Raw genomic sequence first — 72,089 nt, 5'->3', positions numbered from 1 at the left:
GCATTACATAGAGGCAAGACTTGATCGGATGAATCTATTATGCATGTTTACCATACTACAAATAAGAAAGAGAACCAGAAAGAAACCTACAGGCAAAACCAACCAATAGGGTCATTTTGCTGTTGAATTCTACTACGAACGAGAAAGTCCAGCCACTGTATATTTGATCTCGTAGAAGTCCTACAGCACCAACTATGACTCCAGCAAGGAGGAGGACGATTTAGAGTACTGGTGAGTCGGCGAATCTCAAGATCGCTAACTAGGAGGAGGATGCTTTAATTTTTTCTCTTCTCTAGAAACTCAAAGCAGCTTAGAATCGATGACTACATTTTTCTAGGGTGGGAAATCCATGGGGATATCATTTGAATAACCCGTTTAGTTTTTTAGAGGGTTTTCCATCCCTAGGCATGCCTTTCCCTTGCTTCCTAATTATAGGTCTTAGTTCAAACAGCCGCAGATGTAGTCACACACAAAAAAATTGCCAGTTGTAGCGCAATAAGCTGCAACAAGCAGGTTTATTTTTTCTTTTTTGGTAATTTTTAGGTTTCAAATTCATGGATCTTTTAATTATTTATTATCATCCTCTTTTAGTTTTATGTTTATTTATGTTATGAAAAAACTAAAAAGGCAACAACTAAGGCCGCCCAAAATTTCAGTCTCTGTTGAGTAGATGGGGCGGCCTGCCTGCCTAAAAATTTAATTTTGCACCGCGCTGAGCAGTCCTACCAACACACACCAAAAATTAGATGTCTATCTTTTGCCCTCTGCATGGAAAATAGGTTTACCACGCCATCGATTTTAGAAAAGGGCATTTGTGGTAATGTGATGGCCACATAAAAGTGCTAGGAGTCGGCGTCTCCGCCTCCATCTCCATTCTCTAGCTGCACCGTCTCTCCTCTAGCTCTAAATCCTAGTCCCATGGCCTCCCTTTCCACTCTCTAGCCACCCCCTCTGCCACCCCGCTCTAGACCCTAGGCACCATCGGAACAGCAGCTCGACTCCCTCTCCACTCTCCAGCCACACCCTCTCTCATACATTTCTAAACCCTAGCCGGAGCCAGATCCCCTTTGATTCACCGATAGTAGGTCGATTAGCTAATGGAAGAAGGACCGCCTTAATGATGGTACAAGCTAGATCCAAATTCCATACCTAGATCAGCATCTATCATGACTAACCAGATCTGATCCCTAGCCAAAGCCAAATCTATAACTCCTTCGTCAACGCCGGCTGCACTAGCTCCGTGCCCGTGATGACAGGACGGTGGTGCCAACAACAAAGCAAAGCTAGGGAACATGGAGGAAGAGGTACCCAAATCCCTTTTATGATATGTGCTCTACTTAGTGGCTGAACCAAGGATATGTAGATAGTGATGGGGTTACATATTTCCTATAGTTGTGTGTAGCTGACATGTGCTTTATTAGATTAATGACTTCCGTATAAACTGTAGTTACTAATTAGGTGCTTATTTGCATACTCTTGCTGTGCTATGTTGACATTCTGTAGAAGCTTTAGTTAATAAATGCCTTTATAATCCAGATGAATAGCCACTAATAGCTTATGAACGAGCACGACATGCACAAATCGCAAGGAATCATAGAAAGATGGAAGAACTTGGAATACGACATGTGGGCCCAAAACCTATGTCTCTAAAGGCAAAAAAGTCAAGCACAAAGGGTAGACATGGTGAAGATTTGGAATATATCCCTAAACCAGGAGAGGTAGTGAGAGATTTGATAATACAGATGAAACAAATTCAGATTTAAAAGTTGCGCCAGTACCCCTATCAATTGATGTGGTGCTTGTTCTATCTTGTATTTAGTTTGGAGGGGGAGAGGGGCCATGGCGAGGGGGGGGGTTAGGTAGCCATGCAATGCTTTGTTGTTTGGATATCAATGGAATTTGAACATGCTTGCTGCAAAAGTTTGTATCTCCAATTTTAGTGTCTAGGTCAAAGAAGCCATAGAGGAGGCTCTGCCAGCAGGACAAAAGGCAGTGCTACCATGAGTCCTAGGTGAAGGCTCTCCAAGTGAGTGAGGACAACACCACTAGAAGAGGCTGCTCATGGATTTTATACTCGGAGGTCTTTCACTGGCAAAAGGGTGGTGGTAGCAGTAGTAGGTGAACATAATTCTCCATCACGACCGACACCTGGACCCAGGGATCAATTCCAAGTTCATTAATTGACTAGAGACATTGGTCGGGATGGCACCCTACCTAGCCCCGAGAGAGACTCCTCACAGCCAGATGATGATAGCCCTACTAAAGAGGAGCCCTCTCAGTAAACTCCCATCTCCCCCACCCACAGAACGATGAAAGTTGCCTAGGTTGGTATTACCTTACAAATATCTATCAATTAATTTACACTAGCTATTTGATATCCATGTAACTTTTCTTACAATCTGAATGTATGAAAACTATGTAGTACCATTGCCGGGAAGAGCGGGAAGACGAGGCCTTGAACTCATGGAATTATGCTTGACAAAATGAGCAAATCACTAGGAGGAGCGAGGATGTGCATCTTGGTTGCTGAGGGGAACAGAAGGCCACATGATCTAGTGCAAGCTACCAATTTTGACAGGTGTAGTAGTCAGGAAGGAACTACCAATTTTGATGCATTGGAAAGAATACAAGGGGGAGAAGCCCGATGCCATCCATTGCACAAGATTTATGGAAAGGCTAAATGTATGTATGGTATCCCCTCTTGACATTCAACTCTGCTTTGAACAACTTTAATGGGTTTACTTTTCATTCACACTAATGTATGCAGGGAAGGCTGCGTGTTAACAGTGCTCACCCACCAACAAAAAAAGCTTGTCGGAATGTAACGCAGTCTGTGGTACGGCATGAATGCTATAGGTTGAAGAGAACATACTTAAATGGTGTCCCTGTTAATCAGATCCGTATGACCTCTCTTATCTTATCCATCAATGATGCACAGTGGTGTGAACTTGTCAAGATTTAGTCTTGCTATGGTTGTGTGAACCTATCGATTCCATGTCTAGTCTTGCTATAGTCTACTTGTGCTGTAGTCTAACACAAATGAAGCTATAGGAAACATCTAAGAAGAACAAGCGAAACCGTGCAAAAGTGAAGTACCACCAGGCTATAGGATCTCGCTCCTATGTTGTCCAAATGCAAAAATTTGTAAGTAATGGTTGTGTTTTATTGTTACTCTTGCCTTTGTATAAATAAAAACTGAACCTCATGTGCAATATGAATAGAAGGAGAATAAGAGGAATGCAGCAGAACAACATCAAGGACTTGAAGAAGAAAATGGTCCACCTGATGAAGATGTTAATGCTATGGAAGTCTTCATGGACTTCCATACCAGTACAAAAATGGCCTAAGCGATGCTGTAAGAGCAGCAGTTGTAAGTACCTTCTTTTGCTTTCCTTGAAATCTACTAAACTCATTGCCATAAAAGAAGAAAACATAGCAGGAGCCTAGTGTTATGGAAATCTACTAAAATCTACTAAAGCTTATGTAATCTCTATCAATAGTTGGCTGATGAAGACCTATGCATTACTTATTATGAATCAGTCTCTTGGGTTTTTAATTAAAGTCATCTTACACTATATGTAACCTAATGTTTTACTGATTAAATTTTGTAGGAAGCTATGGAAACTATGCAAGCATGACCTATGTTGATGGGTAGCAACCAATTACTAGGGCTGATGTTATTTGTAAGGTCCTCTGCGTCCACCAGGGCATGGCCCCCTCCTAGGGAAGCGGTAACAACCTTTTTTTAAAGAATGATGGTATCTAGATAAGCTCCACCAGAACAGAGACATCGGCAGAGAGAATGCTTTAGGAACAGCTTGCTGTTAAACAAGAAAGTTCCACTGTCCTTGTCTATCAAGTGGATGAACTAAAGAGGAAGACAAAAAAGACCGAAAGGGAGCTTGAGAAATACAAGAAACGGCAACAGGAGGAGTACAACAATCTCCTTGAGCTATGCACACGCTTTAGCTCTTCTGGTAACTCTAAATCTTCAACTCCTATGGCTTGATGCAGTGAACATTTATGGTTTGATGTGTGGACTTATGTGCCAGTTTGATATGTGGACTCGTATGTGAAAGCTCTAGTTTGGTTTTGGTGAATTGATGAAACCCTAAGTGCTAACCTAGTTTATCAAGTGATCATGAGATACGTAGCACACTCCAAGTTGCGAAGCAAGCAAAGATCATAGCATGATGAAGATGATGCCATGGCGATGATCAAGTGCTTGGACTTAGAAAGAAGAAAGAGAAAAACAAAAAGCTCTAGGCAAAGGTATAAACCATAGGAGCTATTTTGTTTTAGTGATCAAGACACTTAGAGAGTGTGATCACATTTAGGTTTGGTAGCTATACTTTTAAGAGGGGTGAAACTCATATCGGAATGCGGTTATCAAAGTGCCACTAGATGCTCTAACTCATTGCATATGCATTTAGGATCTAGTGGAGAACTAACACCCTTGAAATTGTTTGTAAAAATATGCAAACACATGTGCACAAGGTGATACACTTGGTGGTTGGCACATTTGAGCAAGGGTGAAGAAGTTAGAGGTGAAATGGAGTTGATCGCAAAGATGCTGGCGTCGATCAACTAACCAGATGCTAGGTCGCTCAATGACCGGACGCTGAAGGGTTGCGTCCGATCATGTTGTCGGTCAGCATAGTAAGAAGTCATAGTATGATCAGACACTAGTAGGGTCTGGTCAAGCATGACCGGACATGTCTGGTCGGCAAAAATTTGTTTTGAAACCTTACTGTAAATGACCGGACGTTGGGTGTTCAGCGTCCGGTCAACTTAGGCGTAGTGTCCAATCAAGACTGATGACCATTGAAGTTAGGACACATGACAGATTGCGAGTGACCAGACGCTGGGTGTTCAGCATCCGGTCAACTGACCGGAGTGTTCGATCAGCCCGTGTTATGTCTAGTGAAGGGGTATAACGACTCTATTTCATGGGGGCATCTATTTAAGCCCCATGGCCAGTTCAAGCTCACTCTCTTGGCCATTTGCATTGACATAGCAACCTTGTGAGCTTAGCCAAAGCCCTTCCACTCATCTCCATCATTGATTCATCATCATAGTGAGATTGGGAGTGAATCCAAGTGCATTGCTTGAGTGTTTGCATCTAGAGGCACTTGGTATTCGTGTTTCACTGTGGGTTTTGCTTGTTACTCTTAGTGGTTGCTGCCACCTAGATGGCTTGGAGCAGCGAGGATCATCGAGCAGAGGGTGGTGATTGTCTCCGGCTCCGATCATGGTGATTGTGAGGGGTTCTTGACCTTTCCCCAGTGGAGAGCCAAAAGGTACTCTAGTGGATTGCTCATGGCTTGTGTGATCCTCATCTTGTGTTGGTTGTGCGGCACCCTATTGAGGGTTTGGCGTGTGATGCCAATTAGCGCGTGAATCTCCTAGTGAGTGAATCACCACAATGAGGAGTAGCTTGCCGGCAAGCAAGTGAACCTCGGTAAAAAATCATTGTGTTCATTCTTTGATTCCAAGGTGATTGGTCTTCATTATTATTCACTCTTGTGATTGATTGGTTCCTTCATCTATATGGTGGTATAACTTTCTTGATCACTCTCTTTATATTATCGCAAACTAGTTGTTAAGCTCTTTAGTGTAGTTAGTTGTGAGAGCTTGCTTGCTTGGTTGGTGTGGCTCTTTAGTTAGCCTTTGAGAGCACACTAACATAGAGTAGTGTCATAGCTATTGTGTGAATAGATTCTACCTGAACTAGAATTGTGATAGGTGGCTTGCATTTTGAGTAGGCTAGCACAACACTTGCTTTGCCTCATAATTGTCTAACCCTTTTGTTAAGTGTTGTTGTAGAAATTTTTGTTAGGCTATTCACCCCCCTCTAGCCATTAGGACCTTTCAAGTGGTATCAGAGATGAGGTCACCGTTATTTGAGGCTTAACAACCTTCGGTGTTAAAATGGCTCAAATCAACAACACCAAGAAGCCACCCCAATTTGATGGCTCAAACTATCCTTATTGGAAGGCTAAGATGACAACATATATCAAGTCAATCAATAGGAAGATTTAGAAGGTGATAGAAACAAAAATTAAGATTGAAGATAAAGATGCTCCCACCGCCACTGAAGAAATACTTCTCCAAAACAATGACATTGCTCTTGGTGCCATCCATGATGCTTTGGATGAGAGAACCTTTGAGTAAATCAAGAACATTGAGAGAGCTCATGAGGCTTGGAAGAAATTGGAGGAATCATTTGAGGGCATTCAAGCTGTGACAGGTGCAAAGGCATATATTCTCAAAGAAAAGTTTGCAAGCTTCAAAATGAAGGAAGATGAGAGTGTGCCGGACATGTTCCATCAGATGGAAGTGATTGTCAATAATCTCAAAGCACTTGGGGAGAAGATAGAGGACAAGAACTTCTCCAATAAGTTCTTGAGATGTTTGCCCACAAGATTTGGCATGTTGGTCACCTTGCTAGTGAGGACCGATTTGAACACAATGACACCAAACCAAATCTTGGGAGATATCATGACCGATGAAGCTTATAGAGATGATGATGAGAAGGAAGAAAAGAAGGATGAAAAGAAAGATGAGAAGAAGAAGAGCATGGCATTCAAGGCCACATCATCCAAGAGCAAAGCTAAGCAAGAAACATCAAGTGAGGATGATGATTTATGGAATGATGATGATGATGAGAAGATGGCTCTATTTGTTAAGAGATTTGGCAAGTTCATGGTGAATAAGGGCTATCGTGCTAGAAGAAAGAAGTCTTCATCCAAGAACAAAGAAGAGTCAAGAAGGCACTTCAAGTGTGGAAGCAAAGATCATCTTGTTGCTCAATGCCCATACAATAGTGACAATAATGATGACAACAAGAAAAACAAGAAGAAGGACAAGAAGGAAAGGAAAGAGAAGAAGGACAAGATGGCATTCAAGAAGAAGAAGGGTGGTTCATATGTAGTCACTTGGGATAGTGATGCTTCCTCAAGTGATGATGATGATGATAGTGATGATAACAAGACCACCAAGAAGAAAGTTCTTGCAAGCATTGCTATCAATGAGAAGCCTTCTCTCTTTGAATCTTCATCATGCTTCATGGCTAAGGCCACTAAGGTACAAACTTGTGATGATGAAAGTGATGAAGAACATGATGACGATAATGAGAATGAAAATAAAAATGATAGTGATAGTGATGATGATAAACCTACTAAAGATGAATTAATTGACATGCTAGAAGATACTAGAGAACACTTTGACATTAAAAGAAGAGAATGCAAAAGCTTGTGTAGGGAAATTAAAGCCCTTAAGCAAGCCTTTGATGAGCTCAATGCATCTCATGAGAGGCTAGAAGAAGCCAATGAGAAGCTTGGCAAAGCTCACAAAAAGCTTGAAAAGGCTCACTCCTCCTTGTTTGATGAGCAAAATAAAAAGAAGCATGTTGAAACTTGCAATGTAGGTTTAACTTATGATATAATTGATGAATCACTATCTATGCCTATCATTGTTGCTCCTACTAATCCTTCTTGTAGCACTTCCACTTCTACCTCATCTAGTAGTGATGGTCTCACTTATGATGCCTCACTAGTGGTTGAGAATGAGAACCTCAAGAAGGAGGTCACTAAGCTCACTCACACCTTAGCTAAGGCTTATGGTGGTGAGGACCGCTTGCTTATGTGCTTGGGTAGCCAAAGAGCTTCTCTCTACAAAGAGGGATTGGGCTATACTCCCAAGAAAGGCAAGGCAGCCTTTGCTCCTCACAAGACTAGTTTTGTGAAGAACAATGGTCGGTTTTGCACTAGTTGCAAGCAAGTTGATCATAAAGAGCAAGAGTGCAAAAACAAGAGCAAAAATGCTAATGTATCCTCCCTTAAGCTTTATTCATGCTATATGGTTACTAAGGGTACAAATGGTGTGAAGGCTAAGTTCATTGGTAAACCATGGATGGGCTCAAAGAAGAAAGCCATTTGGGTACTAAAGAGCTTAATGACTAACCTTTAAGGACGCAAGCAAGTTTAGGTACCTAAAAAGAATTGATCTTCTCTTATAGGTCAATTACAAAGCTAGAGGAAGGCATTAGGTTCTTGATAGTGGGTGCACTCAACATATGACCGGTAATGCAAGAATGTTCAACTCAATCAACACCAATGGCAATGATGGTTATGATAGTATTACATTTGTTGATAATGGCAAAGGCAAGGTCAAAGGGCTTGGTAAGATTACAAGATCCAATGACATGAGCATATCCAATGTGTTGCTAGTAGAGAGCTTGAACTTTAATTTGCTATCTGTGGCTTAATTGTGTGATCTTGGATTCAAATGCATATTTGGGGTAGATGATGTAGATATCATAAGTGTAGATGGCTCTAACTTGATCTTCAAAGGCTTTAGATATGAGAATCTATACTTTGTTGATTTCAATGCTAGAGAAGCTAGATTATCTACATGCTTGTTCACTAAGTCTAGTATGGGTTGGTTATGGCATAGAAGGCTTGGTCATGTTGGAATGAAACAATTGAATAGATTGGTTAAGCATGACTTGGTTAGAGGCTTGAAAAATGTTGTGTCTGAAAAGGATAAGCTTTGTAGCTCTTGTCAAGCCAGAAAACAAGTTGGAAACACCCATCCTAAGAAAAGCATGATGAGCACTAGTAAAACATTTGAGTTATTGCACATGGATTTATTTGGGCCAACACAATACACTAGCATCAGTGGTAACAAATATGGCTTTGTGATAGTGGATGATTATACCAGATACACATGGGTATTCTTTCTAGTGAACAAAAGTGATATGTTTGCAACATTCAAATCATTTGTCAAGGGCATTCACAATAAGTTTGAAATAACCATCAAAAGAGTTAGAAGCGACAATGGTAGTGAGTTCAAGAACACAAGAATTGATGAGTTATGTGATGAATTTAGAATTAGACATCAATTCTCGGCCCAGTACACTCCACAATCAAATGGCCTTGTTGAGAGGAAGAATAAAACACTCATTGATATGGCAAGGTCTATGCTTAGTGAGTACAATGTGAGTCAATCTTTTTAGGCTGAAGCTATCAACATGGCTTGCTATTGTAGCAACCGCCTCTATTGTCACCGATTGAAAGAGAAGACATCATATGAGCTCTTAAATGGTAGAAAGCCCAACATTGCATATTTTTGGGTCTTTGGTTGTAAATGCTATATCTTGAAGAAAGGCACTAGATTGGGCAAGTTTGATAAGAAATGTGATGAAGGATTCCTACTTGGTTATTCCACTACAAGCAAAGCATATAGAGTTTGGAATTTGGATAGTGGTACTCTTGAGGAAGTTCATGATGTTGAATTTGATGAAACCAAGGGTTCACAAGTAGAGGATGAGAACTTAGAAGATGTTAGAGGCATTCAACTTTAAAATGCCATAAAGAATATGGATATTGGTGAATTGAGGCCTAGGCAAGTGAATGATGATGAAGATGATCAAGTGCAAGTGCTCTCTAACTCAAATGTGCAAGATGATACAAATCAAGTTAGTGCAAATGGCTCTCATGATAATGAATAAGATCAAGGGGCTAGTACATCATCTCAACCCAATGATCAAGCAAGTGCAAGCAATCAAGTTCCAATTCTCCAACCAACCAATATTGCAAGGGATCATCCATTGGACACTATCATTAGTGATATTTCTAGAGGTGTACAAATAAGATTAAGATTGGCATCATTTTGTGAGCATTTCTCATTTGTGTCGTCCATTGAACCAAAGAAGATAGATGAAGCATTGAAGGATGTTGATTAGGTGAATACTATGCATGAAGAATTGAATAACTTCACAAGAAATCAAGTATGGGAATTAGTAGAAAGACCAAAGGGACACAATGTGATTGGAACCAAATGGGTCTTTAGAAACAAGCAAGATCAAGATGGGATAGTAGTAAGGAACAAAGCAAGATTAGTAGCACAAGGCTATACACAAGTTCAAGGCCTTAACTCTGGGAGGGCCAAAGCCGTAGACCTTCGGCATCCTAGGATCGCCGATCTCCTGCCTAGGTCTCCACCCCGACGAGCGGAGACCATACTAGAGCACCCGCATAGTCCACAAGCGCCCTCGTCTGGTTACCTACACATACCCGAGCAATGTTGGCATTTAATTAGTCTCCTAGTGGAGTGGCCTCTGCCCCATCGACCGGAGGTGCCTGTGAGCTAGTCAGGCGGAGACCGCATCAGGGCCGTCGCTCGCTGCCTACAAGCCTGATCTAGCCAACCGTTCTCTTTCCCGGGTTTGGGGGCGTGGGAGCACAACCTCCATTTTGGTAACAGGTCGGAGATGCCTTCGTAACCTGCTGACAGCGTAGGTCTCTACCGCTCATGGTGGCCATGTTACAACAGTTCCCCCTTTTGAGACTGCGGTCCGCCTGAGCGCGCCGTGAGCTCAAAACGCCCTAAGCAAGGACGTCCATGGGGATAGAGACCGCGCATAGTCGCGTCTCCGACCGATCTCCGCCGGTTCCCCCTGGCCTGCTCTGGCAGGGCCATTGGTCATGTCTCCGACCGATCTCCACCGGTTCCCCCCTGGCCCACTCTAGCATGGCCATTGGTCTTGTCAAAGTAGCCGTTTGGCTGCAAATATAGCTGTTGTGCATCTTGCGACTTTTTTGGAGGCGACCGTTGTGCGGCGGGCGATTCTTCTGGAGGTGACCATTGTGTGGCGGGAGCCGGACCGCTTGCCCGCTACCTATATAAGGGTGCTATTGGTGGTGGGGTCCCCCCCTGCATCGCTCATTCGCTTTCATTGCATTCGAGAGATCGCTCTCTGTTCTCTTCTCTCTCGCCTTTCGCTGCCCTCATGTGTTTCGTCTCTCTGCTTGCGTCTCGCACTTAGGTTGCTGTCGTGGTGGCTTCCCTTTCTGCCTCTGCCCAAACTCGTTGGCCCACCTTCTCCGGACCTTACCGCCATCTTCTCAGCATTAGGGCCATCAGCTGGGGTGCGCGCTTTGAGGAGTGCATGCTTGCCTCTGCCTCCGTGTTGGAGTTTGAAAAACTAGTGGAGGAGGATTTGGGGAGTGTCTCCACGTCTATCGGAGACCTGATCACCGTGGACTCCAGAGACATGGCGATAAAGTCTTGGGACTTTGGCCCCTCCTCTATTACTGAGGAGGCAATCACGGAGATGTTGAAGGAGTCATGTTTTCCTTCTTCCAGGGTAAAAATCCCTCTGCCGGGTTAGACTGTTCTAGAGCCGGAGGAAGGATATGCGGTGGTCTTTCAGGACTTCTTCACCTACGGCCTTTGCCTTCCTTACATTCCCTTCCTTCAATGGGTGTTGGAGACCTTCAATGTCTAGCTCCATCATCTGACTCCCACTGCTTTCCTAACGCTTAGCAAATTCTGCTGGGCGTGCGTCTCTTACGGTGCCGAGCCAGATGTGGACACCTTTTGCACGTACTATGAACTACAAAAGCAACCAAAGAAGAAGAAGGAGGTGCAAGATGGTAAGGAGGTGGAGGTGACCTACCAGTATGATAGTTGCACTTTCATGTCTAAGAGGAACCAAGGCGTGGACCGCCTGGAGATCTCTTTTTGCTAGAAGGGCAAGTGGGACCACGGCTGGCTCGAGCAATGGTTCTACGTGAAGACCTATGGGGTCCGCAGCACAATGGAGGATGGCGAGGAGCTCTCAGAGTATCCATTGACTTCTCGGATGGAGGAGATGGCACCACACATGCGCGTGGATCTGCCGAAGGAGGTGTCTCCGACACGGGAGGCATGTGATCAGGCTTTTGTGGCAGCGTGCTGCTACTCTGGTGGCCACGATCTGGTGGAGGAGATCATGGCCTCCAACTACTGGCCCTTGGGCAAAACAACCTAGCTTTTCAGCTAGAACAGGTCAAGGTTCCCATTTTTGGGCCGGAGGCCGGGATTCTGTTCCCCCGCTTTGGTTGGTCCTTGGGGGAGTGGGTGATGGAGGACGGTTTCATCGCCAAAGTTGAGGAGGCCGCCATAGGGTTGGTTGGCAAGATTTCCAAGCGTGAGTACACGTCTCGGATGGCCATGGCAGGCACCATGCCGTGGCTTAATCGAGTTTTTGAGGAGGTCGGGATCGTCTACCGGGAGCGCAAGATTCCTGCTAAGGTCCTGGCCTCGATTGAGAAGAAGAAGAAGAAGGCCTACGCAAAGAATGTTACGGCAGAGGCTGAGTCTAAAAAGAGGAAGGGCGCCGTCGGCTCTCAGGTGCCTGTGAAAAAGAAGAAGAAGAGCAGAGCTCCGTTGATCGCACCGGCCTTGTCTTTTGCTGGCAGTGTGGGCGCTACCTCCATCGGCAGCGAAGATGTTGAGAGCTCCTCTGCCCCATCAGCGGACGCTCGAGTTGTGAGCGGAGGGGATCACAGCTCTCCCGTAGCTCTGGTGTGCCCGATGAGCGGAGCTATGAGCGGTGCCGGGCATCCGGAGACCGGCATTGCCCTGGTGTGTTCCTCGCATGGTGCTACGAGCGTCGGTGAACAGCCGGAAGATAGCGCCATCGAGCCTATGCCTGAGGTTCTTGGAGGGCTGTGCTCAAGCTCTGAAGAGGACACGGAGGCCATCCCACGGCATGCTCCTTTGTCCCCTGCCACTGTCGCGCCTTCGCCCGTACCTACGACCGACGTTGGGTGGCTAGAGGCCGCTCTTGCTGAGGAGGCCCTGGCGGCTCGGCCTTCTTCGAGTCCTCCACCCGTTGGGCCGCTGGTTAAGGAAGTTCGGCCCTTTAGGCCTTCACCACATGGTATGGTGGAGACTTCTGCTCAGAGGGCACGACAAGCTACCCTTCCTAGGCTTTTTATGAGTAAGTATGTTTGGTGCACATCCTTGTGTTTATTGTCTTCGCACATTTCATTCCATTGCGTATTGAGCTAAGTGCCAATACTATGCATCTGCTACTTTGCAGGTGATGTCATGGCCAGACTTCTCACCCCAAAGGAGCGAGCAGCCGCTGTGGGTGCTAGGTTCGGTCCAGGGCAACCGGGGCTGACGGCGCCGGGTCCGAGTAAGTATAAAATGCTTTTATTTTGATCATCATCTGGCCTGTTTCTGATCTGCCCTCTGACCTAAGCTATTGTTGTTGTTGTTTTTTACGTAGGCTCCTCCAAGACTTCTATCTCAGGTTGGGAGGAGTGTTATCTTGCCATTCTTGGAGACGTCAGAGGTGGTCTTTGGCTGTTGGTGCGTTTAACGTGAGATTTGCTTTTCTCGCCTTATCGTTTTGTGTTTGTTTGTTCTTCATTGAACAGATCGCTTCAAACAACGTCTGAGGGATATGGATTTCTTCCAACTTCTCTGCATTCACCTGGAACACCAGAGCCTAGTGCGTCTCCGACGGTTTTGCCCCTTTCCTTCTTTTATTATTTTTTATGTATGTTTGCTTCTAGACTTGTTCTTGATTCTGTCGCTGATTGCTTTGGTTTTTTTTCTAGTCGCATGGGTATCACATGGGTGTTGTTATGGAAGAGCATTGTACCTATGAGGTCTCCGACCGTGACGTCGTGATCGAAGCACTCAAGGTAGAAATCAAGCGCCTAGAAGGTGAAAAAGGGGGTCTGTCGGACTCTCTTACGGCTCTCCGCCTGTCTCTGACAGAGAAGGAGCGAGAAAAGGATGGCTTGAGGGCTGATCTCGCCAAGGCCCGGGAGGCGGAGATTTTGTCCGTCGAGCAGGCCCATAGGGTGAATGAGCTGACCGAGGGTCTCTGGTGAGAGCTTGCCTCCGAGAAGGAATCCACAGCAGCGGTGAGGGAGCAGCTTTCTCTGACGACGAGGCATTTGGACTCGGTCAAAGGAGTCCTTGCTGCAACCATTGGTCATTACCGGGCCACCGTTGCCGAGCTTGGAGGCGAGACCTCCGCTCCTCTGGAGGAAGACAGCGTGTACGCCCTCGCCCCCTGGCTAAAACGTCATCTTGTGAAGCTCCCCGGTCTAATCAACGGTTGCATGGACTACGGGGCGCTAGCAGGAGTGGCGAACTATGCCAAACTTTTGGCACGTGGTGGGTGTACGCATACCGAAAGTATTCCGGAGGGGGCGCTGCCTGGTCTGGAGGAGCTCGGTGAGACCTCTCTTGGTTTGCGAAAAACCTTGAGAAATTTCATCGGGCACTTTTGGGCTCCATTTGGGAGATCTGTTGCCCAGAAACTGGCGAAGGACAAGAGGGTGAAGGTATTTACAGTCTTTGTAGTTGCCCTTTTTTTTGTTGATGCTGCAAAGGCTTTTGTTGCTTTTGCCCCTGACATTCTAGCCTATGTTGTAGGATGCGCAGAAGGGTCTTGCGTGTAGGCCTCCGTCGGTTCCGCACTCAGCGACTGCGGTTGGTGCCTCCGCCGCTGGTGGCGCTCCGGGGGGATCTACGATCGGCGAAGGTGGTGGTCGGAGGCCGCAGGCGCCGTGCCCGCCCACAGCTGATGCGAGCTCCGCTCCAGGGACTTCCGCTGCGGCTGATGCGCCGGAGGTCTAGGCTCTTTGTAGCATTTAGTTGTTCTAGCATGTATCTCGCAGTCCAACTGGACTTTTATGAATAAAGTTTATTTTGTTCTAAATGGTTTTGTGGAAAATTTTAACCTTGCGCAGGTTCCGAATCGGGAGCCCGCGCAAGATGTTGCTCCTTTGACTCTCTACAACGACGGTATTTACGTGAGCGGAGAGCTTTGAGAGTATTGGCATTCGGCCTTTCCCCGTAGCGTTGCGCACAACGTATTTGAGTCAGTTAGGTTTGACATAGACAACGAGCACGCTGGGTTTACTCACGCGCTTGCTTGGCGCGGACCTCCGCCACAATAGTTAGGATTTTATTTCAAGTTGGTGTCCTGTAAGAATGTTTCTCGACGCTTTATGGAATACAAGACAGGTTCACTTTCTTGATTGTTTGTGCGGTGGCTTGAGCCCATCGTGGTAGTTTACATATCTCGTCTAGTCCTGAGCTCGCGCACCGTTGTCCTTTGCTTGGGCGATCGAGTGCGATACAGAGGTGGTGGCCAGGACCTTCGCCCCATTTTTTCTCATTCTCTGTGCTTGATTGATGGCCAGGGTAGAAGTCTCCGCTGTTTTTCGACCAACAGAGGCGTACTTGAAGTCCGCCTGGCGAGGCTTGCCGAATCGGTGTTTGATCTGACTGGAGGTTTGGCGCAGCTTGTGCAGACGGCGGAGACTTTTGATATTTCTTTAGCTGGGTGTTTTAGCTGTCTGGAGGCATGGGTCTCCGACGCCGCACACCCATGGGACATGGTTGATCTTTGGAGATGGCAGGTTAGGTCTCCGGCATCAGGGGGATGTTACAAGTTTTCATGCGATATCCCCCTGCTCCTGTAGGCCTTTTCTGTTCATCACCGTGCCATAGGCCCTCTCTCTTTTCCCACTGTCTCCGACTATCTACTGTTGCCTCTGATTTTATGAGTTTTCGTACAATATCTACGATCGACTTGGATATCTAAGGAGACCCCTGCCTCCATGGCTATCGCTGTGGCTTTTGCCTGTGCTATGCCTTGCTCCCCCCTTGCGCCCTTATGCCTTATGCCGACTGAGTTTCTTAGGGGTATGGGGGGAATCCGTTTTTATAGTGGGATGGTGGCTTTTGAATGTTAACATTTTTGTACATTGTTAGTTGGAACGTATCTTGGCTTTAATGGCCTGTATCTTGCTTGAATTATTTGTTCCCCTTGAGATCTTTTTGAAGTAAAGAGGTCTAGCGCCACATTGGTGGTAGTGTTTTGTCGGGCACTTATTGTTTTTCCTGTTTTGGATGGCCGAGACCTTTTTCCTGGCTCTAGCGCCACAAATTTGTTGCCCTTGATGCTAGGGTTTTTTTTAGGTCAGAGGCCTATTTAGCCAAGGTTGTTTTTTCCTTGGCGCCTGAACTTGTTCAAGTCTTATTCGAGGGTCGGATGCCTATTTGGCCAAAAGTTTTGGCCTTGATGCCTGGCTTTGGTCAGTTCTTTATCAAGGGTCGATGGCCTCTTTGGCCAAAAGAAAAATTTGCCTTGATGCCTGACTTTGGTCAGGTCTTTGTCAAGTGTCGGAGGCCTCTATGGCCAAAAGAAAATTTTGCCTTGATGCCTGACTTTGGTCAGGTATTTGTCAAGGTCGGAGGCCTCTTTGGCCAAAAGAAAATTTTGCCTTGATGCCTGACTTTGGTCAGGTCTTTGTCAAGGTTAGAGGCCTCTTTGGCCAAAAGAAAATTTTGCCTTGATGCCTGACTTTGGTCAGGTCTTTGTCAAGGTTGAAGGCCTGTTTGGCCATAAAGGTCGTTTCAAATTGCCCTTGCCTATGGCTGGCGCTTTGAAAGGACCTTTAGTTTTTGTTTACCGAATATTGCGGCGCCAGAGCTGGCCGCTTTCGGTTTTGGGTTTTTGGGGCATTCTTTTGGGGAATTACCTCTTTATACTTGTAGAGGATTTTTACATTGAGCCTGCCTCGTTAAAAACCTCACCTCCACTTGGAGTTCCCCTATGAGGAAAAGAGTGCAGGCTCTTTTACATTTTGTTTTGATTGAAGTAAAAAAACTAAGGTAAATGCATGGAGGGGCCTCCGCTTATATTTTGCGGAGGTTGCCCTTTGGTACATTGCCTAGATGTAGTATCTGCGGAGGCTGTCAATATTCCATGTGTGGGTTGTCGTGATGCCTTCGCTGTCGGTCAAGTGGAAAGAACCAGGTCGGCCTGCTACCTTTGCTGTGTATGGGCCTTCCCATTTTGGTTGCAACTTGCCGACAAGTTGTGTGTTGGGTTTTCTTCTGAGCACAAGGTCTTCGTGTTTTATGTCTTTCCTTACCACCTGGGAGTCTCTCTAGTTTTTGGTTTGGGACTAATATTTTGCAATGTTTTCGACTGCTTCTAGTCGTGTTGCTTCTAATGTTTCTTTTGCATATTCTTCATCTTGCAACATCAGCTGACTCGTTGTGCAGAGGCTTTCATGCTTTATTTCTTCTGGCATCATGGCCTCTTCTCTGTAAAGCAGTTTGAATGGTGTGAATCCTGTTGTTCTTGAGACGGATGTATTGTGTGACCAAATAACTCTAGGTAATTCATCTATCCATTTTCCTTTGTGCAGGCCCAACAATGTTTTTGATATTGTTGAAAACACTATTTTGTTTGCTCTTTCCACAGCGCCATTAGACTCTGGGTGGTATACCGAGGTGAAGGCTAGTTTTGTCCCTATGCTTTTGCAGAATTATTTGAAGTTCTCTGAATCGAATTGTTTTCCATTGTCTACTGTCAGGATCCTCGGTACACCGAATCTACAAATGATGTTCTGCCAGAAGAATTTTTTGATAGTTTTTGAGGTTATCTTCACCAGTGGCTTTGCCTCTATCCATCTAGTGAAATATTCCACTGCTACTACAGTGAATCTGTTTCCTCCTTGGGATGACGGTAATGGGCCGACCAGGTCCATCCCCCATCTTTGCAGTAGCCATGTCGGAGGTATAAGCTGGGTCTCCGACGATGGTTTTGACTGTCCTAGAGAAAATGTTTGGCATGCTTTGCATGTTCTGACTATCTACTCTGCGTCTTGTATGTGTGTTGGCCAATAGAAGCCTTGCCTTAATGCCTTTGCTGATAAAGCTCTGGAGCCAATGTGCGACCCACAAATTCCTGAGTGTATTTCTTGAAGCAACTCTATGCCTTCGCTCTGCGATATGCATTTGAGGAGAGGCTAGACTACTCCTTTCTTATATAGTACGCCATTTATGATTGTGTAATTTCTTGCCCTAGCCTGTATTCTTGCCGCTTTTGCTTCATCTTCTTCGGTGGTTTTGCTCACTAGGAATTCTGTTATCACCTTTCTCCAATCTTCATTTTGCAGGTGTAGTATGGGTTTTAGTGCCTTAGATGTCTCCGCAGTTGCCGGAGACTTCAAGATCTAGTAAAAAGTATTTGATGGCAGTGATAGGTTGTTTGCCATAGCCTTTGCCAATTCATCTGCCTTTGCATTTTCTGATCTTGGGATGTGCTTCAGGGTGAAACCCTCGAACCTCCGCTCCAAATTTCTAACAACAGATAGGTATTCTTTCTCTACTTAGCCAGTGACCACTTGAGAATCTGTTTTGATTGTCAATGTTTTTGCCCCTAGGGCCTTTGCTTTGTTCAGCGCTAAGATCAGGCCTTCATATTCTGCTATGTTGTTTGTTGATTTGAACTCTAGCCTTGCTGCGTATTTTAGTCTGACACCGGAGGGTGCCGTTAGGACGGCGGAGGCTCCTACTCTGGCTTGGCCCTAGGCTCCATCCGTGAATGCTATCTAGCCTTGAGTTGTTGGTTGTACCTTGGGCTCTATCGGAGGTGTCCAATCTACTACAAAATCAGCTAATGCTTGTGATTTGATTGCTGTTCTGAGGACATACGAGATACCAAACTATAATAGCTCTATAGCCCATTTGCCTATTCTACCGGAGGCTTCTTTGTTTCTGAGCAAGTCTTGTAGTGGCAGTGATGTTGGAACTGAGATTTTGTGGGCTTGGAAATAATGCTTTCATTTTCTTGATGCCATCAGCACTGCGTAGGCAACTTTCTCTACCTCTGTGTAGTTTAGCTTGGCTCCGGACAGTGCTTCTAAAATGAAATAAACTGGTTTTTGAGTTTTTTCTGATTCTTTTTCCAGCTCGTGGACTAAGACTGCGCTGACTGCATGGTCGGAGGCCGCCACATATAGCAATAGGTGGCTGTCCGATTCTGGGATGGAGACCATTAGTGAGTTTGCCAGATACTCTTTCAAGTTATGAAATGCCTCTAACTACTTGGACCCCCATTCAAAGTTGTCTCCGCCCCTCAGGGCTTGGAAGAAGGGTAGGCTGCGTTCTGCTAATTTTGAGATGAATCTGTTGAGCGCTGCTATTCTTTCCGTCAGCTTTTGTACTTCTTTCTTGTTTTTGGGCTCTGCCATTGCCATTATTGCTCTGGTTTTGTCCGGGTTCGCTTTGATGCCTTCGCTGCTTATGATATAATCGAGCATCTTCCCTTTTGTGACTCTGAATATACATTTCTCTAGGTTGAGGCAGAGGCCAGCTGTCCTAAGGTTGGTGAAGGTCTCCTATAAATCGGAGACATGATCATCCTTGTTCTTGCTCATGACCACTATGTTGTCGACATAGGCTATGATGTTTCTACTAGCTGTGATCCCAAAACCTCCTTTGTCATTCTGGCAAAGGTTGCTTTGGCATTCTTGAGTCCCTCCAACATTCTGGTGTAGCAGTATGTCCCAAATGGAGTGGTGAAACTTGTCTTGTCTTCATCTTCTTTTTTCATCTAGATTTGGTGATACCCAGAGAAACAGTCAAGGAGAGAGAACCTCTGGCATCTAGCTGCCTTATCGACAGAGGCATCTATTCTTGGCAATGGGAAAGGGTCTTTCTTGCAAGCTTTATTCAGATCTATGAAATCTATGCACATTCTCATTTTGCTATTTTTCTTTGGTACCAGGACTATGTTTGCAAGCCATTCTGAATACTTGACTTTCCCGATCACTTTTGCATCTAGCAATCTTTGCACCTCCGCCTTTGCTGCCAGGATTCTGTCCTCTGACATTTTTCTCTGTTTCTACTTTCTTGGTCTCATGTTTTCATTGATATCCAGTTTGTGCTGTATGATGTCCCTGCTGACTCCCTAGAGGTCGGAGGCTGACCAGGCGAAGATGTCCTTATTTTTTACTAGGGTTTCCATGAGCTCTTCCTCTTCTGCCTTACACAATTTTGAGCTGATTGTTACTCTTCTGTCTGGTAACTCTTTTTCTAGAGGGATCAGCTTTGTCTCTTCTTGACCTGCCATATCTGTTTCTCCTTTGGGCATGTCTGGAGGCTCTAGTTCTTTGTTCGGTGACTCGACTGCATTGATGTTTCTTTGGGCTCTGTAGATAGCTTTCTCTATGTTTCTTGCTTCTTTCTGGCTGCCTCGGACTGTGATAATACCATGGAGTGCTGATATTTTCATGCACAGGTAGGCCATATGCAGGGCTACATTGAATTTGGTTGTGAATCCTCTGCCCAAGATGGCATTATATGGGTAATACAGATCGACGACGTCGAAGGTTATGTACTCGGTTCTGGCATTCGCTTGGGTTCTAAACGACACTAGGAGTGAGATTTTTCCTAATGCTTGTATCTGCTTGCCTCCGAATCCTATTAAAGGGGATTCGGAGGGCTAAAGTTGATTTCTGCTGAGCTTTATTTGGTCAAAGGTATTTGTGAAGATGGTATCTGCCGAACTGCCAGTGTCGATCAGTATTCTGCTTATCTCCCATGCTGCTATGTTGGCCTTGATCACCATTGCGTCTACGTGAGGGTAGCTCTCTAGCTGGAGATCTTCTTCTGTGAAGTTGATTGGGACTCTGGACCAATCTGAGTGTTTCGTTGGGCCTTGGACTGCTACATTGTTTACCAGGCAGAGGTGATCCTTTTTCTGTTTTTTAGTTTGAAACTCCATTGATGATCCTTCGATGATTGGCAATATCATGCCTATTGTTGGCAGAGCTCCATGAGGGTTGACTTGGTTTTCTAGGTTTGGCTCATTTTTTGGCGTTGGGGGTGGGTTGTGAGGTGGTGGCGGAGGTAATTGCTGCATGTGGTGCTGTGGTGGCGGAGGCTCGAACCTTATTCGATTTTGTTCCGATGGGTTTATCTTGAGGTAGGTTATATGGGGAGATTTTGGGTTTATGTAGGTCAGGCTTGCCTCCGACCTGTAGTTTCTCGGCGGAGGCTACTGCGAAGGTGATGACCGCCATGCTGGTAGGAAGTTTGGGTAATAGGTAGAGGCCAGTGTGGAGGGATGTATTTGGGTTGCGTTTAGCGCTGGGTACATTGGGTAGTACTGCTGGTGGCCAGTTGTGTAGGTGGTGTTGACCTCTCTTGCGCTCTGCTGTGTCGGAGGTTGGGCAGTCTGCTTGTTCTTCATTCTTTCCTGTGTTTCTTTTGTCTCCGGACAATCTTTGGTGCTGTGCCCTGCATTTTCATCGTGAAAAACGCAATATGGCCTGCGTTGTTTCTGGCTTTGGTTTCTGTTCCAGTTTTTGCCTTGGTAACCTTGCCGACCTTGGTTCCTTGTCTGGGTCTTCGGCCGTGTTGGCGCTACCTGTTGCCCTTGCTCGGGGTGAGGTTGACCCTCGATGCTGAGCACTTGCCCCTGGCCTGGCTTCTGATTTGATACATTCTGGTTGGTATATATTTTCTGGGAATTTATGTTGCTATTTTGTTGTCTGCTTTGACCTTGCTCCTCTAGCCTTTTGCGGAGGTCATTGTCTGATCTGCAGTACTTCTCGAACTTGTCATACAACTGCTGTATGGAAGTTGGTTTCTTTCTTGCTAGGTGTGCTGCGAACGGCCCGATTCAGAGGCCTTTGATCGCTGCTTCGATGGCGATCTCGTCTGAGATGTCTGGTGCCTTCGCCTTTAGTTGCATGAATTTCCGGAAGTAGTCTTGTAGTGTCTCTCCCTGCATTTGCTTGCACTGGAACATATCTGTGGAAGTCAGCGACTGTGCTGTTAGCCCCTTGAAGTTTGCCAATATCTTGTCCCGGAGGTTCTCCCAAGAATAGACTGTACTTGGTTTGAGCATAGAATACCAAGCCAGCGTGTCGCCTTCAGCTGCAATGACAAATGACTTTGCCAAGACGGCGTCATCTCCGCCGGCGGAGGCTACTGTTGCCTCGTAACTCATAATGAATTGATGGGGGTCAGTCTTTCCATTGAACTTGGGTAGTGTGATTGGCTTGTACGTTGTTGGCCATGGCGACTGTTGTATGCCTTCAGATAGTGGGGACTTGGAATCGATAGGCCTTCGCATCACTTGAGATGGCATCGTCGGCTGGCTGATCACTGGTGTTGGACCTTGAAGCATGGTTGCAGTTGGTGTTGCTACGGAGGCTGGGATTGCAGAGGTTGTCGCTGGTACTGCATGCTGCATACTTAGCATCTCAGCATATAGGACTGCCAACTGCTGCCTTATTTCTACTGCTTGTGCTGACGCTTGAATAGCTTGCTGATTAGCTGCGAATGCTGCTGCCATTATGTCCCTCTCTTGTTGCGCTCTTTGCAACTGTGCTTGCAGCTGTTGCAATTCTTGCTCGGGTGCTGTGGCTGAGTTTGGTTGGGCCTCCGGATCTTGAATCTCTAGGTCTTAGGGTTCCGGTGGTTGACCCTGGGCATCTGCTCTGGTGTCATCCTCCGCTGGCGAGGTTGCGTAGGCGCTACGAATGTTGCACCTAGGCCTTCCTCGCTGACCCGTGGTCATTGCTGCTCTTGTGGTGGTCTTTCTTTTCCCTGCCATCGTTGGTTTGCCTTGGACCAACCACGGTGGGCGCCAATGTTGAAACTAGCGGTTTCGAACAACGTGGAAGAGACCGAGGCCTTCGCCCGTCGGACGTCGCCCTTGGGCAGAGGCTCGGGATAGGAACGATAGGGGGGAGAGTGGTGAGTAAGGAAATGACACGGAAAGCTATGGTTTCATTAATTCATCTACCAACCAAACCTTTACTGTTACAAGTGTCCCCTATTTATAGGGCTCAACTACCACATTCATAGAGTTTACAGTAGTATCCCTCAACTGCTACAGTACATTTTTGGGATATTCCTCTACTCGCCTTCTGTCTCAGGGGTAATCTTGCCATGCCGCCATCTGGTACTGGGCCTGCATGATCAACCGGCCCATTGGGCCTCAAGACTCGGCGATGGCCTTTTAGGCCTCCGCCATGGGTTTCCGCTCTGTCCGGCCTCAGGATCCGACGATTAGCCTTCGGGCCTCCGCCTCTGGGAGGGCCAAAGCCGTAGACCTCCGGCATCCCAGGATCGCCGATCTCCTGCCTGGGTCTCCGCCCCGACGGGCGGAGACCATGCTGGAGCACCCGCGCAGTCCACGAGCGCCCTCGTCTAGTTACCTGCACATACCCGAGCAATGTTGGCATTTAATTAGTCTCCTGGTGGAGCGGCCTCCGCCCCATCGGCCGGAGGCGCCTGCGAGCCGGCCGGGCGGAGACCGCGTTAGGGCCGTCGCCCACTACCTGCAAGCCCGATCTAGCCAACCGTTCTCTTTCCCGGGTTTGGGGGCGTGGGAGCACAACCTCCGTTTTGGTAACAGGTCGGAGATGCCTTCGTAACCTGCTGACAGCGCAGGTCTCCGCCGCTCGCGGTGGCCATGTTACAACAACCCCCTCTAGAGAGATTGACATCCTCTACCATTTCATTCATTCTCCATCGTAGTAGGGCTCCTAGAGCTTCTCAACATCGTAATAGAAAAGGTGGCGCCTATGCAGTAAAGCTTGATATGGAAGGCATATGACCGTGTGAATGGGAGTATCTCAACAGAATCATGTTGTAGCTGGGCTTTCATGAAATGATCATCGCACTAATCATGAGGTGTGTGATTCCAGTTTCTTTTTCAATTAAGGTTAATGGGCGCTTGTCATATGTCTTCAGGCCTTCAAGGGGGATATGGTAGGGGGACCCAATATCCCCATATTTGTTTCTCCTCTGTGCTAAAGGACTTTCATGTTTACTGAAATCGGTCAGCCCAATGCATCTCTCTAGGGGTGTTCACGTGGGAATCCATGCTCCCTGGGTCCCGCATCTTCTCCTTGCGGATGATTGTATCATATTTTCAGAAGCGTCGCAGAGGGGGCAGTTAGATTATAGGAAATTTTGGAGACCTACAGTCGAGGGTCTGGACAGATGGTGAACAAGGATAAATCAACAGTTTTTTCAGCTCAAATTGTGATGAGCAAGTCAAGCAAGAGTTTAGGCATGAGCTACACATTGAAACTGCAGCATTGTCTGACAAATATTTGGGACTGCCAACTGTGATTGGGAGGTCATCTACTGAGGCCTTTGATTTCATGGCCACAAGAATAAAAAATCTAATTGGAACTTGGAATGGTAGGGAAGCAAGTTGTGCTGGCCGTGAAGTGCTTCTCAAATCAGTGGCTCAGGCAGTCCCTACATACTCTATGAGTTGCTTCCTTCTATCCAAGACGACGTGCAAGAAGATGAGGTCAACAATTGCAAATTATTGGTGGGGGAGTTCAGCTGATAATAGACATATCCACTGGTTGAGACGGGATCGGCTAACACAACATAAATCGACTGGTGGTATGGGCTTCTGAGATCTACATCTCTTTAACAAAGCAATGTTGGGCAAACAAGGTTGGCGATTGGTGACGTGACCAGATAGCCTATGTGCTCGGGTATTGAAGGGAAGATACTACCATGACGGTCATTTCATGGGCAGTACCAAGAGGAAACATGCTAGCCATACTTGGCGAGCAATCCTAGCAGGCAGGGAAGTTTTAGAAAGGGGCATGATTAGGAGGATTGGCATTGGTGAGCAAACCAACATCTATAGAGACATGTGGATACCTGCTTAGTTTGATGCTCAACCGATCAATCCTGGAGATGGTCAGGCACTTACTATGGTGTCTGAACTCATGACTGCATTGGGAGCTTGGAATGAGGTACTCATATGTGATGTATTTCTCTCGATCGACGCAAACACCATTCTTAAAATCCCTATACATCAACAAGATGATGACTGGTGGGAGTGGGAGCCTGAGAAGCATGGAAACTACTCTGTCAAATCAGCCTATCGAAAGATATATGCGATGAATGAACGAGGAGATGAGGAGCTTCTGAGTGGCTCAGGCGATGATTCCTGGACAAAGATTTGGAAATTACCCGTGCCTCCGAAAGTCAAATTTTTCTGGTGGAAAGTTCTCCATGAATTCCTTCTAGCAAAGGAAATCCTACATCGGAGTCATATTGAGCCAACGGCCTTTTGTGTGCGGAGCTGACACGGAGTTTATCAAGCACATTCTTACTGAGTGCACAGCGGCAAAGATGTTTTGGCGAGAGGTGAAGCTAATCACAGGGAGGAAGCTCTGCCCAGTCTCCATTTGATATCCTAGGCAAGCGACCTGCTGATGGATGACTTGTGCAACGACAGGGAGCGGGGCATTTTAATTATTGGCATGTATGCCCTTTGGATGCAACGGAATCAGCGACAACATGGTGACAATCACAAACCAATTAGTGCTGCGGTCCGCTGGTCACTTGACACAGCCATCAATTTATGGAACTTGAACAAGCCTATGAATTCGATGAAGGAGAGGCACAATGTGCAGCAATGGCGTGCGCCGTCGCCCGGTTGGTTCAAATGCAATACTGATGGTGCTTTTTACCTGGACCAAGGGCAAGGTGCGTTCGGGGTAGCTCTCCGAAATGACTCAGGTCTCTTTGTTGGTGAACGGGCAAGGTGGTACCCTCATGGCCTTGATGCATTGACCCAGGAAGCTTTGGCTTGCCGGGATGGTGCTGTTCTAGCTCGGGATAAGGGGGTGCAACGACTTATTCTGGAGACCGACAGTCAAGAATTTGTGAAGCTATAGAAGAAGGGCGCCAATCAATGTTCACGGATTACGTCAATCATCAGGAAAACTCAAGAAATTAGCTCTTCCTTTGTTGATTTTTTTGTAATGTTTACAAGTCGATCTTGTAACCAAGTAGCAAATGAACTAGCTAAGCAAGTTTCAGGTGATAATAGGCTAGGTGAGTGGCAGTTAGCCCCAACCTGTGTAGATCACCTGGTAACTTCAGATTGTAACCCTGATTGATTGATCGATGAATGAAATCACCAAGTCGCAAAAAAAAAAAAAAAAACCCTGCGTAAATCCACCCATGCATATCCCTAGGGTCAAGTAGGTGCCCATACTTTCTTATTGAGCAATCTTGCACTTGCCTCCCTCCCTACGGCGTTCAGTCCCGCTCAACTGCTACCACGCCCAACCATTCACTGTCGCTTCGCACCTAGTTGCCGCCAGCTTTAGGGTTTGTTTGATTTAACTGTGAGCTATAAAAAAACTGTTGTGGTAAATAAAAAAGCTATTGTGAGTTATATGTTGCGAAGGAGTTGTAGGATATTTGGTTAAAATAACTAGAAAATGTACCCTATCTTGTAAAATGTCTATCTATTTCCAGAAATTTGGAAAAGCTAAAAGCAGGGTCCAAAACACCATGAGCAATTTTGCATCTTCTAATTCTACCTGTTTAGTTGGCTTGGCTTTCTGCCTTTCGGCAACAGAAGCACTTGGCACAAGTTGAATCAAACACTACCTTAGAGTCTAGCTGTCCTTGGCCAACCATTTCCATGCCTTACTAAGGTTTAAAGCAAGGATAGAGTAAAGTGCACCAGCGGTCCCTAAATTTGTACCGCTATGTCATCTCGATCCCTAAACTCGCAAATCAACCGTTTAGGTCCTCAAACTTGTTCATCTATGTCATCTCAGTCCCTAAACTTGTTCGGCCGTGTCATCCCGATTCCTAAACTTGCAAATCACCCATTTAGGTCCTCAAACTTATTCAGTTGTGTCATCCCGATCCCTAAACTTGGTTTTGAGTCTCACTGAGTCAAAACAGGGTGATCTAAAAACTTTATATCAAAAAATAATTCATAACTTTTTATATGAACTCGAATGAAGACAAACTTTATATCAAAATTAAAGCCCTCGACGTGATCTACGACTTTGCAGTTGAATTAAAACTGTTTAGGGTCCCAAAATATTATTGTATGTTTATAGACTTTGAAATTTAAAATTTAAAATTTAAAATTAAATTTTGGGACACTAAATGACTTTAAATAAAAAACTTTTCAACTACAAAGTTGTAGATCGTATTGAGAACTATAACTTTCATATAGACCAAATTAATATCCAAGATTGTTTGTTAATTTTAAATTTCAAAATTTTGGATTTTGAAATTTGAAATTTAAAATTAACAAATAATCTTGTAGCTGTAGAAAGTTATAGTTCTCAATACGATCTACAACTTTGTAGTTGAAAAGTTTTTTATTTAAAGTCATTTAGTGTCCCAAAATTTAATTTTAAATTTCAAATTTCGAAGTCTATAAACATACAATAATATTTTAGGACCCTAAACAGTTTTAATTCAAAAACTTTTTAACTACAAAGTTGTAGATCGCGTCAAGGGCTTCAATTTTGATATAAAGTTGGTCTTCATTCGAGTTCATATGAAAAAGTTATGAATTATTTTTTGATATAAAGTTTTTAGATCACTCTGTTTTAACTCAGATGAGACTCAAAACCAAGTTTAGGGACCGGGACGACACAACTGAACAAGTTTGAGGACCTAAACGGTCGATTTGTAAGTTTAGGGACCGGGATGACATAGCCGAACAAGTTTAGGGACCGAGATGACATAGATGAACAAGTTTGAGGGCCTAAACAGTCGATTTGCGAGTTTAGGGACGGAATGACACAGTGGTATAAGTTTAGGGACCTCTGGTGCACTTTACTCGCCAGGATATTTGTAACACCCTAGGTGTTTTGCTCCTACAAAATTGCATTTCATTTCATAAACATGTGCATCATCTACCTCATTATGTCATTGTTACTGAAACATGTATATGCAATATTCTCAATTATGTTTGTTTCATACTTGATTGCTTGTGAATGGTAGTTAGTGCCACATGTGAATGCAACATGAGTTTCTCATACCTTGAAACATGGCAACATGGTAGTAATTTGACAAGTGTAACATTGCAACAAAGTCATGAAACATGTGAAACATGGAATTGCAACATTAGGGTAAATTGAGTGTTTTGTTGTTTCATCACATGTGATACTTAGAAGTTGGTGTAGCACTTGTGTAGAGTGGTTAATTATGGTCTAATACACCTTAACTACACTTAGGGTAATTGATGGGACATTGTTCATGTGGATCAAAATGACTAAATTGCCCTCTAGGTGGAGGTTTGACTTAGGATGACCCATAGAGTGACTCTGTTTGACTAATTAAAAAGTCCAACCTAGAGATCTTGCATGGATGTGCACCCTTTACCAAAGTTGTAGCCAATTTATCAAGGAACCAAAGTCTCAATATGACCATCTCATGAAAATGGCTAGAACATGTTCAAAAAGGACCCACAAGTCATTATTGAAGGTTGATTCAACATTGAAATTTTTTTCTAAGTCCTAAATGCAGTTTCAGTTTGATTGAGCCAACTTTGGCTTGATACAACTCATGATCCAGGGAGAATTAGCTATTCATTTCAAAATCAAAGTTGTAGCCCTACCATAGCTCTACAACTGTCATATACATTACTTCCACTAATTCGTCATAGTCTAAGAGATCAAACGCTGTCAACTTCGCCTGTTAGTCGGTTCATTTGAAAACTGAATCGAGTTTCAGACCAGCTACAGTGTTCGACAGGTTCAGAGTTCGATGGCCGCGTGTACGCCGCGCGTCGCCAGTCGCCTGATCGCACTACCACGCGTCGCAGATGCCCTGGCACGGCCGACCACGACATGAGCACCCCATGCGCCTGTCGACCGGTTCACAGTCCATTTTCTCCATTCCTTCGCCTCCACCGCGCGTAGCAACAGAGCCGCAACAACTCCGCCGTTGCCGACCAAGCTTCGCCATCGCCTAGCTCGCTCGCCACCGCAAAAACACGTCGGCCAGCTCGTCAATAGCTCCGCTGTGTTCTCCTCTACCTCCTCCACCTCTCAGTCAGTGTCGATTGGGTCTTGGTAAGGGCGCATTTGCCGTTTCCACCACCGCCGCCATGATGGGACCTCGCCGGAGTTAGCGCTCCACGCGACCAACTACCACCGAGGCTTTCTCGTCCCCTTCTCTTTGCTTGGGTAGCATGGTAGTGACCTCCTGAAGCTCATACCGAGCTTAGCCGCGCCCTACGGGGCCGGACCTCAGCCGGAGCTAGCCAACCCACGGCCGTGCGCCGCCATGGCCGTCGCCATTTCCCCTAGCCTGCTGAAATTGCTACAATTGATGGTACCCCTAGGTGCGCACATGGGTGAGGTGAACACGCTGGTACCGATGGCCTCGCCGGAGCTGCCACCGGCGACTGAGCTACCGCCGTCGTTCTTCTCCCCTCCCCTTGTCTCTCTGACTTGCGGGGCCTGCTCGTCAGCAGCCGCGCGCAGGCAGGAGCCAGCCGTGGGCCGCGCCGTGTTCTGGGCCGCGCTGAGAGTGCTGACGCGCGCGCATCGTGGGCCGCCGTGTTTTTCTGGGCCGGCCCAGTAGCTGGTTAGGGTTTCCATTTTATTTTGTTTTATTCTTTTTCACAGATTTGAGTACATATTCAAAAATGTATATCTCTTGGTTGGTAGATCCAAATGATGTGGTTCCAATTTTATTGAGTCCCTAGTAATGTCTAGTTTATTTTAAAAATATAATTTATGCTATGTTCTGTTATGAAAAATGGAGTTGCTAATTATCTCTTTTAATCATGTGGGAAATAGGGGTAATTATATCTTTTTCTGTGTAGCTCCAAATGGCATGAAATTTTTATGGTGTACTGCTCATATCATGAATAGCTTGTAGTTAAATTTTCATATATTTTGGACACTATATGTAGGAGTTAGGTAATTCTCTTGTTTGCATGGATGGATCTTGTGTGAATTTTCATAATTTTTCTATAGATCCAGTAAAGGTAAAAATTGGTGAGTGCTATTCTTATGCTAGAATGATACTAGAAAAAATATAAAATCTGTTGCTTGACACTTTTCAATAGGATTTCCTAATTATGCTAGAAATAGACCTGCCATATGTTATTTTTGATACAGCAAGTTCTGCTTGCCCAATTGCTTTGAAATTTTTATGGTAGTCTATGTGAAGCATGAGGTAGCTACTGTAATTTTTGTAGATTTTTTTGTATAGTTTTACTATATGTTGCTTTAATCACCTAATTAACTAAATAAATTAGAAAATGACATTAAATAATTTATTTAGAAGTTGGCACTATACTTTCTGATGTTCCTTTGGTATGCACAACAAGTTGGTAAACTTGGTTTGGTCCAATTATGCTTTTTCATCATCACTAAATATTTAATTTAGTAAACCTGTCATTTTTGGACTAGATTCTATGTTTACTTGAATTCGATTTGGTTAACGTAAGAATCATGCTTTGATGTTTATAAATGATTTGTAGAGAATTTCATAAGCTTTCCAGAATATCCACTTGCAAGTCATTTGAAATTGTAGAACTCTTGTTGTGATTGAATTAAGGAACTGCTCGTTTGCATATAAAACCTTAACTATTGATTTAAGTATGCCTTTACTATTCCTAAGCTTGTGGTAATGTTCCTAGGTGTTAGGCCTTTAACTGAAGATTAGCATCTTTATCTTAGGTTATGCAAGTTAGGTAAGTTGATCTTGTTCTTCGAGTTAAGTAGATACATGTTTTAAAGTGATTTGAATAGAGCTATTCTTAATCGATAAACGAGTGTCCAGTGATATTTTCGTTAAACACTTACTGTGATCCATTCATCATGAGCATCATGTCATTCCTTATGCATCCATGATATTTATCTTATGCATCGGCATGCAATAGGTGTACCGAAAGGAGTGACACTGCTGGAATTCGAGGAACCGAGCGGGGAGCAGCAGCAGCCAACACCGGAGGTTCAGGAAGGTGCAGCCCTCAGGAGAAGTGCCAGACGAAGTCGCCGTTGAGTGCCCGGATCACCGTCCGTGCAACTTTGTGAAAGGCAAGCCTCGGAGCATATTAAGCCTCCTAATTTCCGAAATGCAATTAAAGTATTATTGTTACATATATATTGTTGCATTAAGTTTATGTGTTGGAAGCAAACACTTGCTGCATGGGTTATCCAATCCTTGTCCAGATATTGATACCCTAAATCCTATGTAGCTCAGGCTCGTATAGTGCTTAGCCCTGCTTAAACGCGGTAGAAGTCAGGTGATTTCCTGTCACCTGCGAGCTATAGGGATATACATATTGCACGGTTGGCTATATTTGCTATCGTGGAAAAGAACATGTCTTAATTTGAATTGAAGACCGGGCGGAGGCTTGTCTATTTGTAGTGACTCCGTCTGTGTCGCTTAAGGACTGAATCTTGGAGCCTTTCCTGTTCATGTTGAACGCATGCCTCTCTCTTAGTTGGCCGGGTCTGGAGACCGACCACGAAGCCGAGTAGCTCACCTTCAGGCCGGGAGACGATAAGTATAAAGTACACCTCGGAAGGGAGCCGTAGGCGTGAGTCCAAGGGCAGGTAATTTAAAAGTCCTGATCGTCCTGGTAGAAGGGTAATCCCTAAGAGTGCTGGCGCTGATCGAACCCGTGAATTTGGTTCCTGAGTTATCCCAAAGGTGACCCACGGCTACCCTTGCAAAGTATGCTAGGGTGAGAGTTAGAAATACCCCCTCAGCTGAGTTGTAATTCGATTCGAGTCGCCGTCTCTCACCGGTTAGTGAGAACTTGACGGACTTATCTCCAAAGTAGATACACTAAATAATATAATGGTTCAGGAATGATGATATGATGATGACAGCCTTATTATACCTGCTATGGTTAATATTGATTGCTCCTAATAAGTGAGTGCTCTAGTACAGGTGCTAATCTAGTGGACAGGTAAATGATGATAAACTTGATGCTAAGTTTAAATTGGTCACTATATTCATAAGCTCTTTTATGCAACTGTGTTCAGCTAGCCCACCTCATAAGCCTTGCATGACCCTTGGTGTCCTTTATTTCTGGTTCTGACGGGTAAGTCTAGCTGAGTACCTTCTCGTACTCAGGGTTTATCTCCCACCTATTGCAGATGACCAGTTCTACTTTGGTTGCTGCAAGTATTGCCTTCTCCCGGCTGGGGATGAAGACTAGACCGTTGGGCGTGGTCTCTCCTAGTTCTCGTACCTAAAGATGCTTTTGTGGGACATGACTAAGATCTGGACAATGTATTTGAAACTATGAAGTTATGTACTAAACTATGTTGCTTCCGCAAATTTGAACTTGGTTTGTAATATTTTATTTGAACTCTGATGGATGTAATCCGAATGTCCACTTGTGAAATGTTGTAATAGAATGATGTGTTGTATTGAATCACTACGGTCTTGGTTTGTATGTCGGGAGTTGTTTGAAATCCTTCGTGATTTCCGGACTACCGGGATTATGGGAGGCTTAAGTACAGGAATTTAATCACTTCGGTGATTGTTTTTAGTACTTACGTTCTTATAATTTAGGTCGGTTCTGTTACAATATTAGTCTATAGAATTAATTTAAGCACTTAACTCCCAAATTCCCTACTTCATAGAGTCTATTTTAGTAAACTTTTGATCAACGTCATGTATCTATTTTTCATGTCTGGAGTCAATTACCTTTATTTTAGTTACACATTCATCTTGGCATGACTCACTCGACCTCCCTTCGTAGAATCTATTTTAGTAAACTTTTGATCAACGTCATGTATCAATTTTTCATGTTCAGAGTCAATTACCTTTATTTTAGCGCCCCCCCCCCCCCCCCCCAACAAGCTCATGAACTAGCTAAGCAAGTTTCAGGTGATAATAGGCTAGGTGAGTGGCAGTTAGCCGTAACCTGTGTAGATCACCTGGTAACTTCAGATTGTAACCCTGATTGATTGATCGATGAATGAAATCACCAAGTTCGCAAAAAAAAACCTGCGTAAATCCACCCATGCATATCCCTAGGGTCAAGTAGGTGCCCATACTTTCTTATTGAGCAATCTTGCACTTGCCTCCCTCCCTACGGCTGTTCAGTCCCGCTCAACTGCTACCACGCCCAACCATTCACCGTCGCCCCGCACCTAGTTGCCGCCAGCTTTAGGGTTTGTTTGATTTAACTGTGAGCTGTAAAAAAAACTGTTGTGATAAGTGAAAAAGCTATTGTGAGTTATATGTTGCGAAGGAGTTGTAGGATATTTGGTTAAAATAACTAGAAAACGTACCCTATCTTGTAAAACGTCTATCTATTTCCAGAAATTTGGAAAGGCTAAAAGCAGGGTCCAAAACACCATGAGCAATTTTGCATCTTCTAATTCTACTCATTTAGTTGGCTTTCTGCCTATCGGCAACAGAAGCACTCTGCACAAGTTGAATCAAACACTACATTAGAGTCTAGCTGTCCTTGGCCAACCATTTCCATGCCTTACTAAGGTTTAAAGCCAGGATATTAGTCTATAGAATTAATTTAAGCACTTAACTCCCAAATTCCCTACTTCATAGAATCTATTTTAGTAAACTTTTGATCAACGTCATGTATCTACTTTTCATGTCCAGAGTCAATTACCTTTATTTTAGTTACACATTCATCTTGGCATGACTCACTCGACCTCCCTTCCTTCGTAGAATCTATTTTAGTAAACTTTTGATCAACGTCATGTATCTATTTTTCATGTTCAGAGTCAATTACCTTTATTTTAGTCCGAACTCGCCAATCTCCCCTCCCCGCAGCCGCCACCTACCGGCCACCGGGAGGGAGGTGCACCCAGGCAAAGCAGCTCCTAACTTTCTCCACAATTTTTTTTTCGAAACGAAAATTTGTCCATGTTTTTGACACGTCTCGTTCTGTCGATTTGACCAATCGAGCTCTTTGTCTGGCATGTGGCCCCGCTTCGTCACTCCAAATGATTCGTCGTCGCCCTCTCCCGTTTAGTTCCACTTCGTTTTGTTAAATTTTTTAATTCTTCGTTACATCAAATCTTTAAACGCATACATGAAACATTAAATATAAATAAAAAATAAAACTAATTACATAGTTTAGATAAAATCCACGAGACGAATCTTTTAAGCCTAATTAGATTATGATCGGACACTAATTACCAAATAACAACGAAAATGCTGCCGTGCTCATTTTGCAAAAAAAAAAAATTTGCATCTAGCCCCAGACGTCGATTCGAACCGGGACGAAATCCCCAATCCCCTACACGACTGTCGGCCGCATGGAACACGCAATCGCCGCCAGCTCGATCTACGACCCCGCACCGGTGTTCCACCGCTTGCACGCCACCGCGAACGCCGGCCGCCGTAGCCTCCTCCGAGCCACGCAATCCCACGCGGGCCGCCATGGCCTCCTCCGAGTCCCCCAATCCCACACCTGCGGCCGCGGCCGCGGCCGCCGCGCGCCAACCGGCCCGCGACTTCCTCGCCCACCTCGAGGCCTATCTCGCCCGCCGCGACGGCGTCGACAAGCTCCTCAAGATCTCCCGCTACGCCGCACGCCTCGCGCTCGCCGCTGGGCCGCCGCTGCCCCCCGGCGCCTCCACCCGCCTCAAGTCCTTCGAGTCCAGCGTCGGCCTCAGCCGCAAGGCTTTCCGTCTCGGCAAGTTCGTGCAGTCCCTCAACGCCCTCCGCGCCCACCCGCATCCTCCCCCGGCGCTCGCGCTACTCGCCTACGGCGGTGAGGGCGTCTACTACTTCGTCGAGCAGTTCGTCTGGCTCGCCAAGGCCGGGCTCCTGCCTGCGCACCTTCTCCCGCGCCTCCAGCGCCTCAGTGCCTGGGCCGAGCTGCTGGGCTACGTTGGCTCCATTGCGATTAAGCTGGAGGAGGCGGCGAAGATCGAATCTTCGATAAAGAAGCGGCTCGCGGAGGACTGTGATAAGGAGAGCGAGGCGGTGAAGACGATGCAGGGTAAGCTGCTGCTGAAGCGGATGTCAGTGGTGCAGGACGTGGCGGATGCAGTCATGGCGCTGGGAGACATCACCGATGGCAAGGGTTTGCTCGGGAGCTCCACGCTGATGGCATCAGCTGGCCTGCTCTCGGCGTTGATCAGCACGCATAAGAACTGGAATTCTTGTTGAAGCTTGAAGGTACATGTTATAGATAGCACATCATATGATGAAATAAAGCTCTGATTAGAGCGTAACTAAGCGTTTCCCCTGGAAATCTGGATGCTCCTAAAACTGATACTGGTCCTCTGGGGAATGAATGAAGTTTATTCCGATTCATTCGGTGGACCAAAGAATTTATTCTGGTTCATTTGGCTGGACTAAAGAATTTTGGGGGTTTTCAACCATCTTGATCATTCAATATTTTTTTGTTCTTAAAAGTATATCTGCTTCTGCTGTCTATGATTGAGTTCAGATAAGATGATCTTGCTTTTCTCCAACTACATTTAACTGCGCACTGTTTGGCTTCATCTTCATAGTTCTCGAATCAAAAGCATTGTGGTTGACGCTCACCTGCAACCATGAGCTATCCATGTCAAATTAATTTGGAGCACAAAGATACACATCTGTTCTCCATTTATCAAGTTAGCCATCACAATCTACTTCTCATGAACAAAAAGAAGAAATACACACAACACATTCATATTCCTAATCGTAATAATGAAATAGTTTGCAAATTGGGTAACAAAACTCTGGAGCTTATGTAATCAAAGCCTGGCACATCATGTAATAAAATGTCCATATCCCCAAGCGCAAATAAGGTATAAAAATGATGAAGGATTGCTAAAAACTAAGTCAATGGCATAAACTTGATAATAGCAGGAGGACCAAGCTTGAATAATCGAAACATTATTCAGTTATTGGCTCTTATTTTTCAGGCCAATAAAAATTAGATTTTGTTTGTATGGTCAATTACCATCTATTAAGTTAGGCTAATTCAATTAACTTGGAACTTGGAAAGAACGGTGATCAGAGCAAAATAGAACCTCAGGAGCTGTCTAATTGCAATCAATCAATGTAGTGCAGTATTTGTTCATTACCTCCAAATCGTTGTTGGACTTGTCTTTTATTATACTGCTATAAGCAGAAAGCTGCAACTAATAGATGCGAATTAGCTCTCTTCATTTATTCGTTAGGCATTGATTCATGCAAATATGAATGGCATAAAGTATGGTAGTGTGTCAAAGTTCACTTGATTATATGTTTCTCTGTGGTTGTGTGGCTGGCAATATCATTAGTTTACAATATATGGTAGTATGCACTGTGAAGTTTGCTCAATTTTGACTCTGCTGTTAAGATGATCTGCTGCTAAGGTCAGGGTATTGCTGTGGTGGTGACTAGTGAGCTGTAAGTGCCTCAAGGTACTGCTGTGCAGTGACTTTTCTTTTTCCTATTATTGTAAAGCACATTTGCCACTTAAATGTTGCAGGGATGATTTAGCACACTCTCTTCACGATGTTTAGTGAGACAGTGCTGCAGCCATGTTTGATTGGGTGCCTAAGAACATTTGTATCCTTGTTTGTGCTTATTATTCATGCGAATAGTGGTATGGGTAAGGTCATATTAGCGTGTTTTTCCAGCAATGGCCGAGTAGGTTCAGCTTAATGCTGTTCTTGCTATATACTATGTCTATATTTTTGGTGTTATTGGTGTACTTAACTGAAACAATAAAGAGGATGGCATTCATGAAAGGTTTAATTAGCAAGTAATGTGTTGCTGTTTTTGTTGAATTCTATACTTTGTATTTACTGTTTGCCAAGCAGCCCACTTATATTGCTTATGCCTATATTGAGGAGATAGGAGAATTAATTTCTCTCATATGGCTTTGCTGTGTACTACATATTAAAACATATCCTGCGCTCCAGCTGCATAAGTTTGAAATTTTTTATAGTAGTCCGTATCATCTGTTTGCCAAGTAAGACACTGCTTAAATTGACCAGATTATAGGACATAATGATCTGCCTTCCCTATTCTTTCTATTGATGCATGTCAAATTTGACAAATCATGGCTGCAGTGATATGTCCCTGTCACAAGATGTATTACGGACTTACGGTTGTGTTGAGGTTCTTAGCTACTGTATCAATTCTCCAATATTAAATAGAAAGGAACTTGTTTGTTCCTTGTAAATATCAATCTTAAAAATGAACTTATTTACTCTTCTCAAAAGCATAGTGAAAACAAATAATCTTTTTAACTAAAAATTGCCAGAAAATATGAAATAGAAACAGTTTCTTGGAGAAAGACCTGCTTCTTGCCTGGCAGATCAGGCGTTGGGTACAGTCCACATGTGCTATTCTATGATCAAATATGTTCGTTTTGTGGTACTATCATGTTTTGTACAATTCCCCGTTTGTATAGACCGTTACCACGACCTTGGAGCCTCCCAGTCTACTCCGTATGTGATAACCTTTTTAAATTGACACATCGGCCTGTCATCTGCAGTTCACATGTCAGTGGCAAGGCTATCACTGTTTTGTTTCCAGTTCTATGGTTGCGATAATTGTACTGGAGCACAGGGCTATTCTTGCTTGCTACCTGAACTTTGTCGTTGGCTTAAAAAAGCTCGGGATACACGCACTGAAAAGAGTAAACCCGGGTGCTGTCAAAAGCCGCGGGACCAGCGTGAGGAGACGGCAAATTCTCCTTTCCCTTCCCGTCTCCACATCAGATCAGACTTTCCCTCCAGTCACGGACACGTAAGGCACCACCACCACCACCAGGGCACGCCACTGGTTCGGCCGCGCGGCGACGCCATGGCCGACGAACCCACCCAAAACGCATCGGAATCGCCCGGTGGCCAAGCAAAAGTATGCGAAAAAACGGCTGCAAATACCGCGGCGCTGCGGGCGGCGAGTCCAACTCCGAAACGGTCCAACGCCAACCCAACGGCCAGCCACACCACCACACCCACCCCTCTGAGTCTCTGACCCCCACGCTACGCGTTTCGTCTCGTGAGTCGTAAGGAGAGGGCGAGGCGATAAAACCACCGCGTCCACCCCCCGCCCGCCCCCGTACGCGACGCGACGCGACGATGCTTCCCCTCAACCCCTCCTCCTCGTAGCCTCCACCCGGCCCCCATCCGCGGCCTCCCTCCACCCTCCTCCGTTCCCCTTTCCCGTTTTCCTCCTCCGCTTCCCGATTCAGCTCGCAACGCCGCCGCCTTCGCTGACCATGCGCGCGCACGAGCCGATTTAAGCCCGCCGCTACAGAGATTTCGAGAGAATTTTTGGGCTAGCGGGGTGTGACAGAACTTGGTGCCCCGCGGCTCTGCCTTTTGTCGTCCACTGTTTCGCGTCAATTCTCGCGCGAAAAGGTAAGTTCCTGCTGATTTGGGCGGAATTCGGGGAGTTTCCGGCCGGGATCCGTCGATTTGGGTTTGCCTCGGGGAGATTGAGTTATGATTTTGTGGATTTTGTGTGCAGGGATGGGGACTGGAGAGGGGCCGCCGCCGGCGAGGCGGGCCATCAGCAGTAGGCGCCGCCGCTGGTGGCTGGACGGAGAGGAGGAGAACGACGACGAGTATGTGCTGGAGGAGGAGGAGGAGGAAGAGGATTGTGCGGAGAAGCTCCGCGCCTCGAGCGCCGGCGAGGAGGGGGGGGATTCAGACGCCGAATACCAGGAGGAGGCAGAGGACGACGACGAGATCGAGACGCCGCGCCCGAAGCGACCAGCAAAGGGCAGCGACCGAGGGCGGAACGGAAAGGTGGATCCGGCCGCCGCACGATCTCGGCGCCGGAGGTATGAGGAGGACGAGGACTACGAGGAGGAGGTTGACGAAGACGACGAGGTGGAGTACCACGATGAGATCGAGGAGGTCGAGGAGGAGGAGGAAGTGGCACCACCACGGCCGAAGAAGAGCATTTCAAAATGCGGTGCCCGTGGCCGGAATGTCAAGCTGTCTCCAGCAGCAAAGCGATCTCACAAGCGAAAGCAGCAGGAGGACGATGAGGATATTGACTTTGACCCCGAGTTGGATGACGAGGAGGATGAGTTAGATAAGGACATTGATTTTGATCCCGATGCGAATGTCAAGCTGTCTCCAGCAGCAAAGCGATCTCACAAGCGAAAGCAGGAGGAGGACGATGAGGATATGGACTTTGACCCCGATTTGGATGACGAGGAGGATGAGTTAGATGAGGACATTGATTTTGATCCCAATGTGGATAGTGATGAGGAGGATGAGTATCAAGACGAGGAGGAAGAGGAACTGGTTTCTACTCGTGCCAGAAAGGTAACTGTAAAGAATCTGGCGAAGCGGAAGTCCAATTCCAAGCGGCGAACACTAAAGAAGAAGAAGAAAAATAGGGGGTCCAAGGTTTCTAGGCGGAAGGGGGCTTCAGCTAAAGTGAAGAAATCAGCACCTGTTAAGAGGCGGAGAAAACATTCAGTGATTGACGACTATGAGGATGAGGATGAGGATGTGGATGAGGATGACTTCATTGTGGACGATGAAGGTCATTGTGAGTCGGCACCCCAGGAAGAAGGCCAGGACAGGGAGTGGGAGGGAGACAGAGGTGGACCCTCAAGTATCTATTGAGGAAGAGACATGGCCAGACGTTGAGTCAGACACATCGGACTTTGAGTTCGCAACATCTGATGAAGAACCGAACAATGTTGAGGACACCTGTAGTTGAGCAGATTGCAGTCAGAAAAGGGAGGAAGAAGAGGACATCTGGGTCAGAGTCATCCTCGGATTCTGAGTTTGTTGTATCAGATAAGGAATTGGAGGAATTGAGGGAGCCTGAGCCTCCAAAGGCTGCGCCAATTCTCCCTGTACCCTTGAGAAGGATTTGTATTACAAGGCATGGAGAAGGCAAGGGAAAGGAGAAGCAGGAACTGGAGGAAGCTGGGAAGCCAATATGCGGGATCTGCCTCTCAGAGGAGCAGAGAGCTACTATACAGGGCGTCCTCAATTGTTGCTCACACTACTTTTGCTTCGCGTGCATCATGGAATGGTCTAGGGTTGAGTCGAGATGCCCATTGTGTAAGCAGCGGTTCACTACAATCACCAAGTCATCGAAAGGTAGATCTTGGTCTTGGAGTGAGAAAAGCTGTAATCAAGGTCGAAGAGCGTGATCAGGTAAAGTTTGTGTCGTGGTGGCTGGTTACATAATTTCTTTCCTCATTGACCTTTTGGGGTTAGAGACTTCATTCTTTATAAGAGTATATATAACAACAACATAGCCTTTCAGTCCCAAGCAAGTTGGGGTAGGCTACCATTTATATTGTTTATTTCATTGGTAACTTGCATATCCATGCTGTATCTGTTTATCACTAGTTTGGTACAATTTAAATGAGGATAGTATGTGTCAAACGAAAGGCATTGTTAAGAGTAGGCAGCATTTTGAAGGTTGTGTAGGAAGGTTTAATTACGAAAAGAAATGGATTGGGGCAAGATGATCTCATTTACTGATTTAGAGTTTAACAGGCTCATGCATGTGTGGCCTTTAGCCATGTGTATCAAATCTATCATATTAATTTTCCAGTACTTTATTTCTTAATTTGTTATTTTTAAGCTCTCCTAGTTCCCACCCACTCATGTTCTTCACAGGGAAAATTCTATTCCTGTCCTGTTCAACAGTAGCAACGAAACCTCTAGTCCCAAGCTAGTTGGGTAAGTTGGAGTTGAAACCCAACAATCGAACATATAATGTCTATTGTATGTTCAATTGTTAGGCTTCAACTTACCCTGCTAGCCAACAATTGGATAATTATGAAAAAGTAATACAATAATAGTAGTAGTGAAGCTCAATTATTAAGTCATGATTTCCAAATTTTTCATGTTCTTCTATCTTGTATTAATTCCTATAATGTCAATTAAAAAGGATTTCATGACTGTTGCACTTATAATGATTTTTTTTTAAAAGAAAGCCCAGCCTAGGAGGACATATAGGTTGTATTAATTATACATTAGGAGAAATATGCACCCGCACTGCACACCAGTTATGCTTCATAATGAAGTTACGGAGCTGTTGTTTTGTTACTAACTAAAAAAGATCATCTGCCCAACATTTGATATGATAATTAATGCTGTGGACTTCTGTTTTCCTATTGTAACATCTTGAGTGTTGACCTTCTGTCTATTGTCTAGTTGTCAGTTGGTATTTCTAGTATCAGCTATTGTTTCTTTGGGGTGTTATATGCTCATCTTCTTGCTTATCGCACAGGTTTATCAGCCCACTGAAGAAGAAATAAGGCGTTGGCTAGACCCATATGAGAATGTCGTTTGTATAGAGTGCAATCAAGGTGGCGATGATAGTCTCATGCTACTATGTGACATTTGTGATTCCTCAGCGCATACGTATTGTGTTGGCTTGGGAAGAGAAGTGCCTGAAGGAAACTGGTACTGTGGAGGATGTAGACTCGGTGACGAGGGACCATCATATACTGGAATTCAGCGTACAGTGGCTTATGAAAGACAAAATTACAGAAATCATGTTGCTAGTAGTTCTGTGAGTTTTGGCATGGCTGCACCAAGTGGCACATTTGAAAGACCGCCATCAATCAACCCTCGCCATTCTTTTCAAGGGATTGATCTAAATCTATCTCCAAGAGAGTTTCCTGGAGAATCACATCTGGCTGAATCACAAGTTTCAACTGATAGCATATCAACTCCCACTGGAAGAAGAACTGTTTTAGGAAGGCGACAAATACATCGGTACATTCGGATTTTGCTGTCCAGACCAAGGCCACCTAGTAGACCAGATGGATACCAGAATATTGCGCATGACAGTGGTGTACCAAGAACTGAACCAAACCGCCGGAACTTACCTTCTTCATCAGAAGCAAACACATCAGAGAATCTGCCTGATGGCATTCAGAACCATCACAGTGACCTTCCATTTGTTCAAGCTCACAGCAATTTTGCTCCATTCATGTCCCTAGAAGGGGATGATTTCCAGCAAATTGAGGGTGCGAAGAGCAACCTCAGGAACATGTAGTAGAGCCCTTATTAGGTAACCCCCACCCCCCCCCCCCCCCCCCCCCCCCCCAACACACACACACACACACACACACAAAAAGGAAAAATAAAGAACTATGGTGATTTGTTTAGGACTGCTTTTGATTTAGTCTTAAATAAAGTCTTACTGGAGTTGACATATACTCTGCTTTGTTTCAGAAGGCCCGTTCTACCAAGGGAACAACATGTGCCGTTTTTATGGCTTGTGGAACTGAACATAGCAAAAGCTTGTGCCTGTGCCTGACCTTGGCGTCCTCCCAGAAATTGCAATCATGCTCTCAATTATGATAGCTCAGCATTTCTCGTTGAATGTGGTTCGGCTCATTTGTGGAGATGTGGTCAATGACATAAGATACATGCTTTTCCCAAAGCCCTTTGTTTAAGTTTAGGCATTTTTTGTTGTTATCATTCTTATTCATTCAGTCATTAAGCACAACCTCAGATTACACAGCGAAAAAGGCATTTCTGAATGTCTTGATAGCTTCAGATTTATACACTGTAACATTGTGGGGATATTAATTTCATTAGGCTAATCATTCTTTTCCTTGCGAGATGCTCTTTTGCCTATTACGAAGGCTGCTAACTGAGCTTCCCAACCTCTCTTCTGTATTCATGTACGGCGTGGTGGTAAACTGGTAAGCATTAGGCAAAAAAAACCTTTACCTCGTTTGGGTAGTGGCTTTCTGTTCTATCAGGGTTTGTTTTTTTTATCTATGAGCATAGTGGTCAAGTGGATCAACGGTGTAAAGCTATCGACTATCTTAGTCCTAATTCCTAACAATATACGATCTGAAGACTCTTCCTTCAGTGTCGTGTTGTCTAACGCAGCTGCATGCGAAAGTTTGCCTATCCCAACTTGTTTGGGACTTAAAGATTTTGTTGTTGTTGTTGATGTTGTTGTTGAATGTTTGAAAGTTTGTTCCATATTGGCTCAAGTTTGTATTTTTCCCTTGAGTTGTGGCCAGTGTGTCTGGGTCTCCGGATCGTTCTGTGGTCCAAATGTTGTTGAATTGAATCGGAAGCAGCGGTAACCGGGAAGCGATCAGCTGGATACTGATACAAGGGTTGATTTCACTTGGTGTTGTTTCAACGTCATACTTTGAATGCTAGTTACTGTTAAATATATAATTTATATGATCATTAGAAATTCTTTTAATACAAATCCAATGCAACCACTTTTACAGTATATATATATATATTTTAAATAAGTTTGATTTTTAAAATGCCCTTAGCCTTATATCTAGGGAAAAGGCCCCAAGTGGCAACTGAACTGTTCTATTTTTAGAGAGAAATCACAACTGAACTGTTCTGGGGGTATTGGGCAAGGATGGTGCTTCGGCCTGTTTAGTTCTCCTCTCAAAATACCAAATTTTTTAAGATTCTTTCGTCACATCGAATCTTTGGACGCATGTATGAAGCATTAAATATAAATAAAAAATAAAACTAATTATACAGGTTTAGACAAAATCCAATAGACGAATCTTTTAAGCCTAATTAAACTATGATTGGACACTAATTGTCAAATAACACCGAAAACACTACAGTGTCGTTTTGTCAAAAATTTCGGCAACCAAGCTCGCCCTTCGTCAGGTTCATGCTAGATTGTCTCAGGTTCCGGTGGAAATTTAGTTTTTCTTCTCTGAATTGAGTGGATTGCGATATCGCAAATTGAAGTGTAGCCAAATAAAATATTACTCTATTTCAAACTATAATATGTTTTGTTTTTTCTAGAGATATAGCTTTTGCTATATGTACGTTGAATTACGTCTAGATCTATGATAAAAATTATCTAAAAAGTCAAAATATTTTATAATATACTAGAATGTAGAGAGTAGATAACTCTTTGATTTGGAGTTGACTGGCCTGGTATCTTTGCTCTCGATTCCCGCTTTTAAGTCTGCCATGTTACCTCCCTGTGTCCCTGGCTCGCTCTCGTTTTTTTTTTCTCTCTGTGAGCGGGCCCTGACCAGCGAGCCGGATGACCTAGGAGTCGCTTGAACGAGCCACAAATCATGATTTTTTCTGGCTCCGTGTTTATTTTGCCAGGAGAGAAGATGATTTCTGTGAAAAGTGCTGGTACGGTATAAGTTCAGGAGAAACCGGAGCTACAAGAAGCCTTGCTAAACACACCCTTGCTCTTAGCGATTATTTTAGGTAGACCAGCATCGGCTACCACCCTTACTGGTAGCGATGATTTCAGCCTTTCAGGTGACTGCATCGGCTGTCACTCTTACTGGTAGCGATGATTTCAGGTTACTTAGGGCTCGTTTAAAAATAGGTTGTCAAGTTTTTGGTGTCACATCGGCTCATGAGGGTGTTATATGAGATGTTCGGATATTAATAAAAAAATAAATTACAGAATTTGTCAGTAATCCGCGAGACGAATTTATTAAACCTAATTAATCTATCATTAGCACATGTGTGTACTGTAGCACAACGCTGTCAAACCATAGATTAATTAGGCTTAAAAGATTCGTCTTATAAATTAGTCGTAAACTATGTAATTAATTATTTTTTTAATCTATATTTAATACTCCGACGAATAAACTTTAGGGGATGAAGTAAACAAGGCTCTACATCGGCTGCCATCGGTTGGACCTTACTGTGCCAAGTGCTAGGTTAGAACTACTCATTTCTTGCCTGTTGATACAGGTGACGGATGGTTCTACTAGTAGTAGTTAGAAATCCCTATTATGAGAAATAGAAGTGGGGTTTGCAGTTAGAGATGCAACCTAGTGAGTTTGCGAGCCTGAAAATAAGGCATGTTCGCTTGAATTTATCTATCGATTTATCAGCTAGAATCTACAGTATTTTTCTCTCACAACAAAACAGCTTCAGTCGGCTTATTAGCCGGCTTTAATACCAAGCCGAATAGGTTTTGCGCAAACCTTTTTATATCTCTATTAGCAGTATACGTGGAGGCTTTGGAGCATTCCTACACAATCTTATCCCCTCTATTTTAAATTATAGGACGTTTTCATTTTTCTAAATATATTGTTTTTACTACGTATTTAAATATAGTGTATAACAAAAACTATGTATTAAAAAAATTAAAATGTCTTATTGGCCTCGTTCGCTTCACTGAAAAAACAAGCTGAAACACTATTTCCGGCTGATTTGTTGTGAGAGAAAAATATTATTTCGGCTGAAAAGACAAGCCGAAAAGTACGGATTATAAGACAAACGAACAGGGCCATAATTTGAAATAGAGGGAGTACTGTTCTCCCTAAAAACCATGGATTATGTGGAATTCCCCTTTTCCAAACATGTGAGAACTCCTCTGTTGTTAACATGTCAGAGACTTAGATAAAACGGTAATGTTATAAACAGGACGTTTGACGCCAGCAACTCCCTCTGGATGGACGTGTGGCGTGACGTGCACCATAATTTTGTCTTTTTTTATTCTCTACTCACTTCCATGTCTCTTATTCTCATCCGGACGCCGCGCCTCACTCTACTCGTTGTTACAGCGTTCTCCCACCGTGTCCCTGACCCTACGCCGCTCGCTCCTCGCTCCTCTCCCACGCCCATCGCACGTCCTACCTGCGCCTTGCTTCGATCAGTGCACCACGCCGCCCGCTCCCTCTCGTAGCACGCGCCGCCCACCTAGGCTGAGACCAAGGCCGGTGCTACTGATGGTGGTGCTCACGCCGGACTGAGCCAAGGCCGTGCCACCAAGTAGTAGCAGTGGATGGTGTTGCTCACAGCGTCGTCGCTCGTCGCTACATCCCATCCCGATGACCAGAATCGACTGGCCCAGCCTTCCCCTCCATTATGTTGGAAATGTATGTTTCAAGTAGTTTCAGATGTTTCAAAGGTATGTTGCAATTGTTACATATGGATGTTGTAAAAGTAGATCGGGATATTGCACATGTTGCATATTTTTTCAAGTGTTTTTAGTGTTATGTTGCAAGCGTTTTGAAAAAAATGTTTTCAAACGTATATGTTGTAACAAGTGTTTTATCTGGATGTTACATATTTTTCACACACATGTTGCAAGTATTTTATCTAGATGTTACATTTTATTTCACCCACATGTTGCAAGCGTTTTATCTGGATGTTGCATATGTTTTACACATATGTTGCAACAGTATGTTTCAGATGTTTCATCTCCGACGTATGTTGCATCCAAATGTTTCATGTTCCAAGTGTTTCACAGGGCACGATGAATGATAGGCGCACGACCTAGGCATCCGTGATGGGACGCGGCAGAGCTGGGGACCGGCGGACGGGGGTGCAGCGAGCTAGTGGCCGACTCCCGATTCCCGCCCACATGGAGAAAGAGGAGGGGTTCCAAGGAAAGGAGCGGGGCACGACGACGAGGCAGGGTGCACGTGCGAGGCGGGGGCGAGGTGGACGAGGGAGAGGCTACGCGGCTATCCATTCGAACGTGAGGAGCGGCGAGCATAGGTCGCCAGAGGTCCCTACAGGTGCAGGCCCATAGGTGGGCGCGTGAAAAGTAGACACGAGTGGGGGGGGGGGATTGTAGGGGGGCACCGGGGAAACGAATCGGCCCGATCTACGGTACCGTCCAACTAATCAATCACTGTGTTCGGCTGGTCTACTATCGGATTGTTTACACTTGTTTCAGCTTGTTCTCTCTCACAGAACACTATTGAATCATCCAGAACCATCCAAAATTCATTGTTGAGGCCACCAGCCGAACGCCATCAATATCCGATCAGATGTCCGGGGACCAACAGTTCTTATAGATAAAACTACGATGGGACAGGTGGCGGCCAGATGGCCCCGGCTACAACTCCGGGAAGTCCTCGTCCTCGCTCGTTCAGGTACTCAGAGCTGCTGTAAGAATCCACGTGCTGAAAGGCCATTCTCGTCTTCATTGAGGTTCATCAGAAGCTCGCACAGAACGGACGCACATGTGAACACAAGACAACGTGAGAACTGTGCGAGGACGGAACAGAATCAGCCAGGTCAGATGTCACCGCCACAGCCCCAAGGACCGCACATGGAAGAGGGAACGAGGAAGGATCCCCTGATCCAATACTGACAGCACTAATTTTCTGATGATCGAGTTTCTCGAGGACCAGAGCAGTGGATTCGGTGATGACCACCGATCTCGTTCCTGATGATCAAAATGGAAAAGCTGGCCGAACCTTACGCTGATTCGAAGGGACATAATCCACGCTACTACCAGGCCTAAAGAATAATAATTATCCTTAAAACAAGAATCCAGGCTACTACCTTCATCTTGAAATACAAAGGATTCTGGTTGATTGATTCATTAACCCTTCTAATAGAGCGGTCCTCGCTTAAATCCAGCTCAGAGCTACCACACGCTCGAAATTTGCATGACTTGCCATTTTATTGGCAGTGGTTACCAGATGTTCCTCTCTAAATCTGACAATGATACCATGCATGAGGGAAATATATGTAACCGGGTTGAAGTCAGGGATACATACGTCTTTGGCATTAATTTTCTCTTTAATACTATGTTTGTTTCCAAAAAAAATGTAACTTTTAGTTTTGACCTAAAACAAATTATTTTAAGATTAATCAAACTCAACATTTATGTCACCAGATAGGTACATCATCAAACTTTATTTCAACCCGTTCGCTTGTCTTAAAAATGGCTTGTTCGGCTTTTTTTTTCAGCCGGAACAGTGTTTTTTTCTCACAACAATTCAGCCGGAACAGTGTTTTTCAGCCAGTTTCAACCAAATTTCAGACCAGCCAAAGTTTATATACTAATATAAATATTGGAAAATATTGATATTTTGTTATATTAAATAAACTTCGTCAAATCTAAGATAATTTAGCTTATGACAGAACTAGAATGTCATCCCTTTTGGAACGACGAGAGTGTATTGCATGATCTCTAGAATCTGCTGTGTTACCATGTGGAAGGAGTAAGCCAAAAACTAGTGATTAGGTTCCACCATATGAACTTACCCAAATGGCTAACTGAGCATGTTTGTTATATAGGATTTCCACTGATTTTTTTTTTGTTTCAAATTTGACTATAAGCGGCATTTTAAATAGTGGATTATTGTAACACTGTAAATAGTAGACTATAGTGACACTATAGCGGCTTTAGAAATTTGCCACTACAACCATTGAAGAAGAAATAGTAGGCTATAACAAAGCTATTAGCAAATAAGGCCCTCCCTAAAACAAAGGGAAGATGAGGATTGGAATTCTACATTAAGGTTTCCTACAAAATTCTTTAGATAAAAGAGTGGTTCCACGAATCTTATGAAATTCCGATAAAATGACTTATATTTTAGAGTTAAATAAACTAGCGGCCCTTAAACTTGTGGCTATGTGGGGCACTTAGGTCCACGAACTCTTAAAATCGAAATCTGCCTCCCAAAACTTGTCAAAGTGTGCCACTTAGGTCCATACCCCCTTCAGAGGACGATGACTAGGTTAAAATTTTACAAAAACCACCCTATCTATATCTATCTAGTCATCTTCTATCCCTAGCGCTCCTTTTCTCGGCCCGCGGTGCCGGCGTCGCCCGAGTTGGCCTCCACCTCCGGCCGGGCACGCCTCCCCATCGCCGATTCACCGCCCCACACCCCGACCCACCTCCCGGCGTCCCTGCCCGCCAGCGCACGCATAGGCAGCGGTGGCAAGGCAGCCTCGCATGCCCAGGACCTCCTGGCGCTGCCCGTGTCCGCCATCGAGCGCGCGGACGGCCAGCGTCTTGGCGTTGGCAGGGAGGAGTAGGATGTCTAGGGACGTGGGTGTGCGGGGGCCAGAGGTGACGGTGATGGGTTGGTCGCCTCTACATCGGGGGGTGCGGCGCATGTGTGGCGAGGCACGGGCGGCAGCTACGCATAGAGCGGCCGAACAGCGGTGGCTCAAGTGCGCAAGGCGAGTGTCGTTGCGAAAAGTGACCAACAAGTAAATATTTATAGTTTTGTCGTGCGTTGTGATCGGATGTGGCCTAGCACTCAATGACACAGGATTTATACTAGTTTAGGCAACATGCCCTACGTCCAGTTTCAGTCGGTCGATGACTTTATTCCTGAGCCCATGTACTCAAAGTTTGCTGTGGGGTTACAAACGAGTAGGAATAAGAAGGGGTGTTAAAGGCCCGGTCGGACTCTGAACCGAAGGGCCAAGAGTGACGAGGGCTCTAACATGCGCTAAGTATTAGAGCGTATGCACTATGTAGCTTTAGAGTTCTAGAGCTATTGAGCTATTTAGGTTATGAGGTCCTCGAGTGCTCGAATCGTCTAGCTTCTCTTTTTTGAGGAGAGCCAGAGAGCTTTTTAGGAGAGAGCTCATCCCCTTTTATAGTCGAAGGGGATGGCCTTATAAGTCAGAGAAAGAGAGAGAATGTATATGTGTGCTACCTAGTCTTGTTGCCCACGTTGTCCAGTATGAGATAGTCGTCGACGCCCACAATATTGTTTTATGTCCAGATGCATGTGGCAGGCTCTACCATGTTCGCCTGGTATGACAAACGTCAGTGTCTACAATACTATTTGTGTTCTGACATGCCTAGAAGGTTGCATAGTGCCCATCTAGCATGGCCTAGTTGCATCGTCCTATAGGTGCACAGGGTATGGCAGGGTACGATCCTCAGTATTACGGTTTGACTTGAGCATCTTACCTTATCTGCTTTGTCTGATCTCTGGGCCCTCACCGAGCGGGCGTCCCCGGTCGATCGTTCCTAGTCGGCCTCGACCATGTCGGTCGAGGAAGAGCCATGAGCAGAGGTCAGGCGTATCCCTGGTTGGATAAGGAGGTTGGAGTTGGACTATGTCCCCACCTTGGCTAGGCCTTTCGGTCGAGGACCGAATCGTTCTCTCAGCCTGTCATTATGTATCTAGGCTGGCTCGGGAGGCGCGCGTTGTCGCTATGCCATCTACTGGCTGAGTTTTTGTAGGGAAGCGGGTCAATTGGGGACCCCAGGCTTATGAACCCGACAGGAGCCCCTAAGCCCTTTTGGGACTTCTGTGAAGTCATGAAGGGGTTGTTTACACTTGTTTTATGAGCCCACCCAGTGGGTGTAAGATCGTGGGTCACCATCGGGTGAGACGGAGCGCCAACCCAAGTGTCGGGCGCCAACCCAAGCGTCGGGCACGGCCGAGGGGTCAGGCGAGATGGAGCGTCAACCCAAGTGTTGGGCGCCAACCCAAGCATCGGGCATGGCCGAGAGGTCGGTCTAGTTTCATGCGTCACCCTATCCTGTGTTTCCATAATCAGAGGGAATGAGCTAACGTCGCTTGCCTTGATGGCTCGAGTGACGCGCTCGGTGAGCTTAATAACGGGTATATCCGAGTGGAATCTAGGTCTATCGTTCATAACGAGGTCGGCATAGCCCTCATGTGGCATTCCACTGCTCCTTAACCCGCCTCCCGGCAGATGCCCAAGCCATTCTAGAGACCAACTCAGGTGGCCCGCTAGCCTCCCCTCGATGAAGATTCTGTGGGCATGGCTCGAGGTCAGGATCGAACGAGAAGGTCGAGATAACCCTGTCCGCTTCTGAGCGGATCAGGTGAGGGTCGCTGGGGCTCATCTGCAATTTCTCACCTAGCTCTATTTGACGCGAGGTGGCCTCAAGCCCTTTGTGGGTCGGCCTTCAAACCTCAGTCGGTCAGTGCTCATATCGAATGAGGCAACTACTGCTTTGTGACGCAACACGAAGCATTGTGATGCAACAACTGCATATGCAATGCTTGGATGTATGGGATGAATGTATGAATGCATTCATGAGAATGAATGAATGAATGATTATGCACTAGTGAAGGGGATCGTGATGCCTAAGAGGGGGATGAATTACGCAACTTAAAATTCTAACTCTAAACTATGGCCTCTTTTTCTAACCTTAGCAAAACCTATGCAAAAGACAAACTATCTAAATATGCAACTACGGTTTGCTAATGTGTTGCTGTCTCTATCGCAAAAGGAGTAATGCAATCAATGTAAATGCAGAAGCTAAAAAGCAAGGTAGAGATATGCAAACTCCTGTCGATGACTCCAGTATTTTTATCGATGTATCGAGAAGCGCGTAAGCTTCCCCCTAGTCCTCGTTGGAGCCCCTCGTAAGGAATCCCTCGCAAGGGCCAAGCTCCTGGTCGAGTAACTCTGTGGATAGCCTCAGGCCTTCCCCACGCGCAAGTGGGTCTCTAACGTGCCTTTCAGCAAGCCTCTCCCGGATGCTCTCCGCCGTCTTCACTATCAAGATTCTGGTCGAAACGCTGTGGGCCTTGTTCCCTCCGGTACACGGTGGCGGCCACACCACAAACGCGGTTGGTATGATCTCGCAAGACTACAAGCCCCTCCGATGTACAACAATGGTGCGCGCAAGCACCGAGTGGTAAGAGGTATGCAAACCTCACTAAACACTAGGCCTAAACCTAGAGAAAGCACATAAGTGGTGGTCTAATCAACCTAAGCACTTCACAAAGCACATACGCTAATCACCTAACAAAATACTAAGCACTATGTGTCGGTGTTTTGGACCGGCGGGCCCTCAACCAACCAGTGAAAATGTACTGCGTGCTCCTAATCCCAGATAGTGATGCAAAGAGACACAAGGTTTATACTGGTTCAAGCAATAGGTGCCCTATGTCCAGTCTAAGAGAGCAATCTTGTATTTCTTGCACCGAGGTGCTTGTAGTAGGGGTTTACAAGCAGGGCGAGAGAGGGAGCGAGTCCTAGATCTCTGTGTGGAGTGATGTGAATTGCTTGAGATGTTGATCTCAGGCAGCGAGGGGCGTGCGTATTACAGAGTGTTGAGCGTTGCTGGGGTGTGTGTGAGTCTCTACGTCTGAGCGTGTGTCTATGCATGAGTTTGTGAACTCGTGAGCTTATGTGTGTATTTTCATCCTTCTATGTCCCGTGTCTCCTTCGTCCTTAGAAACGGCCCCAGTCACTCCCTTTTATAGTTGAAGGGGGGGATAGGGGTGATACAAGTGTTCGCTACATGATGTCTTGTGAGCGGAGGTGGCGTGTCCGAGACCTGTAGCTTGCCCCTTATAACACCCTAGGTGTTTGGCTCCCACAAAATTGCATTTCATTTTATAAACATGTGCATCATCTATCTCATCATGCCATTGTACTGAAACATGTATATGCAACATTCTCAATTATATTTGTTTCATACTTGATTGCTTGTGAATGGTAGTAGTGCAACATGTGAATGCAACATGAGTTTCTCATACCTTGAAACATGGCAACATGGTAGTAATATGACAAGTTTAAAATTACAACAAAGTCATGAAACATGTGAAACATGGAATTGCAACATTAGAGTGAAATTGATTGTTTTGTTGCTTCATCACATGTGATCATTAGAAGTTGGTGTAGCACTTGTGTAGAGTGGTTAATTAGGGTCTAATACACCTTAACTACACTTAGGATAATTGATGAGACATTATTCATGTGGACCAAAATGACTAAATTGCCCTCTAGGGGAGGTTTGACTTTGAATGACCCATAGAGTGACTCGGTTTGACTGATTCAAAAGTCCAACCTAGAGATCTTGCATGGTTGTGCACCCTTTACCAAAGTTGTAGCCAATTTATCAAGGAACAAAAGTTATTTTGTGACCAACTCATGAAAATGTGTGGAACAGTCTCAAACATGGCCCACAAGTCAGATTTGGGGTTGAATTCTACACTTTGAATTTTTCTAAGTCCAAGAGTTGATTTCTAGTTTCGTGTATCATTGTTTGGAGCCTTGTATCTCCTTAACCAGGCCAAACCAACTCAAGCTCCAATTGACAAAGTTGTAGTCCTCACTTGGATCTTTAGTTTTGTCAATTATACCATGAACCAGATCACCACCGTTTGGGAGATATAGATCGCCTAAATTGTGCTGTCAGTCATGCCATCGGACGTCGATTCAGGCCATTTCAGACAACCGTCAGAGCACGCCGTGGCCGACCGGTTTAGGAGCTGACCATCGTGTGGCGTGCATGCTCTGCTAGCGTCTCCACGTCGTGCGTCCATGCTCCAGATGAAAGCCAGCGCCTCGCTCACTCGCCTTTCATCTCGCCATTTCACCCCTGCCATCCTCTTCCACGAGCGCGGTGACCGGGAAGTCGTGGCCACCGTGAGCCAAACCCCCTCAACCGAGCACCTTTGTCCGATTCCTCCGAGCCACAGCACCACCATGAGCTCCTCCACGTCCGCGACCACACCGTCATCTCGTTTTTGCCTCAGGTAGAGCTCACCGTGAAGGCGGCTCCATCGGGTCGCCATGACCGCCGCCGGTCGAGCTCGCACATGGCTGTGTCGCTCGAGCCTCTTACCGTCCCCTCTTTCCTATGCTCTGGGTCCTGTGAGTGATGCTGATGCTCGTAGGGTAGGCCACTAGGGCCATGATGCCGTCACCTCGCCAGAGCCGGCCAACCAGTGGCTGTGCACCGCCATGGCCGTCGCCATTTCCTCTAGCTGCTGTAATAGCTGAAATCGAGGGTACCACTAGGTGCGCATGGGTGTGGCGAACACGTTGGCACCGATGGCCTCGCCGGAGCTACCACCGGCGACGAGCTACGCCGTCATCCATCTTTCCCTCCCCTGTCTGTCTCACTGTCTCGCGGGACCCATTTGTCAGCTAACGCGCGTAGGCGGGAGCCGGCGTGGGCCGCGCTGAGTTCTGGGCTGCGCTGGCACGCGCGTTGTGGGCCGCCGTTCTTCCGAGCCGACCTAGCAGTAGCTGATTAGGTTTTTCATTTTTGTTTTGTTTTATTCTTTTCACAGATTTGAGTACATATTCAAAAATGTGTATCTCTTAGTTGGTAGATCCAAATGATGTGGTTCCAATTTTGTTAAGTTCCTGGTAATGTCTAGTTTATATTAAAAATATAATTTGTGCCTTGTTCTGTTATGAAAAATGGAGTTGTTAATTATCTCTTTTAATCATGTGGGAAATAGGGGTAATTATATCTTTTTCTGTGTAGCTCCAAATGGCATAAAATTTTTATGGTGTACTTCTCATATCATGAATAGCTTGTAGTTAAATTTTCATACATTTTGGACACTGTATGTAGGAGTTAGGAAATTCTCTTGTTTGCATGGATGGATCTTGTGTGAATTTTCATAATTTTTCTATAGATCCAGTAAAAGTAAAATTTGGTGAGTGCTATTCTTATGCTATAATGATACTAAGAAAAATGTGAAATCTATTGCTTGACACTTTTCAATAGGGTTTCCTAATTATACTAGAAATAGCCCTACCATCTGTTATTTTTGATACAGCAAGTTTTGCTTCACCAATTGCTTTGAAATTTTTATGGTAGTCTATGTGAAGCATGAGATAGCTACTGTAATTTTTGTAGATTTTTCCAAATAGTTTTACTATATATTGCTTTAATCACCTAATTAACTAAATAAATTAGAAAAGGACATTAAATAATTTATTTAGAGGTTGGCACTATACTTTCTGATGTTTCTCTGGTATGTGCAACAAGTTGGTAAACTTGGTTTGGTACAATTATGCTTTTGCATCATCACTAAATAATTAATTTAGTAAATCTGCCATTTCTGGACAGATTCTATCTTTACTTGAATTCGATTTGGTTAACGTAAGAATCATGCTTTGATGTTTATAAATGATTTGTAGAGAATTTCATAAGCTTTCCAGAATGTCCTCTTGCAAGTCATTTGAAATTGTAGAACTCTTTTTGTGATTAAATTAAGGAACGGCTCGTTTGCATATGAAACTTTAACTGTTGATTTAAGTATACCTTTACTATTCCTAAGCTTGTGGTAATGTTCCTAGGTGTTAGGCCTTTAACTGAAGATGAGCATCTTTATCTTAGGTTATGCAAGTTAGGTAAGTTGATCTTGTTCTTCAGGTTAAGTTAGATACATGTTTTAAAGTGATTTGAATAGAGCTATTCTTAATCGGTAAACGAGTGTCCAGTGATGTGTTCGTTAAACACTTACTGTGATCCATTCATCATGAGCATCATGTCATTCCTTATGCATCCATGATATTTATCTTGGGCATCGGCATGCAATAGGTGTACCGGAAGGTGTGACACTGCTGGAATTCGAGGAACCGAGCGGGGAGCAGCAGCAGCCAACACTGGAGGTTCAGGAGGTGTAGCCCTCGGGAGAAGTGCCAGACGAGGTCGCCGTTGAGTGTCCGGATCACCGCCCGTGCAACTTTGTGAAAGGCAAGCCCCGAAGCATATTAAGCCTCCTAATTTCTGAAATGCAGTTAAAGTATTATTGTTACATATATATATTGTTGCATTAAGTTTAGGTGTTGGATGCAAACACTTGCTGCATTGGTTATCCAATCCTTGTCCAGATAATGATACCCTGAATTCTATGTAGCTCAGGCTCATGTAGTGCTTAGCCTTGCTTAAACGCTGTAGAAGTCAGGTGATTTCCTATCACCTACGAGATATAGGGACATACATATGGCACGGTTGGCTATATTTGCTATCATGGAAAAGAACCTGTCTTAATTTGAATTGAAGACTGGATGGAGGCTTGCCGGTTTGTAGTGACTCCATCTGTGTCGCTTAAGGACTGAATCTTAGAGCCTTTCCTGTTCATGTTGAACGCATGCCTCTCTCTTAGTTGGCCGAGTCTAGAGACCGACCACGAAGCCGAGTAGCTCACCTTAGGCCAGGAGTCGATAAGTATAAAGTACGCCTTAGAAGGGAGCCGTAGGTGTGAGTCCAAGGGCATGTGATTTAAAAGTCCTGATCGTCCTGGCAGAAGGGTAATCCCTGAGAGTGCTGGCGCAGATCGAACCTGTAAATTTGGTTCCTGAGTTGTCCAAAAGGTGACCCACGGCTACCCTTGCAAAGTATGCTAGGGTGAGAGTTAGGAATACCCCCTCAGCTGAGTTGTAATTCGATTCGAGTCGCCGTCTCTCCCGGTTAGTGAGAACTTGACGGGCTTATCTCCAAAATAGATACACTAAATAACATAATGGTTCAAAAATGATGATATCATGATGATAGCCTTATTATACCTGCTATGGTTAATATTGATTGCTCCTAATAAGTGAGTGCTCTAGTACAGGTGCAAATCTAGTGGACAGGTAAATGATGATAAACTTGATGCGAAGTTTAAATTAGTTACTATATTCATAAGCTATTTTATGCAACTGTGTCCAGCTAGCCCACCTCATAAGCCTTGCATGACCCTTGGTGTCTTTATTTTTGGTTTTGATGGGTAAGTCTAGCTGAGTACCTTCTCGTACTCAGGGTTTACTCCCACCTGTTGCAGATGACCAGTTCTACTTTGGTTGCTGCAAGTATTGCCTTCTCCCGGCTGGGGATGAAGACTAGACCATTGGGCGCGGTCTCTCCTAGTTCTCGTACCTGAAGATGCTTTTGTGGGACATGACTAAGATCTGGCAATGTATTTGAAACTATGAAGTTATGTACTAAACTATGTTGCTTCCATAAATTTGAACTTGGTTTGTAATATTTTATTTGAACTCTGATGGATGTAATCCGAATGCTACTTGTGAAATGTTGTAACAAATGATGTGTTGTGTTGAATCACTATGGTCTTGGTTTGTATGTCGAGAGTTGGTTGAAATCCTTCGTGATTTCTAGACTACCGGGATTATGGGAGCTTAAGTACAGGAATTTAATCACTTCAGTGATTGTTTTTGTACTTACGTTCTTATGATTTGGTCGATCCTATTACACCCCTATGGTAGCATGGTCGATGGAGCAGTCTTGTCCTTGATGCACTAGAGCGACGTGCCGGTCATGCCCGATCCTATGCGACGTGGGAGCTCTAGTGATAGCTTGATGAAGGGCATGGTGGACAACGTGCCAGTCGCTGTATGTCGATAGCATAAAGAGCCGAGGCTCAGTTGGTGCAGAGGCTGAACCATCATGGGGGCTCAGCGGGTGCGAATCTTGAGGCTATCGAGACCCTGAAGCGGATTGCCGAGGCTCGGAGGGAGCAGCTGGTCCTATACACTGATTCCGATGCTACGGGAACCTAGACTTGACTCCCCACACCGCGCTATCTTCGGTGTAGGGGTTAGGTAGCACAGTGTAGCACGGGCGTCAGTCATGGGCACAGTGCCGAGCACAACGTCCGGTAACCCCTACCCTGTCCTGTCCTGGACGACATGGTGTTGATGTGACTCCCATCTCATTGGTCACTCTGCTGTGTCGAGCCGTCGTTTGGCTGATGTCTTGGGAGCAGTTGGTCGCGTTAGTTGGACGTAACGTTCTATCAGGGAAATTGGTCAAGGTGGAGGCGACGGGGTTGTGGCCGAGCTGGCCTTGAGCGAGGCGGAGAATCGGCACCTCGTCTGAGGCCTTACATGTGGGGCCTCGAGCGAGACAGAGAATCGGTTCCCCATCTGAGGCCTTACGTGTGGGGCCTCGAGCGAGACGGAGAATCGGTTCCCCGTTTGAGGCCTTACACGCGGGGCCTCGAGCGAGACGGAGAATCGGTTCCCCATCCAAGGCCTTACACGTGGGGCCTCGAGCGAGACGGAGAATCGGCTCCCCGTCCGAGGCCTTACGGTTTCATTCTGGGCCGAGCCCGCTTCGGGTGGGCCCGAATTTTGCTTGAGGTGGGCCGAGCGGCCCAGCTGAGCCTCGGATAAGGTGGGGGTTACCGGTGGTTGTCCCTTGGCTTTGATTTTGATAGGGTCTAAGTAGTTTTTTTTGGTTTTCGCTTAGGAGACCCCTTTTTATGGTACCCGACAGTAGTCCCCGAGCCTTGGGGAGAGCGTGAGCGCTCTCCCTGAGGTTGTGACAAGACTTGGCTCATGGCAGCTCCTGGTGGGATGGTGCTTCGTACTCAAGGCCTCGGTGGGTGCGTGTGAGCGCACCCACCGGGTGTAGCCCCTAAGACCCTGGAGGAGTGGATTTATTCCTTCAGGGGCTTTTCATGTGTTGAGTGAGGGGCTTTATCGCATTTGCCGAGCTCATGAGTGCGAGTTCAGGTCGCTAGGTCTTGGCTTGGCTGCAGGAAGAGCCCCCGAGCCTCTGCACGGAGTAGGAGGGCGATCAGGAGTTTCCCTGTCTTTTTTGTACGACCGTCATGCATCCTTTTCATTCGAAAGGAGGGGTGGAGTATGCCAGGCTACCCTCAGTGGGCGCAAGTAGTGACACCTCCGATGAGCTATTATCGAGTAAGTTCGAGTGGAGGCCTATGCCCCATTCAATAGGGGTCGGCTGGTGGTCCAGAGACACACTCCAAAAATACCAGAGGGCTTCTCTAGTGGGTCCCTAGGCCGTTCGATTGGCTCCGGGGGCTCGATGCCACCCTTCAGTGGGATCCTATTCAGAGACCTCCCTGCTGGTCTCGGACACGACTTAGGGCATCCTGAGTGATCGCTTGCTCGGGCCTTGGCCATGTACGGGCTTGCCCCTAGTCATCCCTGACTCTGTTGTCCTAGGGCAGCTATCGAGACCCTCGGGGGCCCAGCCTTCGAACCCCTGGACCATAACGGGCTCAATGCCCTTTATCGCATTTTGCTAAGCCTCCGAGTGTGAGCTTGGGTCACTAGTATTCGACCTAGTTGCAGGAAGAGCCCCCAAGCCTCCGCACGGAGCGAGAGGGTGATCAGGAGTTTCCCTGTCTTTTTCGTGTGACCCTCGCGCATCCTTTTCATTTGGAAGGAGGGGTTGTCTGCCAAGCCCTCAAGTTTGAGTTTGGGTCGCTGGGTCTTGGCTTGGTTGTAGGAAGAGCCCCCGAGCCTTCGCATGGAGCGAGAGGGCGGTCAGGAGTTTCCCTGTCTTTTTTGTGTGACCCTCACACATCCTTTTTGTTCGGAAGGAGAGGTTGTTTGCCAAGCCCTCGAGTGCGAGATTGGGTCGCTGGGTCTCGGCTTGGTTGCAGGAAGAGCCCCCGAGCCTCCGCACGGAGCGAGAGGGCGATCAGGAGTTTCCCTATCTTTTTTGTGTGACCCTCGTGCATCCTTTTCGTTTGGAAGGAGGGGTTATTTGCCGAGCCCTTGAGTGCGAATTTGGGTTACTGGGTCTTGGCTTGGTTGTAGGAAGAGCCCCCGAGCCTCTGCACAAAGTGAGAGGGTGATCAGGAGTTTTCTTATCTTTTTTATGCGACCCTCGTGCATCCTTTTCTTTTGAAAGGAGGAGTGGAGCATGTCAGGCTACCCTCGGTGAGCGCGAGCAGTGACACCTCCGGTGAGCCATTACCAGGTAAGTCCGAGTGGAGGCCCGTGCCCCATTTGATAAGGGTTGGCTGGTGGTCTAGAGACGCACTCCAAAAGTACCAGAGGGCTTCTCTAGTGGGTCCTAGGGCCGTTCGATAGGGCCCTAGGGGCTCGGTGCCTCCCTACGATGGGATCCCATTCAGAGACCTCCTTACTGGTCTCGGACATGACTTAGGGCATCCCAAGCGATCGCTTGCTCAGGCCTCGGCCATGTATAGGCTCGTCCATGGTCATCCCTAACTCTGTTGTCCTAGGGCAGTTATCAAGACCTTCGAGGACCTAGCCTTCAAACCACTAGACCGTAATAGGCTCGGTGCCCAGTTCCTTCGTTTAAAACGAATCGGGTGGGGGATATCCCCCTCCCATTGGCTGACAATGGCAAGTGCACCTTTTGAGGTGGTTTCTTAGGGAGACGGAACGGTGCCTACCGTTGCTGCGGTCAGATGCGACGGGATGTTAGCGGATGGGACGTTACTGTGTGTGCGCGATTAATAAGGGAAAGGTGGGCACATGGGCAGTTTAATCGGATCTAGATTAACTGCGCTAGATCTGAGGGAAACTTCCTCGATTTTGTCACCCATCCGTTTCGTCCCTTCCTACATAAATACGTGACAAGCCTCGCCCCTCTCCACCTTACCTTGCCTGCATTCGCCTTTTCTGCCTTTGAGCCATTGCTAAGAATAGAGAGCACCGGGGAGAAGAAGGGAGAAGGGCGAGGAAGAGAGAGAGAGAGAGAGAGAGTGCCTTACTGCTATAGCCGCATTCTCCACCATGCAATGGCTGATGGCGCTGATGTCCTCTAAGCGGATCCTTGGGGTCCATCCAACATGTCTGTGGAGACGCTGTAGTCGCTCATCGATGACGGCCTCCTCCGCCCGGTTACTAACCCCAACAGACTAGAGTGGATTGCTCTGGGGGGCGAGCCAGAGCTGAGGCCACACGATGGCTACATCATGAGCTTCATGTCCTTCCACGAGCGTGGCTTTGGCCTGCCAGCGGACCGGTTCATGCGAGCGCTCCCGCACTATTACGGTGTGGAGCTTCACAACTTCAACCCCAACTCTATCGCGCAGGCAGCCATCTTCATCGCCATCTGTGAGGGGTACCTAGGCATTGCCCCCCATTGGGAGCTATGGCTCCACCTCTTCTGGGCAGGGCATACCACCAAGCCGACAGGCACGATGGGCATGAGGAAGGCGATGAGGGCCGGCGGCTGCACTCTCCAAGTGCGCCAAGACCGGCAGCTCCTCTACATCTTGGCCTAGCTCGCGTCGTCCAACCATCGTTGGTACAATAGCTAGTTCTACCTCCACAACAATGATGGCAGACTTTCCCCCTACACCGGGTGGGTCGTGGAGAGCCAGCCGGAGAAGTGGAGGTACGGCGTCCTAGTGGTCAACTAGCCCAAGCTGTAGCCACTCCTGGAGGGGCTGGAGAGGCTACATAGCCACAACCTTATGGTGGTTGTGGTCGTGGTGGCCTTCCACCGCCAGAGGGTGCTACCGCTGATGGCTCAGCGGCGGCACCTGTTCGACATGAAACCAAATGAGCCGATCGAGGGCATCCGGATGTCCACCATTGCCCTCTCCGACGAGGAGATTCTACATCGGGTGAGAGAGACGATGGAGGGGCGGCTGAGGAGCGGTGGTCTGACCCCGTTCGTGATGCACCCATTGTGGGGGTACCTTTCTCTGGTAAGTGACGTGCTGCTGCGGCCCCCAAGGCCTCCTCGTCCTCACCGTTTCCTGTTCCCTTATTTGTGTTTATCGTTCCTGCATGGGATGAGGGATGTGTGAGCCTCCCCACCGCCCGTTCCCGAGGACGCAGAGCGGTGGGTGGTGAATAGGGTGCATGCCGAGGCACAGAAGAAGCGAAAGGACACCGAGGAGGCAAAGCGCAAGAGGAAAAACCTTGAGCGCGAGGAGCTGGAGAAACGCCGCCGGCAGCAGAGGCATGATGGTCTCCCGGTGGAGGCGTCTCCATCGCCATCACCATCGACGGACTCTTTGGGCGATGATGACGAGAGCGAGGCAGGGCGGGGTCCCCTGGACCATGTCCCCGACATCAGGGGGACGACGCTCAGGGCATCGGCGAGCGGCCCGGCGTTCCTAGGAGGAGGAGGGGAGGGTGCCTCGGGGCTGGCGATCATCGGCCCCGAGGCTAAGGTTGACACGCCCAAGGCATAGGCGTTAGGGAAGCATGCCGTCAGTCTAGTGGGCTCGACAGCGGAGGTGGAGCAGGTGGCGGCGGGGGCAACGCGACCACTGCTGTAGAGGGTCAAGGGGGCGCTGGAGTCCGACGAGGGCCAGCCAGCACGGCGGACACAGAGGCCGTGCCTCCACCGTTGCGGAGGACGAGGGACACAGTGCAGAAATGGTTGTGTCCCCACTCGAGGTAAGTGCTTTGTTAATGTCTACAGCCTCTCCCGCTCATCCCTTGGTCATATGCTGATTTCATGAGCGCTTTGCCCTCAGCCGGAAGCGTTAGGCGGAAGTGCCCGCCCTGGCGTCACGTAAGGCACTCAAGGTGAGCACCAGCTCCACCGCCCAATGGGTGATGGAGGCACAAGCCGCCATACAGCATGGCACAGCCTCAGCCAGGGCTGACCTGAAGGAGCCAGCCGCCCAAGGAGAGGCGGCCAAGGCAGCCATGGAGCAAGCGAAGGAGGAGGAGCCTATGCCCCGTGAGGCCGAGGCCCACGAGTCAGATGAAGCCAGGGTGCCCTCAGTCATCGAGGCCACCGAGGTTGAGGCCGAGGCCCCTAGGACCTCCGAGGCCAAGGCGACGGAGGTTGGGGCACCCAGGACCACCGAGGCCGAGGTGGCGGAGGCTGGAGCCCCCGGGACCACCGAGGCTAGGGTGGCGTAGGCTGGTGTGAGCGTGGTGAAGCCGGCGGCCCAAGAAGCGGAGATGGGGGCAGGGCAAGCTTCAATACTGCCCCTGGTCCAAGGCCCACCGCTGTTGTAGGAGAGCGCCCGGGAAGTGGTGGTCCATTCGATCTCCTCTAACGATACTTCCTAGGGGAGGGAGGTGGCGGATGCCGAGGCTGCCAGCACCGTGGAGCAGCCAACTCTGACCTCTGGTGAGAGAAGCTCGGCCCTCATGCGGGTATAACCCGAGCCCCATGGGTGGGATCACCCACATGTCTTGTGGCGGAGCTAGGACAACCCTGAGGGGGAGCCTCTATTCGCCCTTGAGGACATGGCCAAGGGGGTGCTGGAGCTCTTTCGAGCAATACCGCCGCCTAGCAGAGCGGTCGCTGTGGACAGCGTTGTCCGTTATGGCTGACGATCTACCCGGGGTTGCCCAGGTGAGCGCTTTCTTTTCTTGTGCGGTGTTGTCTTTTTCCAAGTTTTCTCGCAGTGCATGACCCCTTTTCTGCCTATCCAGGAGCTCGAGGCCCGGTCCCTTGGGAAGTCGTTGTTCCTCCAGTGGGAGAGGGATATCTGGGACCAGCTCCAGCGGCAGAAGGACTTGGTCGCCAATGCCAACGAGCTTCTGTTGGCATGGAGTGCAGAGGTGGAGGACCTCCGCCTTCGCTATGCTGATATGAAGGCCGAGGCAGCCACAGCTCGGGAGTAGGCCGCCCCTTTGGCAGCGCAGATTAAGGAGCTAGAGGAGGAGCTGACCCTGGTGGCTGGTGATCGGGACACCTTCAGGTCCCAGGCTGAAGAAGCGACGACCTCTGCCAAGGCCATCGCTAGGCAGCTAGGGGCAGAGCAGGGCACGCACCTGCTGACGAAAGGCGCCCTGGCGGAGGCCCTCAAGGTGGCCGAGGCCTCCTAGACCGAGTCTTTGGTCTAGAAGGGAAAGGCCGAGGGTGAGTCCTGTTCCCCTTGTTTTATTTGTTTTTCTTGCGTTCGACCCCTAACTCCCTGATGTGATGCGGAGTTGGAGAAGGAGGCTTCTAGTGCAGCTAAGGCCTCTTGGGTCAAGGTCCAGTGCTGAAAAGAGAAAGCCGAGGGTGAGTCCCGTATTCCTTTGCCCATGTCTAGCTTATTTTCTTTTGCGCTTAAACCCATCCTGCTTGTCTCGGTGTAGGGTTGGAGAAGGAGGTCTCCCGGGCAGCTGAAGCCTCTCAGGTCGAGGTCCAGTGCTGGAAAGAGAAAGCTGAGGGTGAGTCCCATAGGCCTTTGCCCCTGTTTGGCTTATCTTCTTTTGCGCTTGACCCCATCCTACTTGTCTTGGTGTAGGGTTGGAGGAAGAGGTCTCCTGGGCAGCTGAGGCCTCTATTGAAGTGCAGGCGGTGCTCGAGGTCGAGATTAGGGAGCACAACGCGTTGCAGAGCGCCGCCCATACCGCGTGTGAGGCCCTAGAGGTTGAGGGGGTCGAGTTGGGTAGCTCCCTTGGGAGCCACTTGATCACGTTGGGTGGCCAAGTGCGCGAGCAACTTCGGGGGGCGCTGCACACGGCTGTCAAGCATGCCCTGGCCGTGGTCTCCTCGCACTACGCCAGCGTCGACCTCGAGGCTATCAGCAATGGCTACATCTTGGCCGAGGATGATGAGGAGGCCAACGAGGTCACAAAGCTAATGGAGGTGGCTGAGGGCCCTGGCACGGCGCTGGCCAAGCTGTTTGAAGAGGAGGTGGTTCCTCCCACGCTGTCTGCCGACGCTGGAGACCCTGAGCCTTGACCTCGGCCAAAGGGGCCATGTAAATAGATTAGGGTTATTATCGTACCATGACGCTTGTGGCCGTTGAGGCCCTTTTTAAAGTACTTATGCGTCTATGGTTCTTAATTGTTTTTTATTGTATTTCTGAGCCTCTGCCCTCTGTCTTGTCTCTAAACATATCTCTTGCAAAAAACTTCCTCGGAGCCTAAGCTGCCCCTCGGGCAAAAGGTGGAGAGGGAGTGCTGTAGCCTGGAGGCGTAGGCCGTCTCGCGACTCGACCGACCTTTTGGCCTTGAGATAGTCTTTTGGTCCTTAGGTTTTTTACAATTGATTTGTCAAAGCACGCTAGAGAGTTTGGCGTAGAAATTTTTTCAAAAAATGACTAAAAAATGGTGCGTGGGACTTAGGGGAAGAGTCCCCCCCTTCTAGCCCCCGAGGGAGGCTTGGTTCTGCAGAGGCAGTGTCGTGTCTTGTTCAAGCCCCGTAGTGGGCACCTCTGTAGAGGTAGAGCTGAATCTCCCTTATGGTGTTATCGTAACACTGAGGCCCACGATGGGCTCGGGGGGGTTCTCGAAAAATTAGAACAACTAAAGAACGCTTCTTTATTGTATTTCGAGAAACAATGTATACAATGCTTGGAAATTTAAAGGTAAAAGCGACGTAGTTGTTCTATGTTCCAAGCGTTGGTGAGGATTTCACCCTTCTCATTGGCTAGCTTATAGGTCCTGGGCTTTAGCACTTGGGCGACGATGTACGGTCCTTCCCATGGTGGGGTTAGCTTGTGGCGGCCCTTGTTGCTCTACCTCAGTCTTAGCACCAGGTCGTCCACCTTTAGGTCTTGGCTTCGAATGCGTCGGGCTTGATAGCATCGTAGGGTTTGCTAGTACTTGGCCGAATGTAGTAGCGCAACGTCTCAGGCTTCCTCTAGTTGGTCGAGGGCATCTTCGTGGGTAGTGCGGTTGCTTTGCTCGTTGTAGGTCTGTAGTCTTGGGGAACCGTACTCTAAGTCAGTGGGGAGGATGGCCTCAGCTCCATAGACCAGGAAGAATAGTGTGAACCCCATGGCTTGGCTCGAGGTGTTCCTCAGGCTCCAGATGATCGACGAGAGTTCGGCAAGCCATTTCTTGCCAAATTTCTTCAGCCGGTTGTATATTCTTGGCTTGAGGCCCTGTAGGATCATGTCGTTGGCACGCTCTACCTAGCCGTTTGTCCTAGGGTGTCCTATGGTCGACTAGGCCACATGGATGTGGTGGTCGTCATAGAACGTTAGGAACTTGTGGCCGGTGAATTGTGTCCCATTGTCAGTGATGATGGTATTTGGAACCTCGAACCTATGGATGATATCAATGAAGAATAGCACCGCTTGCTTGGATTTGATTCAACTGATCGAACGAGCCTCGATCCACTTGGAGAACTTATTGATTGCTACCAGTTGGTCGTGTTAGTTGGATGTAATGTTCTATCAGGGAAATTGGTCAAGGCAGAGGCGACGGAGTTGTCGCCGAGCCAGCCTCGAGCGAGGCGGAGAATCGGCACCTCGTCCGAGGCCTTACGTGCGGGGCCTCTAGCGAGACGGAGAATCGGTTCCCCGTCCGAGGCCTTACGTGCGGGGCCTTAAGCGAGACGGAGAATTAGTTCCCTGTCCAAGGCCTTACGCGCGGGGCCTCGAGCGAGACGGAGAATCGGCTCCCTGTCCGAGGCCTTATGGTTTCATTCTGGGCTGAGCCCACTTTAGGTGGGCCCGGATTTTGCCTGAGGTGGGCCGAGCGGCCCAGCTGAGCCTTGGATAAGGTGGGGATTACTGGTGGTTGTCCCTTGGCTTCGATTTTGACAGGGTCTAAGCGGTTTTTTCGGTTTTCGCTTAGGGAACCCCTTTTTATGGTACCCGACACTATGCAAGTGGAGATCACTAAAATAGTGTATCAACACTCTTGGTATGTTTCCTTAGCTCCACACTATTTAAATGGCCAGTTGGGGGTCTATTTATAAGCCCCACTGAGAAAGTAGCCATTGGGGACGAAATCCTGCTTTTCTGCTACTGATCGGACGCTGGAGTAGTCCTAATCGGACGTGTCCGGTCGTCCCGACCGTTGGAGCCACGAACAACTGATCGGACGCTACCAGTGTCCGGTCACTTGCCATCGGACATGTCTGGTCGCAAGTTCGCCGCTCTAGAACCTCTCTGTACTCGATCAGATGTTGTTGTCCTATGTCCGATCGGTTTTACCGCCAGCATCCGGTCACTTGCTGAGTGTGTTGTCGGCCTGATGAACAGTGCCATCGGTGCATCCGGTCGATTCACTTGTTCAGCATTCGGTTGCTACTTGTTGATGTCGAGCCACTGATCGGAGTGTCCAGACACTTTTCTCCAGCGTCCGGTCTAGCAACCGGTCACTTCTATGAGCTCGTTTCTTCATGATCTTGTGTATGGCATGGTTCCTATCTTCGTGCTTGGACTTTGCTTGATATCTTGGGTCTTCTCTTGTACTTCTAAGGTCTTGCTTATGGTGTTGATCGTTGGATCATCACGTCGCCTTCGTCCAAGTTACGTCTTGCACCCTATTGAACTATAAAACAAACACTTGCAAATTCTTTAGTCTAATTTGGTTGTGTTGGTCATAAAACACCAAAATCCAAAGTAAATGGAACTAGGGTCCATTTTCCTTATAATCTCCCCCTTTTTGGTGATTGATGACAACGCGACCAAAGCAAGGAAATAATAGAATTTTGAAAATTGAAAACTACCTACTTGCTAGGATGCAATGCAAGGGGATGATGCTAAAAGATACTACTTGTAAGATCTAAAAGATACTACATAAAAACTTACCCTTGCTAAATGTCCCCATGTGGCATTATGAATTTAAGCCTTGCTTCCTACAAATTCTCCCCATTACATAGGCAATCCATAATCCAGTATCCTCCCTTTCTCAGACCATTAGCACTTGTAAATTATTAATGCTTGCTTTTGGTCCTCTAAATTCTCCCCCTTTGGAATTAAACACCAAAAAAGGAAGACATTAGTAGCACAAGGGAGGGTCAAACTTTGTGATCCTTTGTAAGTAGAGTGGAATAGGTCACAAAATTTGACTCTCACATTATATAGATTAAGCTCCCCCTAAATATATGCATACATATGATAGAAAGCAAGGCATATGCATATTTGGCAAATTATTGCTCAAGGGAATTTAGTCTATATAATGCATGGAGAAAGATTTAAATATCAAAATGAAATCAACATGAGGATATCAGTTTAGAAATACCACATGTGGAAATTGATTTGATTTCTACCACTTGCAATAGGTGGTGGATGTTTGAAGTATGATGCTTAACTCTAGGGACTCTATTTTCCTTGCAATGAGACTACTACGCACATGATAAGCTTGAAAAGATGTTAGTCTCAAAGCATCCAACTTGTAGATTAACCTCCCCCTAAATTTATGCATACAAGTGTGGGATACTTGTAGAAGTCAAGCACATTGATTTGAGAATCAATAATACTACTTAAAAGATGACTTCTCATGAATGTGAGAATCATTTTCAAAGATGATATTCGGGAGAAATTATCTATAATTTGGTCTTGGGCACATATTAGATGTACAATCAAAAGACAAGCTATGTGTCGTGCTCCTAAACAATTTTAAACCATGTAGGTTTGCTCCAAGGGTTAAGAATAAAACCGAGCAAATCTACCATAAGATATGCCTAGTGTATGCATGACAAAAGATATAAGCATGCAAATGCAAACATAGGCATAAAAAGTGACTAGATGCTATAAGATGCCAATTTGTAAGAAATACCACTTGAAGAAAGTACCAATTGAAAGTAATAACATCTAGTTACCTAACATGGGAAGGGGAATTTAGGTCCATAGCATTCACTAACCCACTTGGCAATGATTTTATCCATCATGATACACCCCAAGAAATGCACCCGTACTTTGCCTAGTCTCCAAATTCCCCGAAGTCCATTGGACTTCTCACTTCCCTTTTGGGATCCAAACCTTCTTGGTGCTCTTTATGTTGGAAATGATTTCCTTTGGCATCCAAAAGCGTTTGACTCCATTATTGGCTTGCTTGTTCACCTTGATGGCCACCACCTTGTCAATTTTCTTCTTCTTCAAAAGATAAGGTGTGGAGGCCTTCTTGTCCACCTTATTGGTGTAGGTGTTGGAGAGCTTGCTTGTTTGCTTCTTCTCTTTCTTCTTTGCTCCTCCCCCATTCTTCACCTTGCACTCATAGGACTTGTGACTTTCCTTGTGGCACACGTAGCAAACCATAGTTTATCCTTCATCAAGCTTTTTCACTCTCTTGATGGTGTTATCTTGATGAAGTTGGGCTTGCTTTGCCTTGCTTTCACTTGAGTCAAGTCCTTGGTGAGGCGAGCGACTTCTTGCTTGAGTTACCCATTCTCCTTTGCAACCTCTTGGTGCATGTATCTACAACAACTTTCTCAACACAAACTTGGTTGCACAAAGATGAGTCTAAACATAAATCATTACAAGAAGTAGAGGCATCCTTTTCAGACATGTTAAAGATAGAGCTTTTATTTTTAGATGCCTTGGTGGGTGTTGTACTAATGGCTTCAAGCTTACCAACTTTATTAGTTAGCTCATCACAATGTTTGCACATGGTTTCTATTTTAGCAAGCAAACTTTTTATAAGCATCTTGTGAGCTAACTAACTTTTCTTTTAATCTTTCATTTTTCTTTACAAGTTGCTCATCATTGATTGTGCATGCATTTGTTGTTGCACTAGCCTTAAGTTGCTCAATTTTAGTAGATAGTTCAACATTGAGATTAGCAAAGTTCTCATATTGTTCAAGCAAAGTTTTGTATGCTTCTTGTGAACTATCTAGCGTCCCTTTTAATTTTTTGAGCTTCTTTTGTTGACTAGTGCAAACTTTAACATAACTAAGATTTTGTTGCACAATTTCATCATAAGAAGGCATTTCATCATCACTATCACTCTCACTAGAGGATGAGCTTTCGTTACATGGTGTCATAAGGCACATACAAGAAGAGCTTGATGATGAGTGCTTGCGGCCTCGCCTCTTGTGATGGTGTTCTTCTTCACTTGAAGAATCATCCCATGACTTTATTGATGTGAGGGCTTGGTTCTTGCATGCCTTCTTATTTGTCTTGGGTGTGGGCTTATTTGGACAAACTTCTACAAAGTGCCCCAACTCGCCGCATCCATAGCATCCTCTCTTTCTTTGCTCAATTCTTTGATTGGTGAAAATGAGATCTTGAATTTAGATGGGCACACCCTTGACATTTAGCCTTTGGATCATCTTCTCCGCCTTGTTGATAAGTTTGATTGATTCTTCATCAAGGTCGGAGGTGGAGGAGGAAGATTGATCATCATCACTTGAATCTTCATCATCATCATTATCATCCTCATCTTCTTCTTCATCTTCACTTAAGGAGCTTGAGCTTGAGCTTGTCTCAACTTGCTTGCCCTTCATCTTCTTTTTCTTGCTACATGCGAGAGCTTTGCCTTTGCTTGATGAAGAGGCTTCTTCTTAACCCATATTGCATGACATTTCAAATGCCACTATCTTGCCAATGACTATTCCTAGTGTCATGGTGCTCAAGTCCACCATGTTGTGAAGGATGGTGATGATGCTTGCATATTTCTTTTGTGGTAACACGAAGATGATCTTCCTCACGATATCTGCATCATCTAGCTTTATTAATCCTATTGAATGGAGCTCATTGATAACTAGATTCAAACGAGAATACATATCACAAACAAGCTCATTATCATTCATTGTAAAGGAATCATAATTTTATTTAGCTAGACAATGTTTTTACTCATGGACATTAGATGTGCCGTCATGGAGATCTTGAAGTTTTAACCAAATTTCATGTGCCTATTTAAAGTGAATACTTGGTTAAACACATCCATGCTAAATGATTCAAACAAGCAATTCTTAGCTCTAGCATTGAAATGCATTTCTTTTTCATCACTCTTTGTGGGTTTTTTGGGATTCTTAATGGGTTTCATCCCATCATGAGTGACTCTCCAAACTCCCAAATCAACCGCCTCAAGATAGCAAGCCATTCTAGCTTTATAATAGGGGAAGTTAGTGCCATCAAAGTGCGGAGGCCTAGAGGTATCCATCCCAACCACTCTAAATAGCATCGGCTCAACGGCGGTTAAGCCAAAGGTCCAATTTAAGCCAACCCGCTCTGATACCAATTGAAGGGGATCGTGACACCTAAGGGGGGGTAAATTAGGCAACTTAAAATTCTAACTCTAAACTATGGCCTCTTTTTCTAACCTTAGCAAAACCTATGCAAAAGACAAACTATCTAAATGTGCAACTACGGTTTTGCTAATGTGTTGCTATCTCTACCACAAAAGGAGTAATGCAATCAATATAAATGCGGAAGCTAAAGAGCAAGGTAGAGATATGCAAACTCCCATCGATGACTCTGGTATTTTTATCGAGGTATCGAGAAGCGCGCAAGCTTCCCCTTAGTGCTCGTTGGAGCCCATCGCAAGGAATCCCTCGCAAGGGCCAAGCTCCCGGTTGGGTAACTCTATGCATAGCCTCAGGCATTCCCCATGCGCAAGTGGGTCTCCGACGTGCCTTCCGGCAAGCCCCTCCCGAATGCTCCCCGTTGTCTTCACTATCAAGCTTCCGGTTGAAACGCCGTGGACCTTGTTCCCTCCGGTACACGGTGGCGGCCACACCACAAACGCAGTTGATGTGATCTCGCAAGACTACAAGCCCCTCTGATATACAACAATGGTGCGTGCAAGCATCGAGTGGTAAGAGGTATGCAAACCTCACTAAACACTAGGCCTAAACCTAGAGAAAGCGCATAAGCGGTGGTCTAATCAACCTAAGCACTTCGCAAAGTACCTACGCTAATCACCTAATAAAACACTAAGCACTATGCAAGTGGAGATTACTAAAATGGTGTATCAACACCCTTGGTATGTTTTCTCAGCTCCACACTACTCAAATGGCTAGTTGGGGGTCTATTTATAAGCCCCACTGAGAAAGTAGCCGTTGGGGACGAAATCCCGCATTTCTGCTACTGACCGGACACTGGAGTCGTCCTGATCGGACGCGTCCGGTCGTCCCGACCGTTGGAGACGTGAACAATTGATCAGACGCTGCCAGCACCCGGTCACTTGCCACTGGACGTGTCCGGTCGCAAGTTTGCCGCTCTAGAACCTCTCTGTACTCGATCAAACACTGTTGTCCTATGTCCGGTTGGTTTTGCCACCAGCGTCCGGATACTTGCCGAGTGTGTTGTCAGACAGATGAACATTGCCATCGGTGCATCCGGTTGATTCACTTGTTCAGCATCTGGTCGCTGCTTATTGATGCCAAGCCACTGATCGGAGCATCCGGTCACTTTTCTCCAGCGTCTGGTCCAGCGTCCGGTCACTTCTATGAGCTCGTTTCTTCGTGATCTTGCATATGGCTGGGTTTCTATCTTCATGCTTGGACTTTGCTTGATATCTTGGGTCTTCTCTTGTGCTTCTAAGGTCTTACTTATGGTGTTGATCATTGGATCATCACGTCGCCTTCATCTAAGTCACGTCTTGCACCCTGTTGAACTACAAAACAAACACTTGCAAATTCTTTAGTCCAATTTGGTTGTATTGGTCATCAAACACCAAAATCCAAAGTAAATGGGACTAGGGTCCATTTTCCTTACAACTAGAAAACAAAAAAGGGGTTTGGTAAGGTTACCTCGATGGCTCGAGTGATGGGTCTAGGGAGCTCCTATCGGATATGTCCGAATGGGATCTATGTCCATCTTTCATGATGGGGTTGGCATAACCCGCATGTGGTATCCCACTGCTCCTTACCTATCTCTTGCAGCCACCTGAGCCATTCGATCGACTCGGGTAACCCATTGGCCTCTCCTCGATGGAGATTCCATTGGTAGGCCCTTCCAAACACTGCCTGGGAAGGCAAAAGATTGTTTGCATGCGGTTGCGCCTTATTTCCCTTGCCTAGGTTGCGATAGTGGTGGCCCTACCTAGGCCACGTCCCACTGATCAGGCAACATTTTGTTGGGTAGGGCACATCCCATCAGCCAGGGCCATGTCTCGCTGTATGCCTTTCTGCATTAAATAGGGGGAAGGGAGAGGATTTTCCTCCTATTCTTTCACCTTCCTTCAACCATTGTTATTCCTCCTTCTTCCTTTTCACCAAGTCTATTCATGTGCCACAGTGGTTTCTAAGAGAGAGGAGGGTAGAGCAAGGGAGAGGAGAACTCACAGATTCATTCGTAAATCTAGGGCTCAATGTCGAACTAGAGGCCTTCCAACGTGGATTAGGTGGTGCTGGCTGCCTTCGCTGAGAAGGGGTTGCTCCTATCGAAGGAGGTGGCACATTGGAGAGCTCCTATGCTGGGGGAAGTTGTTCTGCAACCCTAGGCCGATGAGGTTGTCTCCTTCCTCGCCTTCCACAAGCTCGGGCTCGGGTATCCCGTGCACTGGTTCCTGTGCGGGCTCCTCAATGAGTGGGGCCTAGAGCTACAGCACCTCAAATCGACTAGGGTACTACACATCACCAGCTTTGTCACCGTCTATGAGGCCTTCCTCAAGATAGAGCCACATGTGGACCTCTTTCGGTGGATCTTTAGTGGGCAAGCCCTGTCTGAGGGGAAGCCGCCTAGAATCACACTGGTTGGTGGATTTGCCTTACAGAAGAAGCCAAAGCCATTGGTCCCCTACCCTACGTACTCCCCCTATGACTCCAACTAGGGGTGGCACGGTGAGTGGTTCTACATCAAGAACCCGGCGGAAGCGCCATTCTCGATGTTCAGCGGAAAAAGGCCAGAGAGGAGGGAAAGCTAGTCGTGGGGTCCCACCGGTCGGCAAAACAAGTTGGAGGTTATTGAGATGGAGCTTTAGAGGTGTGACAGAACCGCCCAATTTATACAAGATCAAGTACGGTTGTCCCCGCTAACACGTTGACACACCCATACTTTCACTCATATAAACCCGGTAGTCCGCCGAGTGTCCCGAAAGACCTCG

General features: G+C 46.5%; 1 protein-coding gene and 1 pseudogene across 1 annotated transcript; both read left to right on the top strand.

Annotated features, from left to right (window-relative positions):
• The first annotated feature begins 33,634 nt into the window (after positions 1 to 33,634).
• LOC136532856 (peroxisomal membrane protein 11-3-like) lies at positions 33,635 to 37,421 on the top strand. The gene has a single exon (XM_066525441.1). It carries the CDS (start codon positions 33,805 to 33,807, stop codon positions 34,537 to 34,539), a length of 735 nt encoding a protein of 244 aa, XP_066381538.1. The 5' UTR covers positions 33,635 to 33,804; the 3' UTR covers positions 34,540 to 37,421.
• LOC136532848 (uncharacterized) lies at positions 37,421 to 41,902 on the top strand (annotated as a pseudogene).
• The last annotated feature ends 30,187 nt before the right edge of the window (positions 41,903 to 72,089 follow it).

The sequence above is a fragment of the Miscanthus floridulus genome, chromosome 2 (assembly GCF_019320115.1).
Source record: "Miscanthus floridulus cultivar M001 chromosome 2, ASM1932011v1, whole genome shotgun sequence".
In the NCBI taxonomy this organism is placed as follows: Eukaryota; Viridiplantae; Streptophyta; class Magnoliopsida; order Poales; family Poaceae; genus Miscanthus; species Miscanthus floridulus.
Note: the sequence above shows the minus strand (reverse complement) of the source record. Positions and strands in the feature narration are given on the sequence as shown.

What these genes read in the sequence shown, in the direction of transcription:
- LOC136532856 (XM_066525441.1), top strand. Translation starts at nt 33,805, where the DNA reads ATGGCCTCCTCCGAGTCCCCCAATCCCACACCTGCGGCCGCGGCCGCG.